The sequence below is a fragment of the Lytechinus pictus genome, chromosome 3 (genome assembly GCF_037042905.1).
Source record: "Lytechinus pictus isolate F3 Inbred chromosome 3, Lp3.0, whole genome shotgun sequence".
Taxonomy (NCBI): Eukaryota; Metazoa; Echinodermata; class Echinoidea; order Temnopleuroida; family Toxopneustidae; genus Lytechinus; species Lytechinus pictus.
Genome location: NC_087247.1, coordinates 11,706,218 through 11,778,306, shown reverse-complemented (window position 1 = coordinate 11,778,306; position 72,089 = coordinate 11,706,218). Strand labels below are relative to the sequence as shown.

At 36.9% G+C, this 72,089-nt stretch overlaps 3 protein-coding genes and 2 long non-coding RNA genes across 6 annotated transcripts in view; 2 read left to right on the top strand and 3 right to left on the bottom strand.

Annotated features, from left to right (window-relative positions):
• Nucleotides 1-2,551, top strand: part of LOC129256537 (protein O-glucosyltransferase 1-like) — a 15,121-nt gene extending 12,570 nt beyond the window's left edge. Inside the window, exon 11 of the mRNA XM_064096374.1 lies at nt 1-2,551. This exon is cut by the window's left edge and continues 1,248 nt beyond it. The gene's annotated coding sequence lies outside the window, so the exon portion shown is untranslated.
• A 4,388-nt stretch (nt 2,552-6,939) lies between these two features.
• On the top strand, nt 6,940-24,634 carry LOC129257831 (mitochondrial mRNA pseudouridine synthase RPUSD3-like). Of its 2 annotated transcripts, none has more exons than XM_054896243.2 (8): nt 6,940-7,625; nt 10,456-10,606; nt 11,719-11,826; nt 12,259-12,293; nt 13,273-13,322; nt 14,502-14,634; nt 15,788-15,933; nt 19,929-24,634. In XM_054896243.2, the coding sequence occupies exons 1-8, from the start codon at nt 7,364-7,366 to the stop codon at nt 20,142-20,144; spliced, it is 1,101 nt and encodes a 366-aa protein (XP_054752218.2). In that variant the 5' UTR covers nt 6,940-7,363; the 3' UTR covers nt 20,145-24,634. The 2 variants fall into 2 exon arrangements, with proteins under 2 accessions (XP_054752218.2, XP_063952443.1); XM_064096373.1 differs by having other exon boundaries at nt 7,117-7,313; nt 19,929-22,573.
• Nucleotides 24,635-26,701: 2,067 nt separating this feature from the next.
• Nucleotides 26,702-33,413, bottom strand: LOC129276277 (uncharacterized). The gene is made up of 4 exons (XR_010292915.1): nt 33,242-33,413; nt 30,756-31,011; nt 30,027-30,264; nt 26,702-29,320 (listed from the first exon to the last, which is right to left on the bottom strand). It is a non-coding gene; the product is annotated as an uncharacterized LOC129276277 (long non-coding RNA).
• A 2,020-nt stretch (nt 33,414-35,433) lies between these two features.
• On the bottom strand, nt 35,434-42,539 carry LOC135153521 (uncharacterized). Its single transcript, XR_010292914.1, has 3 exons — nt 42,390-42,539; nt 39,364-39,483; nt 35,434-39,005 (listed from the first exon to the last, which is right to left on the bottom strand). It is a non-coding gene; the product is annotated as an uncharacterized LOC135153521 (long non-coding RNA).
• Nucleotides 42,540-57,518: 14,979 nt separating this feature from the next.
• LOC129255908 (guanine nucleotide-binding protein G(i) subunit alpha-like) lies at nt 57,519-70,063 on the bottom strand. Its single transcript, XM_054894224.2, has 3 exons — nt 69,914-70,063; nt 63,118-63,352; nt 57,519-61,494 (listed from the first exon to the last, which is right to left on the bottom strand). The coding sequence occupies exons 1-2, from the start codon at nt 70,059-70,061 to the stop codon at nt 63,162-63,164; spliced, it is 339 nt and encodes a 112-aa protein (XP_054750199.2). The 5' UTR covers nt 70,062-70,063; the 3' UTR covers nt 57,519-61,494; nt 63,118-63,161.
• Between the last annotated feature and the right edge of the window lie 2,026 nt (nt 70,064-72,089).

Sequence of the window (72,089 nt, the reverse complement as noted above, 5' to 3'; positions counted from 1 at the left end):
TCGTAGACTGTATTTTGTTAATCGATGATCTAAGTTTTCTTAGCTTACAAGCAATGAAGTTTATTGTAGAAGAATGGTATTTATTTTTAGTTCTCAATCAAGATTGTGTGAAATGCAAGTTTTACTTTTAATAGTTAGAAATTAATACTCTGAATCATGGTAATTTTTTTACCTTTTACAATTGAAAGAATTGGAAGAATTCATTTTTGTATTCACTGTGCCTTGAATTTTGTCATGAGCGGCTATGAGTTTTGTCAAAATTGTAATTTAATGATAATTATCAATAACATATATGTACCTTGCTTTTCTAACTACTTTCTGCCATATTAGTATATCATAGTGACTATTTTTTTTTTATTCATGTACCATTCCAACATTATGAATATCAGGCTTTAATTAAAATATTTGGTGCATAATACACTTTAGTTGAATATTTCAACATTTCATTGATATTGAGCACCGAGGGGACTATACTTATCTCAATGTTATTTAAATTCTAGGTCATACAGGTTATTACTGCCACAGGGTATTGTGTTGCACTGTCCGAAAGCCAATTTCAACCTGTTCTTATTTATTGAGGGTATTCCAATGAGTTGTTTACGATTTTATTATTTAATTGCATATATGGCTTCTTCCACATGCGCACAAACTTATCATTGCTTGCAATGATGCTTTGATGTACTGCCCACCAGTTTGCATGAGAAATAAGATTATATTGAACTTTGAGCTTGTAAAGTATAAAACTGAAGTTCTTATAGCATTGCTACTCATGCTTGGATATATATGTATTTCAATCAAAATAAGAAATGAGAAAGATGAAAATGAATTACCGTTCATGTTTTTCAGATTCAGATTTAGATTTATTTCCAACAGAAATGACATAAATATTGGTACAAATCATTTTCATACATTGTAACAAATATTTGCGATACAAATCATTGTCATTATAATCATATTAAAAAACATCTATGATAATTAACATATAAAGGTATATACAAAATGTGGTGCATTTTGTAGACAAATTATAATATATAATTTAAATAGAAAAAAAGGTATCTGTGGAAATGTATTTTAAAACATAACTCTATATAATTCGTATCATACATTTAAACGATGGAAATATTCTGTATTCTCGTGGTAAGTCTATTTTTAGATGAATTCTGATGTACATGTAAGCAAAAAGATTGTGTTACATTCTATTGACCATGCATGTTTCAAATATCTTAGTTAAGGAATTTATTTATCTACATAATAAGCATATATCTATATGTATGTATGTCCATCTGTCTGTCTGTCCAGCTGTCCGTCTATCTGTCTGTCTGTCTATCTGTCTGTCTCCAATTTATCGCAGCACTTGTCTTTCTTTCTATTTCTATATAGTGCAATCTACTCATGTTAAGATCTGCAATTCCACTCTGCAAAAGAGTTTAAACACAATCTACTTAAATAATCAACTGCAAACGATTGCGTTTATGCAGAGCTCTATGCAATTCCTTCTGATGTCATGTCATCAGGCACGTAGCAACAGGGGACTGTTGGGGGAAGGGGGGGGGGGAGGTGCAGACAATGTCCCATTCCAGGGGAATGCCAGGCATTTAGTAGTCGTGGTATGTATCAGGTGTTGCGCCAAGATATTTGGTGGTAATGGGGGGGGGGGGGAGAATTACTGATTGTACTTATTTAAAGGTGATGTAATTTCTTTCTCAATTGAATAACAAGGTAATATACCGCATCCCAGGGGTCTGTTTCATAAAACTTTTTCTAATAACAAATTTAGAATAACAGTTCAAAACTAATTGGCTGATGGTAAACTTTCTCGAGAAATTGTGCATAGTAATTGTATGAAGTCTTCATCAGGGGCGGATCCAGGATTCTGTTTTGACGGCATTTCACATAAAAATGTTAATTGTGCCTCCCAAAGGGGGGGGGGGGCACGGGCCGGCTTTGCCCACCCCCCCCCCTATCAGCCAGTGGTCTTTATGAAGTGGAACCCTGGGCCCGTTCTCACAGAGTTACGATTGATCCAATCAATCGTAACTATGGAAATCCATCACTGCCATAATTTTTTCTATAGGAAATTGGCACAATATCCTTTGTATACAAAGAGAAGCACACTGAATCTTCAAGAAAACAATGAATGCATGAGTATACATCATAGTTAAAATATTTTGAACAAACATATGCATAATACATGTTGATGTTGCGGGCCGTCCATAGTTGCGATTGATCGGATCAATCGTAACTCTTTGTAAGACGGGGCTCATGATCTCTCTCTTTGATACTCTTCCGTCTCTCTCTCTTCATTTTGCTTTTTCTTCTATTCTTTTCATCTTTTTTTTTTCACTACTCAAGTAAAATACATTTAGGTGGGGAAGGGGAGCTTTGTTCATGGAATTGCATCTATTGCAGTCCCAGACACCTGTGATACTTGAAACCATTGTCTGTGAGATTTATCACTCTGATCAATGATAACTCTCTTTGGCCACACCCTTTCATTTCACATATAAAAGTAGGGGGTGTTTTACAAATAGTTTAGTATGACTCAGGGGCCGCGGAACCGGGGGGGGGGGGGGGCTGGGGGGGTTTCAGCCCCCCCCCACTTTTTTCCAAAACCGTGTACAAAAACGTAAAAATTACCATATGATTGTGATTTTTAGCATGGTCAGCCCCCCCCCCACTTTTGGCTCAGCCCCCCCCCCCCACTTTGAAAACCGTTCCGCGGCCCCTGTGACTTAAAGTCGCAATTACATGCCAATGCGTACCGGTACATGATGTGCAACGTGCAACCTAATGGATTAATACGCAGAAGTGCACGTCCTCTTGGCATGATCTGACCAATGCAGTCATGCATTTTATAACGCACGCAACTAGGCAATTAAGTGTGACTCTAAGTCATACCTAGAGCTTTGTGAAATTATGCATTTATTGTAATATGTACTTAAACTCATCTTATCCAGCAAGTTTAGATATTGTTTTGCCTTGATTCTTTAGGGTTTTTAGTTGTATAGTACTATTTCCTTTGTTGGTAGTAGAGGGGATATATGAAATGTTTGTAACTTACTGTAAAGACACTAATCTACTAGAGAGTGGCAGAAACCAAATTGAAGTTGTAAAGGATTCATTTTAATGGGAAAACATACAATCACTTTAAAATTGGACCAAATGTGTAATACTTTGATGTTTTTGTTTATCACCTACAATAAGTCATGATCATTTCAGACAACAATGCTTATTGTTATGCAGTTGGCTACCTGTATATGTATTTGAAGATGTATACAATTCCATTACTTTTCTCATACCTGTCAATATCTAGTTTACAATGTATGTTTAATGAGCAATGAATGAAATATATGATTCTTATACTGATCTCGAAAGCATATAGGTCTGCAGAATGTTCTTCGTATGTCTACCCAAATTCATGAGAGTACATTATATGGTAATATGGTGAATGTGATACACGATGATGGTGATGTTGATGATGGTGATGATGATGATGATTATCATGTGATGAATGATGATGAGGATGATGATGATGATGGTGATGTTGATGATGGTGAGGGTGATGATGATTATCATGATCATCAGTGTCGTGGTACGATGTGATGAATGATGATGATCGATGATGATGGTGGTGGTGATGATGATGATGATGATTATCATGATCATCAGTGTCGTGGTACGATGTGATGAATGATATGATGATGATTATCATGATCATCAGTGTCGTGGTACGATGTGATGAATGATGATGATGGTGGTGATGATGATGATGATGGTGGTGATAATGATGATGACAGATGATGATTATGGTGATGATGGTGATGGTGATGATGACAGATGATGATTATGGTGATGATGGTGATGGTGATGATGATGATGATGGTGATGATGATGATGATGATGATGGTGATGATGATGACATTGATGGTGATGGTGGTGAGGGCAATGATGGTGATGATGGTGATGATGATCGATGATGATGATGGAGATGGTGATGGTGGTGAGGGCAATGATGATAATGATGGTGATGGTGGTGATGATGATGATGATGCTTGATGATAATGAAAATGATGAGAGTGATGATGACAATGACAGAGGTGATGATATGGTGATGGTGTGGAGGATCTTGGTGATGATATTCACCATTCTATTTTAATATTTTCTAATAAGAAACACAATAATTTCTGAGACATTACCACAATTATAATTCTTGGTGGTTAAATAAGGGTTAATTAAGACAGAAGCTCACAACTGGGAGCTTGATAGGCTATAAGTTGGTAGCTGTATTTGCCATGGTGGGATGTGTTTATACAGAGAACTATAATAGAAGAGTTGAATTTCCAGTCAGATTGCTCTTCTTTCTATTTTGGTTTTAGCAGTTATCCTTGTGATCCGGCCATTCCTTTAGATGTGTTATTGTTGAAAAAAAAATATCACATGAGCTTTTGATTTTTTTTCTGGTTTCACTTTAAACTTTGATTAATTACTTTTTTTACTGGTAATGGGTGCAAGGCTTTCCATATTGAACCATATTACTGATATTAGCCTATATATAGACCTGCAAAATCGGTGTAAATTAAGTTGGAAATTGACCAGTAAATTATAACCGAGATCTTTCAACATATAATCTTTTTTTTCCTTGTTTAATTGTTAGATGATTTTTTTAGCCAATTAAATGAATGTGTGTACAGTTTTTTTGTGTCTGTTTCCTGTCAGTTTCTTTATATCCTTGTCTCTCCGGGCCTTTCTTTTTTCTTCAAAATTCAATAGGGAAGACTTTGATTCTTTTCTGGCTAAATGACCCAGGACCAAAATCCAATTGAAACCAGTTGGATTTCCAACTGGTTTCAATTGGTTTCAATTGGTTTCAATTGGTATTAACTGGTTTTCAATTGGTTTTAACTGGAATATGACAATTTCCAGTTGAAACCAGTTGGGCAACTGGAAATCCTAACTGGAACCTGTTGGGCAACTGGAAATCCTAACTGGAACCTGTTGCCCAGGACCAAAATCCAATTGAAACCAGAGTTGGATTTCCAACTGGTTTCAATTGGTTTCAATTGGTTTCAACTGATTTCAATTGGTTTTAACTGGAATATAACAATTTCCAGTTGAAACCAATTGAAACCAATTGGGCAACTGGAAATCCTAACTGGAACCTGTTGGGTAACTGGAAATCCTAACTGGAACCAGTTGGGTAACTGGAAATGACTTCCAACTGGAAATTATTTCTAACTGGAACCAGTTGGGTAACTGGAAATCCTAACTGGAACCAGTTGGGTAACTGGAAATGACTTCCAACTGGAAATGATTTCTAACTGGAACCAGTTGGGTAACTGGAAATCCTAACTGGAACCAGTTGGGTAACTGGAAATGACTTCCAACTGGAAATGATTTCTAACTGGAACCAGTTGGGTAACTGGAAATCCTAACTGGAACCAGTTGGGTAACTGGAAATGACTTCCAACTGGAAATGATTTCTAACTGGAACCAGTTGGGTAACTGGAAATCCTAACTGGAAATCCTAACTGGAACCAGTTGGGTAACTGGAAATGACATCCAACTGGAAATTATTTCTAACTGGAACCAGTTGAGTAAATGGAAATCCTAACTGGAACCAGTTGGGTAACTGGAAATCCTAACTGGAACCAGTTGGGTAACTGGAAATGACTTCCAACTGTAAATGATAGAACTATCTGGAACCAGTTGGGTAACTGGAAATCCTAACTGGAACCAGTTGCATGGTAACTGGAAATCCTAATTGGATCCAGTTGGGTAACTGGAAATGACTTCCAATTGGTTACCAAATTACATCAAATACAAATACATATATTTGAAGATCTTTCATGTAAATATATATACATTATGAAAGTCTATTTTATCAATGCACTTTACAATGGTATTATAGACATATAGTACTTCTTCTTTGTTGGCAGGGGGGGACCGAAGGGCCCGGACCCAGCTATTGGCGGCCGGAGCAAAAAAAAAGAGAAAAGGGGGAAAGAAAAAGAAAAAGAAGGAAAAAGAGAGGAGAAAAAAGAAGGGGAAATATAATAGGAGGAAGATGAGTGAATAAAATAAGACGAGCTATAGTAATTTTGTTGAGCGCTAACCTAGGCCTATATCCCCCGGGGGGGCCACTTCCATTCACGAGTGGATACCATGCGCGACCATGGGGTCTCGAAAAGCACCCTAAACACGTAATTTCCATATTCTGAAAATGCACCCCTTAACAAGTATTGGCGTGTGAAACCCTACCCTTAACAAGTATTGGCGTGTGAAACCCTACCCTTAACAAGTATTGGAAACAAAACGATACTCTTGGCAAATATTCCCTGAAATTAACCCCTAAACAAGTACAGGGATGTTTTATTGTTACGGGTCCTTCGGTCGTCGGCTTTACCTTATTTGGTTTAGTACGACCCCACCTTCTACACCTCGCGCAAATCGGACTCTAAACACGAAGTGTTGGGGCAAAATGGACATCCTTTATAAAACATTTTACTTTTGTTTTATCATTCCCGCAAATTCGACCCTAAACACGTAATTTTCCTAGCGAAATAGACACCCTTTTTTCATTATATTTGTGTTTTTTGACACCCTTATCACGTTACGTACGTAACGTGCCCTATCGTGAAAAGGACATCCTTTTTACTGACGTGTTTTTTTGGTCGCGCATGGTATCCACTCGTCAATGTAAGTGGCCCCCCCGGGCTATATCCCTAGTATTTCTTTTTTTTTTGCTTATGACAAAATTAGGCCAAACAAAGTTGATGAACATCTCAAGCCCCCAATCTGCCCATCCCCAAAACCCACGACTTGTCTAATTTATCCCTTATTCTTATATGTCAAAAGTGGTGTCCCAGTTATGCGCCCGGAGTTATACCCGCATCCTTATCCAAGGGCTCTCCACCCCCTTGACACTTCTTTTTTTCATTTGTGCTCACACGTGCTGTCTAGCTTATTCTCAAGACCACTAAAATTACTCACTACGTCCCAATCCTCTTCCTTCCACAAATCACTGGACGAATCGTGCAGAATATTCATTTGACTGATAAATAATTTGTTTAAAAATATTTTTTTATCAAATATTGATTGTATTATGAATCAGGTAAATCGCTTTAAAATGGACCTACATTTCAAACATCAAAGAAACATAACCAAGGAAAAAATAGAACGTCTTGAATTCAGCTATTTTGCACATGAGAGGAACTTGAACTTGACTCGACGACGCAATTCGGGCACAGAAATCCCTTGGAAATCGTACTTCCAATTTTGGTACATTAGTCATTTTGCAATATTCAATAACATTGGTGAGCTCTGAACATATCTATGTAATTTCAGTGAAGTTGTGACCCCGAAAATGAATTTCTGCGTTCGAATATTCTTGTCCGCGCCACTAGCGAAACCTTTGCTGCAAACGTGCCGGAACTCTCCCGTTGTGTGTCGGACACATGTGGCCTCCTGCTGGCGCTGGAGAATAGGGAAAGATGACGGATCCTCCGCGAGTCTTCAGTCTACTGCCAAAAGAAGATATCACAGACAACTTCTACACCATTTGAATGATTGGAAAGATGAAAGCTTTAATGTCAACCTCTTGAAAAGGAGTATCATTTATCATCAGGGTCAGTGTTCAGTAATTTTGTCTTTTTGACACACCTTGTTTACAATTACATCATATTCATCATATTATTAAGTTGGCCTTGGACTAGATTCTCTAGACAGATCTAAATCAATATTAATTGCAGAAAAATTGTTTTATTATATTTCATTTTTTACCCTTTCCATGCTTTCCCTTTTTCATTTTGTTTCTTTTTTTAAAGATCTTCGCTGGTGTGCGGCCGCTTTAGGGTTTTTCTAGCCTAGACTCTGGCTAGAGGACTCCGTGATGATATTTTTTCATCACGGAGTCCTCAAGGCCAGGCTAGGTTTGCACAAATTATTTTAATCTATATATCAAATAAAAAGGAGGATTCATGAGAATCAGCCGATAGCAATCACGGTGGTCAAGATTGACCACCACTTCAGGATGCGACATTCCCTAGTCAGCGGCCACCCTGTCTCCGGTACGATTTACAATTCCTATGGCGCTCCAGCGAGCTCCGTGAGGCAGCTGCAATTTGCCTCTAAACGGCGCGCGAATGCTGCTAAGTGCCCAGTTCCATTGCAAAAGCATGTCAAAATAGCGAGCGTACACACAACGGCTGCGCTTAGGGTCCTACATTTTGAGGTGTTGTACTTTTCATGTTTTTTATTATTTTTTTATCATAGCATTGACTTACGGGAAAAAATGGTTGCCGACATCGGCTCGCGAAAGTGACATTTTTACGTGAGGACATGTTTTCAAAATCCCCAAACATCAGGAAAACTGAAAAATTCCCTTTTTTTTACCCGCTTGATTCTTAAAGTTGAATTAAGAAGACGATTCCAAATATTGAGATATTTACATTAATAGCAACCTTACAACCCCCCAAACACTAAGAGGTGATTCGACCCCCCATTTTCTTTTTTCAAAATAATGAATTTGAACGATTTATCCCTACCCATTTTCCCTGAGTTCGCTCCTGCAATGCCTACCGAGACGGGTGTTCTTTGAGTGTGACGTCACCGGTGTAGTATATTCGGTCCCGGTGTAGTATATAAACAAGGCAGTGCCGCTTTGTGTACTATGCACGTACGTACGCCTTCATATGGAATAACTGCAGTTGAAGTTGTATCTGCGAGCCATAGAACTTGCAAAGAGGAAATGATTAAAATATTTGTGGCCGTACTATTATTCCAAATATGTAAATTCCCTCAGAATGATACCATAGACCCTAAAGGAATAATTTCAAGGTGAATAATATGAAATTTGATCGAGATCTTCTCACCAGTCGATAACGTAGCAGACGTGTTATTATGACATATTTATCCGCGTGTGACGCGGCTCTTGCAAAAAAAACACAGTTGGTTGCGGAATTGCTTTGTGCCGACCGGCCGCCCGCTCCGGCGCAGCTAGCTGTCGAGCTACCGTACCGCATACCTTTCTTGTTGTCTTCAACCATAGATATGTATACTAATTACTATAATATCTCTCTGTCTTCAACTCACTTGCGAATTGCGTTTGTATGTGTGACGGTGACCCCTAGCGTAATTGAATATAGAAAACAACTCAGAAGGCCGAGAAATACGTTTGGTTCAAGATTGTTCTGTGGAATGAGCTATGGGTGGAAATGATCCAGAGGATATAAAAGTGGAGTCAAAGACAAAAGAAAAGAAGAAAAAACGCCAGGGGATCGCTGCACGGCCATGAACTAAGTCGACATACCAGACCATAACAGTACACTCAATGCCTGGGTGTTGTGTGTACTAGTATTATGCGTTCAGCGCGCGCTGAGAGCGAGAGCTGAGCTAGCCGCCGGAATTACTTTCCAGCTATTCACTTGATTGAACATCGTGATAAAATAAATGAGAAATAGTGAAAATATCATTCAATAACTCACTGTTTGCTATCTTACATCATGATTGAAGAGTTCATGATGGTTATTCATACTGTTTTTTATACAGGGAAAGTAAAGATTTGTACATATCAGTCCTATTTGTTTGATTTGAGTTGCTTTGAAAAAAAATTGTAAAATATCTTTCTCTCTCTGCATAGCATTTCTGTATGACATTCAGGCACCTCTTATACTAAATTCCCCCCGGTGACGTCACACTCCGAGTGGCTTTTCTGTACACTCGTCTCTCGGGCTCTGACAGGTGGCTAATTTCATAGACTTTCAAAGCAAAATATCGAGAAGGCAGAGGATTTTTGTGACATGCTATCTGTTTGAACAACTTATATATACTATATATTGTGTGTAGAACCTATATTTATGGAAACTCACCCCCTTCTTAATTCAACTTTAACTACGATGTTAAGAAGTACCAAGTGTGACATTTTTGACGCGAGATATGGTGATATAGGTAAGAAAATTTCACTTTTTATTCGAGACTTTGCACATGTCACCGGAAGATTTTGTAGTGTGCGAGTGAGCATGTGTGGTGTACATGTCTAGAGTGTGTTGGTGATTTCAGTGGAATATTGCTTAACATGCCGCACACCAATCCTTGGCCGCGCACCGACGCAGTTACTCTATATTATATTATTTTCTGAATTTGGTTTATTTCAATAAGACTTTTGAACTCCCTCCCCCCGAAGCACAGTCAATTGTACTTCTCTTCACATCTTTTATTAACAAGAGGTACAAAAGACCCAGCTCCGTTAATAATGGTGGTTGTTTTTACTTGCACGCTGTAAGCAATCTTTAAAATTTATCAGACATTCACTTGCACACTGCACTTCACCAGTACGACAATACACCAGACGGTGGCCTGTACTGTTTCCAGAAGAAGAAGAATGCACATTGATGACTTTCATTCAATCTCAATTGCAATCTCACCATTGATTGTTAAAACTCTTCTTTTTTTTCTCAGATGGTATTGTAGCTATCAACAAGCCTCCTGGATTGGGTGTCTCAGGAAGAGGAAATGACTCCTCTTCACCTTTGACCCTTGGCAGTATGATGTCACATATAGCAGACATCACAGACTGCCCCTCCATAGAGATAGCACAAGGTCTTGAGAAGTATGAGTCATTTCATGACATTCATTAGACTTGTAGAAACTTATGAAATAAAGAAAAAATATTTAATATGCTTTATGACCATAACATCTGGGCGTAATTACATCACTTGTCATTGAATTATACTCATTGTGGAATGTCAAGTCAGATTTAGTAATCTCCTAGTATTCCTTAATTTATTTAAAAAAAATCAGATAACAAGCTCCAATTTTGAAGAATTATATTTTGTTTTACCCAAACTCAATATGGGATTTTCTGTTACAGTTTCTGTTGAAGTACTCGTGCAGCTATCCTCAAGCTGGTATAAGAAATTCCACAGGAAATATTTTTACGTCTCATTGAATCCGTCACATAGTGGATGACCTTTTTTTGTTGACAAAAATTAGTCTCTGTACTTTTTAGTTAAAAGTACATGTAGCAATAATAGCTGAGGGGGGGCTTAAACTCACATGTGAAGTGCCGTGGTGTAGCGGTTCTGACTTCTGACTCTCGCCTTGTAATCAGAGGGTCGTGTATTTGAATCCCACCATGGCCTAGCGTCCTTTGGCAAGGCGTCAATCCACAATTTGCCACTCTCCACCCAGGTGTTAAATGGGTACCCGGTAGGATGCGAAAGCCTATGTAGTATGCCTAGCAATTGAGTCTTGGAACTCTTGTTGGAATGCTCCACAGGAGTGGAGAAGGTGCATACATTGTATGCGGGCATGCAAGGATCCGATGACCGGGGTAATAATATATCTGTAAAACGCTTAGAGACGTCGTTCCGATGTGTTAAGCACTATATAAATGCGGAATATTATTATTATTACATCCTCACAACTGGGCGTTGTGGCGTGCGCCTGTAATCCAAGCTGTGGGGAAGTTACAAATTGATGCAGAGGTTCGAGCCCTGGTCACGTCTTTCGGATGGTGACGTTAAAGGTCGGTCCCAGACGTAAATAATCATAACACGTCTGACAAAACTCAAATACACACACACACACCTGAGTCCAATGCTCTAACCACTAGACCACACATAAAGTGGTCTAATATATATGTTACCACACATATTGTGAAAAGAAGAACCATATTGCATAAAAAACCTTAAATCCTTTTCATTCCTATACCATTTTCAGAGAAGCATCAGGTCTTGTGTTGTTGACAGAAAACAAAATGGCTGCTGGAAAACTTCAGGATAAAATCAAGGAGGCCAGAAATAGAAGACAATTCATCAAAACTTACCAGTAAGATTTGCATTTCAATGGAATACAATTTTGTGGGGGGGAGGGGTTCTAATGAACGATTTGAGTGTTGTAATATATCAGATCAATCAAAAACTTTGTTAATGTGACAAACATTTAATATGAAATTCAAGTACCGTATTGATCATTTGTTATTTGGCAATTTTTTGTGGTTGAATATATACCGGGTAATGGTCAAGTTATAAATTGCAGGCAAATCTTAAACAAAGATTATTCAGCATCTGGAGACATATATTTACCATCTTACATTTCTAAAGGAATATTCAGACCAGAATCTTTGATAATATTTTGAAATGAATAAACACGAGAACAATTTTTTTTATCATTGAATGCTCTCATCAGAACAATGAAATATACCATGCATAATGTTATATGACCATGTAAACCAATTTTATGTGTATTATTTCCATTCAGGTGCATTGTGTGTGGAATACCAGAACAGAAAAGTGGTAAGTGATTTTAGTACTAGTCCTGAGTGATAACTACTGTGTAATCTGTAATTTTGCAGGGTTTTTTGTTAGAAATTTCACACTGTTTATAGGCGATGCTAACTTGCCCTGCTAAGAAGCATGTCAATCGGTGTAATGTGGTCAAAAGTCAAAACAGCAAAAATATAAGACCAATCATAAATAGGTGTACCCCCGTGTACGTATGTTTCAGTTTTTTAATAACAGCCATGAATCGGTTAGATTATATACTTATTTACATCAAGGGACCGACCTTTTATGTCGCCATCTGAAAGAGATTTCTCATTTTGTAACCTCCACTTTTAGCATAATCACAGGTCCATGCCACAATGCTCAGTTACACCCAAAATGAATATCATTCAATTTGTTGTTTACATCAAGTTCAGTTGGTAGAAATTTTTTGAATATTTTATTGTAAGGATACTTTGGATGTGAATGAAACGAGAAAAGGAATGAGAGACAGGGGGGGGGGGGGCTAATGACAGATACATGCCATGTTTTGAAATTCATGGTTATGGAACAGCATGATCCTCAGAAACATTCAATATTTTTAATTAAAAAAAAAACAATTTTAGCCTTTATTCAGATGACAATATTACATTTTCATATACATAGTAAATAAAGCAGTACTCATGCAAAATGAAGTATATAGCAATATAACAAAAGAAATAATATAAATCATAATATAAATTCGTTGAACAAAGATTATCATAACCCATGATACAAACAGAAAGCGGTTAATATGGTTCTTCTGTTAATGAAGAGCCCCATCTTGTGACAGAATATTTTCAAGTTATGTTTTTCATATTTCTATGTGTTTTTTTTTGTGTGTGGTTATAGTGAACCAAGAGAAGTCGATCCATGGTTTCATAGTCCATATTTCATTGTGTCACTTGCCCACTGACATTTTCTTGTATTCATAATTTTTTCTTTTCTTTTTGTGTTACAACAATCAATGCAGGTGTTTCAAAAATGTACCTTGGGACTGAAGACATTGGAGGAATTAACATGGTATGGTTTAATCATTGATGGTAATAGGATTGTGGTTTGGTTTTCTTGGGACTGATATATCGTCGGCGGTCGTCCGAACTGTCGTATCACCCATATGATGGTGCAAACCCATTCAGAGAAAAATCGGCTTCAAAGTTTACTATAATTTTCACACTTTGTTCCCCAGCCTCACAACATATTCATTGCTAGAAAAATACATGGTTAGAAAGACCAAGACAAATGTTTTGAATCTCTTCTCAAGTTTTCATCCATCCATTCATGAAGACCCCCCCCCCTGAAAAATCATTGGTTTTTCCCAATCATTGGTTTTCCAATGGACCTACTAGTAGATCCATGGTTTTCCTCAGTGGTACTGTTTTTGTAATCAGTTTTACTATTTATAAAAAAATTTTAATGTTCTGATTCTCTGAAATTTTCTGTTTCTTAGATCCTGGTTCAGCCTTAGAATCCTAGTTTAATTGTGAAGGATTTGTTTGCATTAATCAAGCACCCTTGTGTGTGAATTAACTCATCACACCTTTATACTGTCTGTGTGTATAGTTAAAATAGTCAAAAAGGTTATTATTTTGACTCCTTTGAATATCTGGTTAGCATATTTTGGCACATCCTGTTGGCACCTATTGCTACAAGCAGGAGAAAGCTCACAATAGGATGAAAAAATCTTTCTTTCTTTTCTGGAGCTAATCCCAGTTTAACATACCCCAGATTTTACTACTACAGAAGACTACTCACAGTGTAATGAGGACTTGGGGTCACCAAATTAATTTTTTTTTTATGAGCAGGGGAGAGGAGTTCAATTTCGATTACCCCCTTGTAAATTTAGGATTGATTGCAAACATATTTTTGTAACACCCACTATATATATGGGCAATTCCATAAAATAATCAACCTTTTTGTACGTCCGAACCCCATTTTTCTCAAGTTTTACTTCACTTCATAAACTGACCAAGTCATAGTCATTTGAGAGCATTACAGACTTTCAAAAGAACCAGAAATCAGAGACAGAAAATTTCATAAAGGTCCCATATATAGGGGGTCGGACGTACATATTTTATGGAATTGCCCATATCACCTGATAGATTTGATTTTGATGGTAATCATCTTATTTTCTGTCTTAATTTTATGATAACCGTCTTAATTTTATCATAACCGTCTTATTTTCTGTCCTTATTTTGTCAGACTGTTGTAAGACATGATCCCTCTGGGAGGCAAATCCGAGATGGTGATGTATGGTCGGTAGAGACCAGGTATAGAGTCGTCAGGGAGAACAGAGAACTAGGCTGTGCACTTGTAGAGCTTCAACCTTTAAGAGGTGAGTTGTCGAATAGAAGATGGTCACACCTTGCCATTTCACAATAACAATGCTCAACCAATGTTCGTTATCACAAGAGGCCTACCTTTCCTCGAGGTTCGCCAACCTTTTCCGAGATGGCATGCGCCAAGTGAGATTTGAAAAATGAAAGAAATGTTTAACTGAACAATGAATCCCAAGAATTAAAAGGTGGAACATCTATTGATTCTCTCTGAACATATTGGAGAACAGATATTGATACTATTCTCCATGAAATACAATAAATTATTAATTTAATAAAGGATGGAAGCCGCTGGATAGAACTTGTCCATGGATGTCAGAACACTACCTGACTTGATTGATTGATTGATTACTAGTAGAAATAGCGACGAGATCCCCCCAAAACTGCGTGTTTAATTAACTGAGGTTTTAATCGCATAGGAAAAGGGGAAAACTGCAGTGAATCCAGGTTGTTGAGTGTACTGTTGTCTTTATTTATTCATTACATATAACTTAAACAGGGTAGCCCCATCAGTAGTCAAATACTGTTGTACTTGGCAAATACTGTTGTACTTGGGGGCCCTGTATATGAACATAAAACAAAATACAAGCATATATACAATACGAATGGATAATACAAATTCTAAACATAAGCAGATGGAAATTTCAGGTATACATCTAATAACGGAAAATTGTATATGAAATTGAGAACAATTATTTGACCCAGAACTACAAGTAGAAAGCGATAGGGGAGAGAAAGATAGAAGGTAAGGATGAGGTGAGGTAAAGAATAAAATAGAGAGCTAGAGCAGAAGAAGAAGGCACATCACCAAACTTTTGCACTGTAATGTAATATTATATAACATTAACAATATCTATCAATTCCACACTGCATGATGATGACAACCACTCGCTTGGGATAAATGTTTAATTCTCTGTGGCTTTCCCATATTCCTGATTGTTTTTGCTATGATGAAAATAATGTGAGGATAAGCAATGAAAAGCTTCGTGAAGGATTTTTGCAGGAAAGAGGCAGACTTTTGGTAAGCGGCCTCGTCAACAGTCTGCCCCGCTGCTTCTAGCATGACTCCTGGAGAGTGTTTCATAAAGCTAAGAGCGACTTTAAGAACGACTGAATATCAACATCTTTCCTCAATATTCTTTTTACTTGCAGTGAGAAGGCATCAGCTTCAGGTCCAGATGACCAACGAACTATGTCCAATCTTAGGTGACCATACGTACTCGCGTCAGGTCAAGACAATTCTTGGCAATCCCGTCCTCATGGATCCTCATAAATCACTAGCTACCCATGGCATCCAGGTTTGTAAATTTATTTATTAATTTATATATTTGTTTATTTTATTTATTTATTTAATTTATTTATTCATTCATTCGTTTGTTTATTTATTTATGATTTTGTCATTCATTTATTTATGTATTCACACATAGGATAAAAGAAAGAGCCTGTTTAACATTGCAGTCCTGTGACATGATGAATTGAATAAAAATCACAATCTAAAGATGTGGGCTAAGCAAGGAGATATAGAATTCTCGCTGGCAGAATTATTCATGTTTTTGGAGAGGGTGACAACTTTCTGCCAGATTTTACATTTCTTATAGGTTAAATCATGTAATCTTTCATAAAGCAATGTTCCATAAGTTGAGTGGTGGTCCTGATTGATTTATTATATGTGTGTATGTCAATCAAATGGTGGTGGATTATTTTTCTATAGCTCTGATTTTTTTTCAGTTGAGTTGGCTATAAGCCAGTTCACTGTTAGCTCATGAATGATCAACTTTTCTTAAATAACCTTTGCAATTTTTCATTAAGATGAGCACTGACATTTATCAAATGATGGTGTTGCATAACAAGGCATTGTATAGACCTGGGCCCGTATTCGAGATAAGCTTTTTGCTTAAGTTTGAGCAATTTGTCTTAACATTTTGCTTGTCTAAGAAATCTTCCCTAACAATATTCTTTAAACTTTAAGGCATTTGTCTCAAGTCAGACGATATGGCTAAGCCAAAGTCTGAAATTCTATGACGTCATGACAAAATTGCAACGTCGCGCAACTTTTGTTGCGAACGCAACAGCTGCTCTGCGGTAAAAAGTCTATGCGTTTTATGTGTTAAAGCAAAAATCACATCATAACAAATACCAAGATGGAGGCTGAGAAAAAAAAGGAAGGCCAATTGACCTCAAAATCAATAGGCTTCCTGGAATCGATGCTAGTATCATACACACCAAATTACATGAGCCTAGGTTAACTTAACCTGAAGTTATTGCGTTTGCAAGGACTTCAGAAGGGTAAGATGAAAACATGTCACTGCAACCTTGACCTTTGACCTCAAAATCAATAGGCTTCGTGGGATCCATGCTAGTATCATACACACCAAATTATATGAGCCTAGGTTAAGTTAAACTAAAGTTATCGCGTTTACAAGGAAAAGTTAACGGACGGACGGACACCGAGCGTGATACCATAATACGTCCTGTCTAATAAGGGGGTATAAAAATGGTATATAGCAGGGGTTCTCAAACTTTTCCTTTGAAGGGCCAGATGAGACTCGAAATAAACCTGAAAGGGCCAGGGTGAATTGGATACTTAAAAAAAAAAATTACTTTTATTACGGTTTCATGGATACACAATGTAATCATATTGAGCTATGTTTCATATTGTGACTTAAAAGTGATTAAAAAAACAGCAGTCTCGCGGGCCTGATAGAGAAGCTCTGCGGGCCGGATCCGGCCCGCGGGCCGTAGTTTGAGAACCCCTGGTATATAGGTTATACATGTATGTAGATGAAAATTTCCCAATTCGGATTTTCTTTACATATTCGGTCTGAGAAATTGCTTCAACTTGAGAGGTTATGATCAAGTAATGCAGCTGTACATGTTTATTTAGATTCTCCCTTGTACCTTACTGCATCATGACATCAATGGTTTTGAAATCATTTATTTTTTTACCTTGTAGTTATGGAAACGATTTTGTACGTTTTCAAGAAAATTATCTTGAAGTTCAAGTTGTATGGTTAAAAAAAAGGATTCTCTCCTGAAATCAAAGATTAATGTATGCTTGTAAGGTTTCACATGTCATTACATTAGGTTCTGATGGGGAATAAGTAGACGTTACATGTTACAGCCCTACCTACAAACAAGAGTGCTGGTTTTCTCTTACACTAATAAGCCAGTTCGTAGTTCCACTCTGCGCATGATCAGAAGATTCTGTGCATGATCAGAGGAAGGTTTTTTTTAATGACATGGTTGTTTAAAATTTAATGAGATAAGCACCATCTTTGATGTCTTGATTATTCATATATTCTTTTGAATTGTGTTTTTCATTTACATCCACAAAAAACAATTTGTCCATGAACGACCGGTATTTCACAGTTTGCCAAGTACATTGTACAACATGCTATAACATGCATTCAAAGTAGAAATGCAACAAATACCTTCATAGAGTGTTCAATGGTGTGCTATTCTAGTCACCTGGTCTATTCAATTTCTTCATCCTGCTATGTAAGGCATCCTTACATAATATCTTGCTTTGAAATCTGCCTATCTCAATGAAAGAAATGAAAGGTCATTTGACCAAAATTGTCCATAAAGTAACTACGAACTGGTCTATTGTGGTGGTACAATAGAAAGGTTTGGGCAGGCAGGGATGCAACTTTTGAAACCATAATCTGGATTAAGACTTTTTCAACACATTTTTGGCCATTAAAAAATCTTTGTTTTATAGGAGAGGGACCATTCTAGATGATTTTGAAATGTTTTAAGTGACATTCTTGTTTACAGGAAGTATTTATGCTTTGCGACTTCTTTTTTATTAAAGGGGAATCCAGCCTTTGCCATAAAATGTTGTGTTGGGAAGGAGAAAAATAAATTAAATAAAATGGCGAAAGTTTGAGAGAAATCGGACAAGGGATAAGAAAGTTATAGCTGCTTTTAAATTGAGATCACTAATAGTATGTAGATTTAAAATTGGCAACTGGGTAAGTAAATTATGACAAGGGGCAAGGACAACTTTCCCATAGGCCATGTACTTTATTATCAGGGATTTGTGGTTTTCTCCTAAGTACCCATTCCCCTGGGGCAGTAATCTAAATATAATCCAGGTATATTGTTTTATGTCCTCATGATGAAAGAAAAATATAATTTGAAATAAAACTTTTTGGGAAAATGACATTTTAGCCACAATATGTATTGGAGTACATGGAAGAGTAGTCCTTGCCTTACATCACTATGACATCCCATATGCGGCCAATTTGAAGTCTCCATGGGTATAGTGATTACCAATATTTACAACTTTTAAAAAATCATAACTTTCTTGTTTGTCCAATATTGTTCAAACTTTCACCTATCAACTTGTCTGATTTTTCTTTTTCTTATAAAAACAAGTTTTTATTTGGGTTGGATTCCCCTTTAACAAATTTCTCTCAGCCAAATCAAATTCAAGGATTTCAGGAGCTTGTCAGTGATAATCACTTCCTTCAAAAACGCTACCCAGATAGAGCTACATGTATATTATTATATTTTAATGAACTGGTCGTAATCCCATAACTTTCTAATTCTGCATGTATGAAGGGGAGGGGGGCATGTCTGCACTTCTAAAATTTAACTTTTGAATAAACATGAATGCTTTTTAAATCCCACAAAATTTTCAGTTGATAATGATCCTTACATTCCAAGGAGTAAGTGTGTCAAAAAGCTTATGAAGATGTGAGAGGAGTTTATGATTTCCTTTGAATAAACCATAGCCAATCTCTTGATAGATGTTTGATTTAACCATTTTAAATTGTGAACATGAAAACCTGGTTCCTGTTTCAAATAAAAATCTAAATTGTAACTTTGCCATCATGGCAAGTACCATGGTAAGTTTTGGTAACCTTGATTGTGATTGGCTGTTGAGCCCTTTTACCATAGTAGTTGCCAAAGTTACAATAGTTATATCTCTTAATGAAACAAGCCCCAGGTCTGGGTGTTTGGGTGATCTTAGTCATTGAGCATCATTTTCTTCATTTTTTTTTTTAAGGCACCTTTTAATTTTCTTACATTTTCAATGTTATTTCCAAACAAAATATTCATCACCAAAGTCACTTTAAGATGCACATAGATATATGATTTTATACATGTAGCTAAGAATCAATTTTTTCCACCTTAAGATAAATACAAGGAGGGCCAAATTTTAACCTTCCCAATGATATTGTTTATTATGTGATCACTGTAGGGGGATGTTGCAGAAAACTGGAGGGATATAATTGATCAAGCTAACCACAAATGTCTCTTGATGTCTTGTGTTTATATTCTGCAGGTTCTGAGACCAGGTATGAGAAAGGCCCTCTCCATGACCAACCAACAGGTGTCTTATCTTCCACTCTTCCTTCACCTTCATCGCGTGGTCCTACCAGAGTGGGCTGGTCATCGGGACGTTGCCATCGAAGCGCCTCTGCCAATTCACTTCACCAGAGCTCTGAAGGAACTTGGGCTTGTTGAGAAACTGAAGCAGCTGTCCTGTTCTGCCAGGTGAATGAAATTTCAAATGTGGCTAGAAAATCAGCTAGAAGGATTGTCATTGGACAAAATGGTTTTGCTGGTCATCAGAAGCGCTTCTGCCAATGCACTTCACCAGAGCTCTGAAGAAACTTGGGCATGTTGGGAAACTGAAGCAGCTATCCTGTATTTTGAAGAGAGGCTAGGATATCAGCTGGGACTGTTATCATTGGATGAAGTGGTAGTCATCAATATGTTACCATACGTGTACAAGGTTCTCTGCCATTGTGCGTAGAGCTCTGAAGAAACTTGGGCTTGTTGGAATCTGAAGCAGCTGTCCTTTCCTGCCACGTGAATTTTCAAGAAAGTCTTGGAAATCAGCTGGAACTGTTGTCATTGGAAAAAGTGGTAGTCATCAGGACGTTACCATCAAAGCACCTCTGCCATTGCACTTCATCAGAGCTCTGACGAAACTTGGAATTTTGGGGATGTAAAACAGCTATTTTTATGTCCAAGGGAGGCTTGGGAAGCAGTCAGAACTATTTTCATAGGACAAAGAGGTGTGAGGTGTTGTAGAACCTGAGGTTTCATGTTCTACCTCATGGGTCGTAGATGATGTGGTCTGATGCATGCCATTCCTGCCCATCAGCTACATGTATGAGCAGTATAGTGGTCTGCATTTTCCCCTCCTTCTTAAAAGCTTGGAAATAGATGCAAGACTCTTCTAATTAGTGATCTCTATTCGTTCTTAGTTGCCTCTATTGATTGCTTCAATCTCAGATTAAGTAACATTACTAGAAATATACTTATGAGCAGAAAAAATAATCAAGATTTTGAAGGAGTGTTATTTCTTTCGACCCCGTCAGACATTGTCATCATACTGTCGGAGAAATGAGTGTGTATGTTTAGTTTTCTTATTTCATTTATTCTTCCACTGGTTCATGGAGGTATCAAGATGTTGGCTGATAGTGCCAGCAATTCAAAACTTGTTGCATGCTTAAATTGAATTGTGGCCATACCGTTCATCTGATGACATGTTTTTAGACAAATGCAGACGGTATCATTAGACAGTAGGCCCTACATGGTCTGCAGCCTCTAAAAGCATTTGGTTCAGTTCTCAGCTATTCTAACACCTTATGGGCTAAACCCACTTAGTCTACTAACAATTTGGTCTGATTTCCATGTGATCTACTCTCTACTCAATCTTATACATGTACCACTTTACTCAAATTATCATTTAGTCTAATGCACAAATGGTCTAATGCCCACTTAGTCTTATCAAATGAAAATTTGGTTCATAAACAGTTTTTCTAATTATGTAGATGGAAATAGATAAAGATAAAATGGGTAAAGCCCACATCAAGGCTCAATGTTATCAGTGGCCTAGGGCCAAAAGAAATTTTCTTGGGCAACCATTAATGAAAATGCTAAATTTTAGTTGCCCAGGTGGGCCACCAGCAAATAATTAATGTTGATCCTTGGCCTGTCTCGATACCAATTCAATTTTTTTTACAATTAAAAAATCACACTTTTTAGAACAAATTCACTATCAGCCAATCAAAGCAAATGATTTCAGTAGCTTAAAATTGTTATTGCAAATTTGTTAGTATAACAAGTTTCATGAAATGGGGGCCCCTGGAAAGGAGAGATGGCAAGTGGGCTAAATGGCAATGAGGGGGAATTTTGTAGATGAACTAGGATTAGAGCAAATGGCATGAGACCAAATGGAAAGTAGATGAAGCGGGTCGTAGACCAAGTGGCAATTTACCTATTCCATGCCAGTATATGACGGGACCTTTAAGTTTGTTCTATAAATCATGGTTATCTTGATAGCTGTACTGTACTACTGACATAATTTGTATCACAAGATGAGCAAAGATAAACACATTGAAGATTTTATGACCTTCTAACAAAGAGTCAAAGGAAACTATAATTTCTCATTGTGATTTTAACCATTTGTCTGTCATACTCGCACCATAAATACTTCCTGGATGAAAGCGAACTTCAGGAAGGAAGTTCTCGCCAACAGAGGCTTTAGAACTTGCCGTTATCAGTTTTCATTCGGATGGGCACTTGAAGTATTTCAGTTACAACTGATTAATGTAGTGATATTGGGCTCAAAAGCAAAATGAATGGAGTTGCGAAAGAAGGAAGTCCACAAGTCAACATAGCAACTGGCAGTTTTGATAATTTAGTTTTAGTAGGTCATCGAAAACAATTTGTTGAATATCTTGTTTTTGTTTTGTCAGTAGCATGACAAAGCGAACTGAGATGATGAGAAAGTTTGGTTTTCCATGAGAGTGTAACATTTAACGACACATCATCAAATGTTTGAAAATTTGCCTCCTTTTAATCTCTTCTCTAATATCTAACAATTCTTCTATGAAAAAATGGGTACCCCCCCTTTCCAGTGCCATAGTGAGGCAAAAAGGTACAACATTGATGTACGTGGAGAAATGTACAAAAAGTTGCAAGCCACCTGAGTTAACAAAAAAAATTGCCATTTTAAATTAATACCATATTTAATTCCTTTTCCCTTTTTTTCTTTGATCATGGAACATTTTTTTTTTTTTTTTGGGGGGGGGCAAAGCCCCCAAAACTCTGAAGCCTCCCATCTGTAGGCCATTGCCTCTCTCCTACTTTACTTAGTATTTGAAAGTGCTTTCTGGGCGATTATATTTCATTTTGAAGAGTATACTAATATATTCCTTTCATCGGGAGATGTTGAAGAAGTCTATACGTTGGAACATACTTGAAATAGCTTTGAAGATGATTTCTCAGAAATCTTACAAAGGGAATCTTTGAAGGATCCTCTCAAAAATTCCTCAAGTTCCAAAACATGCTAGAAATAGTCTGCATTCTTGGTGATTTTCATTTTTTTAATCAATATTTGATCTTTGGCAGCTTTGAAATATGCCACATTTGTGAATGATTCAACGAAATCAGAATTAGAATTGATGTGGAGCGCTGTGGCCCAGTGGATTAGTCTTCTGACTTTGAAACAGAGGGTCGTGGGTTCGAATCCCAGCCATGGCGTAATTTCCTTCAGCAAGAAATTTATCCACATTGTGCTGCACTCAACCCAGGTGAGGTGAATGGGTACCCGGTAGGATTAATTCCGTGAATGCATAAGCGCTGAAAGGCAGCTTGAGCTAAAGCCGGGGTAATAATAATAATAACAACGCGCCTCGGAATTGAATATTTCTAGATAGATGGCGCTATATAAATGCCTATTATTCCTAATTATATTTCCATTTTTCTGGTTAGTAGAAATGAGTGTCGACTCTTGTTGGAATGCTCCCCAGGGAGTGGAGAAAGTGCATTTATTTTTGCAGGCATGCCAGGATCCGATGACTGGGTAAAGATAAATGAAAGTGCTTCGAAACGCACACAAAAATTAAGCGCTGTATAAATACAACTGTGTCAGTGAATAATGAAGATGGGTTATATGAATCAACACGGTCAACTGGGGAGTGTTTCATCAACATTTTCATCCGACAAGTTGTCAGATCTGACATCTTTCTCTGATGTTGATTGGCTGAGAGGTACTTGTTACTATGGTAACTGTTGGATAAAATGGGACTTGTCGGATAAAACGTCCGACAAGTCCTTTCATGAAACGCTCCCCAGATTGATGATACACATTGGATAAATAGGGCAGGAAGTAAGTTGGTTCTAGGTTAAGATAAGCTTTTTATTGCTTATCACCATGTCTCTTTGTCATGGCTTCTAATAGCTCTGCTAATTATAGGTTCGCCTTGATCATGGTGTGCAAGTATTGCCAGGGACTCTGTAGAGTATTGTTATTTAGGCCTACATATATTGGTAGAGAGAGAGGAAATAAAATTCAGTGTGTTTTCTTCCTTCGCAATAATGCACGGCTGTTTCACTCCCATAGGCTATGTACAAAATAAGCCCTTTCAAGTACGCGCGCACGAAATCCGCGCGCGCTGCCCAGCCAGCTGATATGCAATTTCAACTTTTACACCACTCGACGATCAACTGTAAGACTTTCATTCGACATGTGTTAGAAAGCTACATTTTTTGAGGTTTGCCTTACCTTTTAAGGTTATTCCTTTCCATCGTTATATGGTATCTCCAAAATATCACGAGAAATCACATTCCAAATTTCGAAAATCCTTATCATTTTGAAGATATTTACAAAAATCCTGAGAGTTCCACTCTTATTAGAGACATTTTCTGTGCAATCGCGAATGAGCCTGGCCCCTGGGACTTGCAGAGAGCGTCCATTTCAGGCTCAATATCTTGAAAACCACTCGTCCGATTTTGGTGTTCTCAACGTCTCAAAAGATATAATGTCTTGTTTAATAACATATCCGATTGGCATCACAAACCCATCACTAGTTTTCTTTTAATTCGACTTTTGCTACCCAGTACTTCTAATGCACGTCAAATACCATATTCGGTCTTTGACGTTGCCAAATTTCTTCTGGAAACTTATAACACGATCATTGTTTCATTATAAGATTTGTAAGGTGTATATTTCATTAAAAAAGTAACAAATTCAAATAAAAATAAGTTTGTTAGAAGTTTTAGATATTTTTTGTTAAGTTTTGTTGGAAAAATTATTATGATATGTTGAAATTTGGTTTATATAGTTTTGAATCCTTGAAATTTATAAATACAAATTGGCAATCGATCTTTCACCGCTAAATACGATTTATGATTTACATGTATTTGTAAACAAAACTATCTGGACGTCATCGATCATACTTTGAATGGGGAAATGGGTCTAGATCTAGCGTTATAGGTCCAAGACCGGACCAAACACAGCGAGACCACGTAGACAAATGTATTTGTTTTAGAGGAAAATTTCTACATGAATTATTCCATTTCTCTTCTCATAATTAAGATTTGAGAGAAATGTTGCAACTAAAACATTCACGTTCGTCAGACAGCATTTTGTGATCCTTTTCAGACTTGATCATGGGGAGAGCCTATTTTAGAATGGGAGATCGAGTCGACGATACCAAGTACCACGGATCATGATCGATCATGGAAAATAATTGTTGCCCCTAGCTAGCTAGCTGTCATATCATATAAGGTGCGAGAGTATATTGGCCTATTTTTTTAATTTGCATAAGTTGGCGGTCCTCTAAAAAAATAGGCAAACTCTTTCTCATTAAAAAATTAAAAAAATACACAACTTGTTACAGAAGCTTACGTAGGAATATTTAAGGGGGGGGGGTTCAAGCTGAATGAAATGTTGATGAACCCCCCCAAAAAAAAATTGAAAAAAAATAAAAAAGGGTCTTTCAAAAAAATTTAGTTAGAGCGGTCTTTTTTTTTTTCTATCTCGGCGCTTCCCTCTTGAAAACGTATAGACGATTATAATCTTATATCTGCCTTTTTTATTTGTAATATTTCATGATTTTATGCTTTTCCATCATGCTAATCATTTGTAAATATTGTGATTATGATTTACTTCAATAACTTAAATGTAACAAAAATTAGTGTTTTTTTATTGTGGGGGGGGGGGGGTGGGTGGGTGGGCCATCTTACTTTTGAGGAGTCCCCCCCCCCCTTCTGGAAAGTGGTGTTAGGTGCCGCGGAATAGTTATGAAAGTAGGGGCTGACCATGCAATAATCATATTTACATGGTAATTTTTATGTTTTTGTACATGGTTTTAGAAAGCCCCCACAGCTCCCCCCCCCCTTTAGTATTAATGTCACTGATCATTTAAAATAACTTTACTTGTTAAATTTTTTAATGGAAACTATGTTTTTTCTACTTGTGGAGGTGAAATATTATCCCCCCCCCCCACCGTCATAAATACCCAAGCCGATCCAACCCCACAATATCTCAGAGGCAGGTCCAGTATTTTTAAAATCAAGAGGGTGCAAAGAGCAAAACTGAAAATTGAGTGGGTGCAGATGACAATTTTCTATGCAATTTCCTAAAAGAGGCAGGTCCAGTATTTTTAAAACAGGCCTATAGTTATATTAGTAGCATGTTCAATTGAGATTTTTTTTCAAAATGAGGGGGGGGGGGGGAGGGATGTGTCCCTTCCAACCCTGCCTTTGACTCTGGTTTTTCAGTTTCATCAATACTGCCTTTGTCCCGTTTCATTAATTGTTTGTTGTCAGTGATCAAGGATTTAATATACCTGGGCCCCATTGCATAAAGAGTTACCATTATGATTTACCATGCAAATACAACTTGTATGGAGTCCTTGATCTTGATTAGCTTTGATTAGTGTTAACATGGTAGTTACCATTTGATAACAAGGTTACCATAATACTAACTTTTATGCAATGGGGCACTGGAGAAGGCAAAATTGAGGAAGGGGGTGGCGTACTAATGACAATGGTCTTTCATTTGGATAAAGATGCCTAATCAAGGAGTCATTCTCAAAATATAGCGTGGAAGGGCAGCATACAAGTACATGTGCCTCACCCTTGTGCCTTTATCCTTGATTATACAACAGAATGTTAGATGTCTCGAGTAGTCATTGCAGGTCATCCCTTGCTTATAAAAAAGAGTAAGATTATATAAACGAATTTTATTCAAAATTTACAATAAAATTGCAGTGAATTACTACATATTTTAGGAAGTTTAGATACAGATAGAGATTCATTCACATTCATCTATTTATTGAACCACATTTGAAAATTTGCCCTCCAGTGACATTACATGCACAAAGATATATATATATAAATAAACATCAAGACAATAATTTTACTTGAATGAAACCTTCCAATAAAATATTTTAATAAGCATGTATAACAACCGATATGGAAATTAATTATGGACTAACGTGAGAAATATGGGATAAATAGCCTAAAACTTAATTCATGATAGCCCATGATTAGAATAATTTATATGTGTTTGGAAAAAATTGTGTTAAGACATAATCATTTACCATTACCTGATATGGATACTCCTCATTTTATGTGTTTGGATTAGATTCCAGGAGGTAAAATTCAATCTCAACATGTCTGGTAGGGTCAATGAAACCCTCGTAACTTTATAAAAGCTATAAAATATGGATGAAAGGAGAAGGGATTGAACTCCTAAATGAAAACCATGGTCACTTGTCAGGTCTGCATTATATACCCCCTCAAAAAAAAAGAATAAATATAAATATGAAATAATCTGTCATTTTAAAACATAATATTTGCAAATTTCATGTGATCTACCGGTACCACTCACACAGCCACAAAAATTGGTTATTTATCATTGTATGCATATCAATTACAGTGTACATTTAATTTTAACAATGTTAAAAAAAAACTGAAAAATGATTTTCACCTTCACATGCCCGGCAAATTCAGTACCCCGTGGATAAATTTTTTAATGAAATGATACAAGACTTAAAAATACTATAAATATAAATTACAAATCAGATAAGTGACTACTGGTAATTGATTAGATTGGATATGACATGCACATGTAGCTCATTCCTTTATATTTTCAAAATGGTTGAATTTGTAAAAATAATCTTAATCTCGTTCTTTGCATTTTAACTGACTAGAAATGTAAACCATACAGTCATAATTCATATTATGACACAATATAATACATTGCCATTATAATATATATTTTAGTTGTTTTTAACCTACTATTTAACATACATGCTATAACTTCTTAATCAATACACTTCAAATCGAACAAGAGTGTTGCTAAGGCGGGCACATAATATGCCCGTCTGTAACATGGAAAATGGAGCTATTGGTCAAGCAAGATAAGTGGAAGATGGTGACTTCACCTTTGACCTTCTGACCAAAAATCAATAGGCTTCCTGGGATCCATGCTAGTATCGTGCACCAAATTATATGAGCCTAGATTAAGTTAAACTTAAGTTCTCGCGTTTACAAGGAAAAGTTAACGGACGAACGGACACCGAGCGTGATACCATAATACGTCCCGTCAAGACGGGCGTATAAAAAGTTATGCCTGTAGTCTTTGAATTAAAGTTTGAAGTGAAGTATATCTAAATTATTGGAACTAAAATTTTTTTTTAAATTTGAATATTATATTGGCTGACATTTTCCTACTCGTCTAGTATAATTAGACATGTCATGAATAATAACTGTAGAGAGACATTCCAGAAGTCTGTTTTTGATTGATAATTGAATTTAATATTATACTTTTTCCATTATCCACCCATTTCCATACCGAACGTCTGAAATGCGACCATATTGAATTGCATAATAATGCAGGCAAGACTGCCAGAGACGTCTTACTTGTATTGAAATACATTCATGTTAATACCCTCCTTCTAAATAAATTTGTCAGCTTGCATTCAGAATTTGATCAATTCTAACTGCATATCAATTAAACAAATATAGCGCAGGCAACTTTTAAAATTGTTTAAAATGCTTTGACACATCTCTTCTTCCAGATGAATAGTGCTGAACTAATGTAGGATATTTTCGGCTACTAACATCAAAGTCTGCAAGAACTTTTTTTCCTGTATCCTATGGTTGCACACTTTAAAATTTCCCTGTAGCATGTACCCTTCGAGCAAATATTCTGCCCATGGATGTTGGTACATATACTTGCACATGTTTCTCAAAACTCTTATTACTGACATCGTTTAATAATTATTGATAAAAAATAATGAATTTGTCAGATTTGATGGAGAAATATTAAATTTGAAAAAAAATAATTATAAGCAAAAGATAGGGAATCCAATAAACCACTTTTCCTGACTAAGTAATTTTCAGTTGATTATTAACATTATACCTTTGACCCATTATCCTAATGAAAGTACATGTAGTATTACCCAGGGATCAGATGTAGTAAGTGTGAACATAATTGATGCAGAAATAAAGGAATGTGACCAAGTTGAACAAAAACTTGACCTTTTGACCCCAACTTCCTTTTGTAGTGAGTCCCTCAGTAAATACTGAAGACATAATGAATGAAAAGTTTCGTCATGTCCAATTTGTAGCAAGAACTTTTTCCTAGATGATGTTACAAGTAGTCCCTGTTTTTTAACTATATGTGAACTTGAGGTTTACTGTGTTTGTGGCAAAACTGGCCTCCTAAAAACATTCACAAGACATGTTAAATAAAATAAAGGCCAGTAGAAGTAGAACGTCAAGAAGCTCTTGAAAAAGCTTGAATCACACTTGAAGCAGCTATACATTCAATTGCACATATTCCAAGATTCGTGGAAAGAACCTCCAGTTTCATTGTTTGGAAGAAGCGTCAGGAAGATGGCCACGCCGAAATCAACAAGATATCTGGAACAGTAAGTAACGCAAATTCTTAGCACTGCGAATTAAATGAGAGAATTATCTTAATTCAAAGCTCATCACTTGTACAAATGCAATTTACTACTCGTTTATTTCTTTGAAATATAGATAAAAAGTGAATTTTATTTTTAAGAATGGTTTACAAGTATAGATGTTGATCTACTTATAGTTGGAAAAAAAATATATATCCCCTTCCTTATGATATCCAAATAACTTTGATTTCTCATTTTCAAACATTTTCTTCCATAATGACTATTTTTTACATTTTAAATAATAGTAACTGTGATAGCAATTGACACAATATTCAGAAAGTAATATGTTTCACCCCTTTTACATTCCTTTCCTTTTTTTATCCCCTTTTCTTTGTGGTGAAAATTTTGGGGAGCCATGACCCCAATGTCTACATGCAAGTGAGTGGGGGTATTTTATTTCAACCTGTATAGTGGCAGATGAATTTAAAAGCACCAAAATTGAATTGCGGGGGAAAAAATCTTCTAGTGAATGGCTATCAAAATATGAAATTAAAATTGTTATGTATATATGTTTTACAGCTTCTTCTTGTTAGTCATTCAAAGAGATTTACATAACGAGATGCAGCAAAGACGTTGGCCATGATGAATGATGGGCACCTTAATTGGTCACAGTACAGACAGATGAATAGGTAAATTTCACTGAGAATTAATGTCGTACTGACCTCACTATCTTTATTGTCTCCGTTCTTCTTATCCATCCATGGATAACCACTGAAGACCTGGCTCAAGATCTCTGGCAGTGCATGGCTCCTTGGGATGGGGGGGGGGGGGGGCTGACCAATGGGAATTGCATCGTCTGATCTTCACACAGTCAAAGGTAGTGTCTCCATCACTGCTGTAGCCCCACTTGAACCATGGACAGTCGACAGTGATTCGCTAGGTCCATAGCAGAGTCACAGACTGGAGGTGGTTAGACAACAGAGATAGAAAGAAAAGTTAGCACCAAAAAAATTGCTTTATTTTGAATAGTTTTAATGATCATAAAGAACATGAAATCAATAAATTCATCTCAGGGACATGGCCACCAAGGATTATTCATGATCATTCGCACCTTTAAATGACAATAGATACTATAATCTGCCACCAGATTCATGATTCAATTCAGCAAAAGTGAGAATAATATATACAATCATAAATCTTTGCTGGAGACAGAATAAAGCATTGGATTTGTACTAAAACAAGTTTTTGAGCAAATTTTGATGTGATATGCACTTGCATAATTGTATTATTTTTTTAAAACTGTGCCAATTGTCACAAATGTGGCCTTAAATTTTGCATTACCAGTAGACTCAACGAAAAAGAGTAATAGAAATATCTTTAAAAATGTTGAGGGAGGCCAGCCTTTTTTTAATAGCTAAAGCTATTAATTGGCAGAAATCATCAAAACCTACCCATATGTTCATGTTCCATCATCTTTCCACAGGAATGGATTTCTCACAACTCACGATGGGGCAATTCCTGAAGAAGAGGTGTGGATTAAGTTTGGGGGAGATCATGGTGGACAGGTGGAGGCTCATTTAAGTTGGTGATACAGAGGTCTGCAATGTGGAAAACACAATGCCTCACAGAAATCCTTGTTTGTTGGATGCTATGAAGGTTCCTTTCATCTCATTGCTTCAGAAAATGACTCATCCCATCGCCAAGCAACTGACAAATGAAGAAGATTAAATGTAGAAGTTAGGATATTGGAGATGTAAATTTCAAATTATTCTATTTTGTAACGTCACAGATGTGTAGATTATTACTGAAAATTGTGTGATATAATTCTTTTTTATAATTTTATATATAAAAAGTAAAATAGCTGGCAGTTGTTTTAGATGTTTCTTTTATCTGATGTAATATAGGCATGATTTAGATTTAACATCTGATGTAACATACATATTTTTTCTCTTCAATCTTTGAGACTAGTGGAACTAGTTGAAAGGATACATAAAATAAAAAACCTAATAATGTCATTATGTGAGGAGTGAGATTTTTTAGATTATGTTGGTGACATTAATTAGTCAAATATGACTTATCACCACTCAAATCAACAAAAGAAGAAAAAGCTACAGTACCAGTCACAATTCTTTGACTACCTGTTTCACCAGAGAACTATCATGATGATAAAAAAGACGAACAGAATTTATGCTAATCTTCCCTGTAGGCTGTACAAAACGTGCACACAGAAGACATGTTATAATAAAGACGAAAGGATCTTTGAAAGATGAAAGTCATCTTATGATGAAATTTAGTAAACAAGAAATGCCACCAAAGAAGCAAGTGCAGAGATTACCTATCATATAATTATGTATGAACTATAATAATAAATGTATATTTTGGTCTGATATAATAGAAAATTAGAATTTACCTGACCTATGTGTGCTACTGTGCATAGTACGATACAGTGAATTGTTTTGAATAAGTGTAGCAATGCATGGTATTGATCATTGATTCATTGAAACTAAAAGATTGAGAAAAACATAAAGAAAAAAAAAAAAACTTCCACGCACAAAATCCTTCGTTTCACTTTCAGACCAAATCCCCTGGCCCCACCATATAGTCTCTATGCAGCACTTGTTCACTGCAACCATCCTGCCTGTGGGGAAGCCAATGCTGTACATAGCACACACTTTAAAAAATCATTAAAATATCACTTTTGTGACCAAAATTACTAATTTACGTACAGTTGCAATTTATTTTTCATTAGTAACTTGGGAATAATTTTTGTATTCACCAGAGCACTCAAAATCTTGAATTTTGGGCATATTTTTGTGTACTAATATTACTATTGGTGGAAAGTAATATGGCAAGAAAATTTTCATTTTTCAATCTCTATTTTTAATTAAGAAAAAATAATTTAAAGAATCAAATTTACATAACAGCCTAGTTATATGATGAATAACTGTATTGGAAACTGACAGTGTAAGAAAATCAAGCATTTGTCCCATAGAAAAAGAGAAAATAAGCCAAAATTGCCACCCTTATTTTGCCACACATGGAAATGTAACTGAGAACAAGGTTATATCATAACCTTGTTCATTGAATGAGTGCTATGCAGTACAGCATATTTTTAATGCAACCCCCCCCCCCCCCCCCAATGTATCTGAAAAAACCTCAAACAGAATCTACCCCACCCTAAAAAATTAATTAAAAAATCTAGAATCTATAGGGCCTAGTACTAATACACGTACTATTAGCACTGCTGAGTGCTGGCCTTGAATCTAGTCACTAGTGCGGTGTAGTCAATGACAATGTAGCCCTATCAGATTCACAGATCCAAGTAACATTGTAAATTTGTATGCAAAAAAACCCTCAAAAACACTGAAAGTGTTGTCATGATTGTGAAAATGGGAGTCTAGACCTAGCTCTACAGACCGTGAAATACCCTTTTTCACGAGTCAAAGTTAGTACTCAGCTCAGCAGCATGCAGCAGGCGCAGCAAAATCATTACATGTAGTTGTACATAAGTACAGCGAATGCACTCTCACCGTCTCAATCTCGCTCAGCTTAGCTCACGAAGCGCAGCTGAGCTGCTGTGTACATGAGCGGTGTCTGACCACACAGCCAGGCGGCCCGCGACCCGGCCCTGCCCGGCTTCACCCGGGGTAGCGGCGCGCACATCCTATACAAACAGAAAGAGCTGTATCGAAAAATCAACCTAAAATAAATTCTACTGATGGGTTCAACGAAATATTGCGCCAGATGAATCTTAAGTGCTTTGAAAACAAAACTACAATAAATACGAAATGCTGACAAACCGGACTTTTTACATTTTGGACTTTAAAAAGTTCCATAATTAGGGCCAGATTCGCGAGTTTACATCATACATGGGATTATGCAAACGCAAACATCATGACAAAATGGAGAAAAACAGAAAACGTATTGCCATACTTACGACTTTAAACATGGAAAAAAATGTTTCCTCCACGGAATTCTTGCGAAATAAATAAACTGTTGGGGATAGACAGAGAGAGTTGGTCGTGTCAGCGCCAGATGCCACAACATTCGCCAAGGATTTTTTAATCGCCCTTTATAAACATCGCAGCACAACAACGTTAAATGCATATGCGCACTTGGGCCGCAAGGGGGCGCTAAGCTTATTTTCACTGTGAAACAGCCGTGAATGGTCTGCTCAGTTGTACGAATCATCGGCGTTCATCCGAACCTTCGTATCGGTCAATTTTGGTAAAATAAAAGAAAATCGATTTTGAGATTTTTTTTTGCAGAAAATGAAAGTTCAAGTCCTACTCTATACATAAATGAATTTCTAGGCAGCAATTCATTTTAGTTTTTGAGATATATGGTGATTTTCAAGGTGATGACATGCAAAATTTTGATGAAAATCGCCAGTCCCATTGGAAACACGTACTGTAGCAAAGCAAACAACAGCTGCGCGTACTTAATATGGCAAATGCATGCATGTTGCTTGATCGCACGCATTGAGTCAGGGTTTTTGTATTCCCTATGGCGTTCTTGCACAAGGAAAATCCAAACCGCTCAAACTGGAATTACAAGCATGTAGCTCTTTTGCTTTATCTTCTCACATTCTTGGTTCTTTGTAAAAATAAAGATATCAATATTTAATAGTCGCTTGTCTTTGTCTGTCCTACCGTATATTTTTCTAGCATTAATAATCTTGCATTGCTTCGGACTAAAAAGTGCCAAATTATAGTAAACTTCGAAGTTGATTTTCTTTGAAATGGGTTTCGCACTGTGGTGTCGCGATATGACGGTTCGGATGACCGCTGACAAAAAATGTAGTATTATTCACATACATGTACTGTATATTCACACAGTTGGCATAGGCATGTATTTGTTGTGAAATATATGGGAATAGATGGCGATAGGAGGTAACTTCATATGCCAGTAACTGCTTGAAATGGAATCATCCAAAATTGTTAATACAACAATATTTGAATGCACTAAGGAAGTAGTAGCACTTTATTATTAATGTATACAGAATTATCATAATAGTACAGTTCCGGCCCTTACAAAAAATTCCTGTAGTACTCTGTGATATGTACTGCAGGAAGTATCGCAGGAAAGTACTGCAGGAATTACGTGCACGTAATTTGGGACGGTACTACAGAAATGTACAACAGGAGTACAACAGGTCCGTGTCCTGTGATACTTCCTGTGGTAATAACCGCATAAGTATGGCAGGAAGTATGACAGGACACGATCACCACAACCGCTACAACCGCTACAACCACTACCACACTACTATTAGTACTACAGGACAGTATCACAGGATAGTATCACAGGATAGTATCACATGATAGTATGACAGGACAGTATGACAGGATAGTATGACAGGACAGTATGACAGGACAGTACTACAGGAATATCGCAGACCAGTATCACAGGGAAGTACTACAGAACAGTATCGCAGGACAGTACTACAGGAGTACCGCAGGCTTCTGGTACTGTGTCCTGTAGTACTGTCCTGTGATACTGGTCTGGTATTCCTGTAGTACTGTCCTGTGATACTGGTCTGGTATTCCTGTAGTACTGTCCTGTGATACTGGTCTGGTATTCCTGTAGTACTGTCCTGTGATACTGGTCTGGTATTCCTGTAGTACTGTCCTGTGATACTGGTCTGGTATTCCTGTAGTACTGTCCTGTGATACTATCCTGTGGTGATAAATAGTATCACAGGACAGTATGACAGGACAGTACTTTAGGAATTCCGCAGACCAGTATCACAGGAAAGTACTACAGAACAGTACTACATGACAGTACTGCAGGAATACCAAGAGACCTTACCGCAGGACAATTCCTGCAGTACTGTCCTGTGGTATTCCTGTGATACTGATCTTTGATATCTTCTGTGGCATTATTGGTCTCATCCTGCAGCCTTCTTGTGATACTTTACTGTGGTAATCCTGCAGGGGTATTCTTGTTGATTTCCTGTGACAATCCTATGGTATTGTCCTGTAGTAGTCTGTGCGATTTTCTCACGACACCGTCCTGCACTGGTTTGTTAGGCGTAGTAGTTTGTAAGAATTTCCTGTGATCCAGCACAACAACTTTGACATCTTGACTAATGAAAAGAGGCGTGAAAAAACCCACAAATTTGCAAAGACGTTAAAAGCATATTCACATACCTTTATTATGTATGAGCTGTACTATGCACAGTATAGAACATCTTTGATATCATAAATGACTGCTAGAATAATGCAGTAACATTTCATCTTTAGGATAAGACATGTACAAAGATTTATATCCATGAACATTGAGATGCCACATGAACTACTTTCACTATTCATACATTGCTGCCATTTTGAGATCACATAAAGAAAGCTAGATTCGACCCAGAATCCTTCCCTCTAACACAACAATAAGCGATTATTATTAATACCTTGGTCACATTCCTTGACCGGTTGCCTTACGGCGAGACAAAATCAGCAGTTTTAGGTATTCCTGTACAAACCACCCACGTGTAGCTGGTAGTAGCTGGTACAAGGATGATTAAGACTGTTAATTTTGACTCGACGTAAGGCCACGAGCCGGCGAATGTAACCAAGGCTTAACCAGTATTATGGTTGCAAAAAAAACTGTAATAGCTGAGCAATTGCATTTTCCCCTTCTTGTCAACACCCGATTGGCTTAATACTAAAAGCAGAACATCCTTTACTCAACCATGTTATGAAACAATGGATAACCACTTCTGCATGTACAGATAATGCATGGTGCACATACAGTAAGGGATGAAATTATGATGTGTTGATCACCAGTATAAACTTAAAGTACATGAACGTAATCATAATCACTTCATTTTGCTCAGAATTCACTTAAGTCCATAAATACTGAAAGATATTTTTGAATGAATTTCACATGATTTAGAACGTTCACCATAGGTTAGAAAAAATATGAACATAAGATTACTTTGCCAAAACGTAGATCAAATCTATTGAGACATTAACCTTTTTGACATTGAATAGGCATATCATTTTACACAGTCTTCTTGTCTAAGAATTGCTCCAACTACGTATTGAAGGGTTATATATGAATGTAAGCATGAGCCCATCATAAACACGAAATTGCGGCATGTAATTTGATTTGCTACATGTCATAATTGATAACTAAATGACGTTCAATACTTGATGTTGCTACATAAAATAATTAAGGTCATGTGGCAATGTGAATTCATACCTACTCGAGTCATTTAGTAATTTCAATTAGTATATGACCTAATTAATTATGACATATAGCTCAAAATTGACTTGAATAATTATGACCAATTTGATTGACCTCAATTATTTGAAGTAGCAACATCAATTATTTAACATAAGCACTCTCAATCGAGGTGGAGTAACTCTTCTTTAGGTCATGTTACTATTCGAATTGGAACATGTCATTGTTTAGGTCATGCAGCAATTCAAATTACTTGCTCAAGTAAACAATTACAATTGTAATATCACGCAAAATGAATTAGCTGTACATGACATAATTCTGTTCTTTGATGGGCTTATGCTTCCATATATTAAGTAAATGGCTTTAATTCTTAATGATTATCCAAAAATTCATATACATAAAATAAACCAATATGAAGAGCATCATATCCAAAGTGATCACCAGTTCACCCAATGTTACAGTACAAAAATAAAAAGCTGATTTTCTTATGTACTTTCACACATGTTATACATGTGCACTGTATGTCACTTGACCCTGGCAGACAATAGAATTGACAAGCAGTGAGTCCTACATGTACATGTAGCTGCCTGGTTTGCATACTTTAATGTTATATGAATTTCAATCATGGCCATGTGCTGTTTATACACTAAATGGAGGGATCTTGTCATAATGTTATGTCAATTAAAAACTGAATAAAATCCCAATTATCCTGAATAGCTAGACTAGCCCCCTTGCAATGGACATTGTAATCTTGTTTTCTTTTACCTTTCATTATTTTTGAAAATTTTCATACAACTAGGGCTGGGACTAAAACCCGGGTACCCGAGTAGAAAAATCAATACCCGATACCCGAAAATTGCTCACCAGTATAATGTACATGTATTTGATTTGTATTGCGTAGTGTAAGACATGATTGTAACTCATTACAAAAGTACACAAGCCTCATTTTGAATTTCACCAATTACCCTCTAAATATCCATAAATATACAAGTTTTCAAGTGATGATGATGTGACCGAGATCGTTCAATCATCGCCATGTTTCTTTTGCAGCGCAGTGACGTCATCCAGCCACTGCGACGCAAACCAATTTATGAATGAAAATATAGTAAGCATGCGCATTGCAAGCCTCAGCCCCACGCAGTATTACGTCAAAACAAGTCTGCAATACTCTGTCACCTCATACCAAAATCGACCTACGAAGCACCAGCCAATCACGTTCTTGTTACCATTTTTAGTTCATCATAAACCGAAAATGGGAACACGATTGTGATTGGCTGGCGCATTTGACGCTCCGAAACCCGGAAATCAATTGACTTTGTTCACGTAGCGATACAAACTCACGAACACGATGTAATATCGATGCTACTTCGTAAGATTTTGACGGAAAAGCAAGAATAAAAATTTGCTTACCTGTGCAGTATCGGTGAGAAAACCTTTTATAATTCATATGATATATAGGAAAGTGGAATTCTAGGTCGATTTTGGTACGAGGTGACAGAGTATTGAAACTTGTTTCGATGGAATACTGCGTGGGGCACGGGAGGCTTGCAATGCGCATGCTTACTATATTTTCATTCATAAATTGGCTTGCATCGCATTGGCTTGATGACGTCACCTATGGGGTTTTTCCACCAGTCATATTTCAAGTGACATGATTTTCAGGTACCCACCCGAAAATTACCACGGGTACCCGAAGAGAAAAAACCCGAAAGTCCCAGGCCTACATACAACTCTTTGTTTTTTTTTATACTTTATCAAAGCTTTTATGATTATAAATGTAATTAAATAATTTGACTTGATAAATGTATATTACTGGTATACTAATTGTGAATTTTTAGCAAGAAACAGTATTTGTGTTGGATTAATACATAAAAATGTTGCGAAATTTCGGAACAGCGTACCCAGGCATCACAAATTTGGTCTCAAAAGATGTGCAAGACTTGAAAGTAAAAAGGCAGCTAACAGCCTCCCAGTTATTAACCCTTAGTTAAATTGGACCAATTTGACCCCCCCCCCTTCCAAAAATTTTGCGACCATGCTGTCGCACAATTTTTTAAAAACATGCCTCTTTCTAGTCTTGTGCATCTTTTGAGACCAATCTTGTGTCACCCGGTACGTGGTTCTGTAATAACGTGACATTATGTAAGTACATGTCATACCAAAAATTGCTCAAAAACGTGATTTTGTGTACAAAGTCAATGCAATAGAGGAAAAAGTATGATATTGTATTCTAATTACGCATAAATTAGTATTATCACTTACTAACAATTTGCGTGAAATAATTTACAATTTAATTTTGTAAATTATGCCCTAGACAACCCATGTGCCAATGTTAGACGCGATTGTGCGGTCAAGATCTCAAGGAAGGGGGGGGGCCCTGGAAACCCCCCTCCCCCCTTCCCCGGCCATATCAACTCCCAAAATACCCTGGCTTTAGTTGACTTTCTGGCTCCTCTTGAGTAGTCACCATTCATTGGACAGCTTGTTTTTATCCAAGTCTGTATAGCACGAGGCAGCTTAATCTGTAGAAAAAAAAACACATACCATTACGATAACATGAACAACATAAAAATACAAGAAATAAGGTGTTTTGCCCCCATCTAGATCTCTTTTCACAAGTACACATCTATCGGATAATGAGGTCCTTGCGGCTATCTCTCTTAGCATATTCTTGCTTATAAAAGCAAACTAAGCGGAAGAGTGACAAACAATTTATAATGCAAACAAATTGTCATAAGCACATATTGAAACTCTTTAATAAAACAATGAAGAATAAATCTACATCTTCTAACAAGGATTACACTGTATGCCACTGCATGAATACAATCTGCTTAATTTTGTAATTATAATATCTACTGAAGTGAATGCCTATATAATCACCTTTTATGAACTCCAACCGTGTCTTGTACAAGAACATGGCCTTTTCTGTGTACACCTGTAGTATCTTTCCCACATAATGCTGGACTTGCTGCTCGATCATCCAGAGATCCCTCTTTGAATCTTGAATGAAATGAAATGAATTTGAGTGACATAGTAAAATTTTATTTGCAGGTTAATACAAATACATGATGTAATAAAAATACATGATAAAACTTCTTCATTTCCATATTTCAGTGTTACAATTCAGGTGCAAAGAGTCATATTCTTTAATAATATTCAACATAAAATCAATGAAAACTAGTGCTGTTGTCGATAGGCCTCATATCGACATTGATGTCGACATACGAAGGATTTTCAAAATTCCGACATGTCGACATGCACGCACCCACATCGACATGTAAACATAAAATAAAAAGGGGTCTAGCCTACAATCACGAGTGTAAAGATTAGCTGAAAAGTTAGAAGCATTTATCCACAGTAATTGACGCGATTAAAAGGTTTATTCAGCTTAGCAGCGCATTAAATGAAAAAAGAATATCTGCGAGCTGTGCGGCAGTAGAAATACGTCAGTGCAGGGCCGGCCTGCCCGATCGAGCCGCCCTCGATATCCCGTTATAGCGAGAGTAGCATTCACCGTACCCATCCACGGAAATATGTACCCATCGCGCGCTATTCACCGTGCTTGATAATACGTTGCTCCTCAATGCATTACTTTTCACATAAACGTGAGCAGCAGCGAACACGTGTTTTTGTCAAAGTTGTGACTGCCGCAATTGAGCGCTTACTTCATATCACGAAGTCACAGAAAACTTCCCTTCATTCGTTTGGAGATCGTTGCACGGATCGCCGCGGAAGTGATACTGCAATTATCGGTCGATTTTCATTACTTTTCATTGTCAAATTGAGGAGCTTGCGTTTGCAGCAATGATCACTGTTGTAATTGGTGATTCTCAAATTGGCTACGAGTGTTATTGAGCAATGCTTTCGAAACCGGATCCTGGTACAAAAACTTGATTCTCCAGAAAAAAAATGTGGATTAAATCGGTGATTTTGGAAGCTCAATTCCCGAACTGAGCCTGTATTATATAGATCTAGTGTGGGGATATCACTCGTGTCAAGGTGAATATATTTGATTGAGAGTGTTGTTCCACGATCGAATGCTTTTTTTTTATGTTAGGGAGCCCAGGCTAAATTACGGTCCCTTTTTCATGTCGACATTGTCGATGTCGGGATTAATTTTTAAGCGACATGTCGACATGGATTTTTGTTCCCGACAACAGCGCTAATGAAAACATTAAAAGTAGAGGAGCATTTTAACCTTACTCACAGTCTGTTATTGTCGCTAAAGTCTTTACAATAAGAAGATTGGGCACTTTGCCGACATCGCGTAATGCTTTGCATCGATTTACATGTATAATAGTCTTTGTGCCTAGTCTTTTCTATGTAGTGTCTTTAATATGTAGATAAAACATGCGTCCTTTAGCTAGTTAGACGAACAATTTTGGAAATTAAAGACGGATCCATATTTTATCAACCGGAAGAGAAATTAGTGCTTAAATGAAGCTATTTGAGGGATATTGATGATATTTAGGGTGAATTGACTTCACATCTTTTCGTAAGTTTGTCATGTTCATAGAAGGCCGGACTTGATTTTATAGAAACCTCTTTTAAATTTGTGGGATTGCCTACCTCGAGTGAAGTTCGTGCAGGCTCCACTCCACTTCACTATTGCTACACTACGCTCCACCTACCCAAACTTTGAGACCGTGAACTGGATCTGTCTTATTCCGAGTGACAAAAAGTGGGATCTTATGGGGGGGGATATCAAATTCATGCAACATCACGCTCTTTAAAAAAATTAAAACTAATATTCTTCCTGCACACAAAGTTTCAGTTCTTCTCCATGCCTCTATCCGTCTCAAAATTGATGATTTAGAGCCAACATGAAGTTTCTCACACGTATCAATATTCAATACATCGCATGCGTGTGAGGTCGGTCGGGTCAGACCAGGCCCGGTATCTCGCGAATATTGCATCCGCATGCAATGTTTTGAAATCGGCAGCGAATTATAAATATGTGTGAGGAACTTCATGTTGGCTCTAAATCACCAATTTTGAGACTGATAAAAGCATGGAACTAAATGAAACTTTGTGTAAAGTAAGAATATTAGTTTTAATTCTTTTTAAAAATCAAGATGTTGCATGAATTTTATATTCCCCACCCCCATAAAATCCCACCTCTGTCACTCAGAATATCAGATCGAGTTCATGGTCTCGAAGTTCGCGTCTGTAACGTTGGCGAAGAACAATAGAAAACAAGATGGCGGCGTAAACATCGGGCAAGTCTCTTCCGTCTAATCATGATATTTTTCGCATTTTTTGGAATGAATTTCTTCTTCAAAAATAACGACGAGAGCGTAGAAATGTTGGAAATTAAGTTTTATCCCATGTACATGATTTAGGTCTAACGTTAGGCTAGATCTTTTAGAAGGAAAGTAGAAATCTCGGGGCCGGGGGTGAAAGTTTCAAGTTTTGGCTTCCTCTGTGTGGGTATATGAGAAAGGATCCCTGGCTTCATATGAGAGTGACCTTACGAAGTTACGTTAGTAAATGATTTTCACTCTCTAGAAGCCGCCTGGCTAGGCCTACAGCCATTCCCGATCACGATATTTTGAAAAGTGGTGGATATATTGACTTCAAATGTGACTGAGAGACTTGTCATGACATTTGGGAACAAATATTGGTGATGAGGTATGCTGGTATTAATCGGCCGGTGCGAAACTGCATTAGCGCCCACCCCTGACCTGGCTACAATCATGACAATACAAACATCCTCACCGCCGCCATCAATATACTACTAACTTAGCCAGCCGTTGGCCGTCCCCGGCCGCGCACACCGCAGATCAGCCCCCACCCGATAAGCGATCGGGAACAACGGCAGTGCAGTGGCCGTACGGTAATGATTAAAAAGTCGAAGAAATTTAAGTGCATGCCGCGCCAAACTACGAAAAATGGATCTAACTTACTGTTTAGCCTGTTGTGTGAATGTCTTAAGAAGTCGTTGTCCGAATCTGATCCATATTCTGTTAGTTTTTGTTGAAATATTGACGGCCTTCTTCATCAAGCTTCGGGTTCAGCTGAGCAGTTACGAACGTTTTTTTTCAAATGGCGGAACCGGAAACACGTATACGGTACAGTCCGTGCGTTTGTACGGGGAGCTCGGAGGGGGGGGGGGGGGTCTTACTTTTTACTTGGCAACCAGACAATTTGACTATTTTCGCCATCATTTATATATCATATTATTAACGTAAAGGAATTGAATAAAGTAAAATTCAAATATTTATTTCTTCTTCCTTTCTTTTTCTTTTCTATGTCTTTTAATTTTTTTCTTTCTCTTTATTCTTTTTTTTAATATAAGGATAGGATTTAAAAACATGTCTCACAATTTTACTGAAAATATGTTATATAGGCCTACTAGTATGCAAGTAGGATGACAAAGAAAGCAATGAGGAAAATCACAGCTCCAATCCTATGTATTTTTAATTTTATTTCTTTTCAAAAACACACATTTTATCCTTTCTTGCGATCGAAGGAAAGATCCCTTTATAAGGTTCAAGTAGTAAAAGAAAATAATCTTAGATCAAGTGCCGGCAGGGTATTTTGATAAGGGGTGGAGGAGCAAGACATAAAGATACCATTTTGAAGCGAAACATAAGAAAAGATAATAACTTTGCCAACGAGGTAAAAAATAATATGATATCGGTTGTGACACTTTAAGGATGGAAAATAGTTTGAAAATATATAGATACAAACTTCATACAAATTAGAAAAAAAGAAGCAAAATAAACTGCCATCATATGTGAACAGAGATACAAGATTGTTCTTGCAATTAAAAAACATATTTACAAACTATATATAGCTTCGCATCATAAAAATAGATTGAAAATATCCAATTTTATTTGATTTAAAAAGAAATAGATATAAACCAGCCTGGCTAACATATTGCAAGGTGGCAAAGATATAAACCGGGGATATAAAGCAAAAAATAGGCCTTAAAATGGAAATTAAATATCCTATTTTTAGTTTATCCTATTCCACCTGTAAAAAATATTGTGAATAGGAGAACAAATATTGAAGTAATTTTATTTATAATAATATATTTGTAAGAAAATAGGTCCTTTTTACTAAAAAAAATAAATAAAAAAATAGATGGGAAACTTGGAAAAATGTATTTTCTCGCAATAAAAACTTTAAGGGGCCAGAATCGCATTAAAACTTGGTTATGAAACGTGTAAAACAAAATCTTAGATAGCATTTTAACTGAGATTTATTTTTTAATCAACATTCAACGCTGAACTTTCTTATGTTAATTGTTTATCAATATTTTGTGAAAACAGATAGTGTGCACATCGTCATGAATATTCATTTGGTGGGCTGATGATGTGACATTCCCATTTTTCTTTTTAAATGTTAGATATGAAATTATGATTATCTATTTTTTCAATACATGTGTAAATAATGTGTCCCCATTGTAAAGTTGCTGCATTAAATAACTAATGCGGTTAATTAGTCGTCATTCCAATTGTTTAAGTTCTTGGTAGAAATATGTTGAATAAATCTAATTTCATATATTGTACAAAAGAACATGGGATATGACATCATCAGCCCACCTAATGAATATTCATGAGACATGCCTAAATAAAACTGTTTCATGGGAATATTGCAAATCCTTAAAATTCAACTTAACTTCGTTATTTGTCATCCGATTTTGAATAAATTTTAAGCATTTTGTTTTGTGAATTTTACTCTATTTATTGATTATCTCTAGCGTTGACCTCCCCTTCAATTATTTTCTTGTATTGTTAGAAAGAGATGGATGAAGTAGAATAATACGTTCATGCTTATATTTTTATTCATTACAATATCTCTTTGAAATTCAACCCGGCTTCCTCACAACCATTAAGCTCTAAGAGTGTTAGGTGTGTCCTGTATATTTCAACACGTACCCTTTTAAATATAGTCATTTTTTTATTATTCATCCTGTTTTTTATGAAAAATAAGTGGCGAACAAACAAAACAAAAATGATAATTGAAATTTAAAAGAGCGCATGAAAAAGAAATAACCCTGAAAACGAGTCCTCAAAATATAAGTTGCCCATTTTGGGGTCAATAATTTTTCGCATTTTTCAGTTCGCGCTTTGCTCCTAGTTTTGATCTAGTACGTATAGTACCCTTTCTCGTAGAAATAGAAGCTATCAAACTTAAAACCTCTGAGTCTCAGTAGGCATAACCCCCCCCCCCTCGCTGATATAGACCTACACAATGGGACAGGGTGAAATATAATTTTGAAATAGGGCCTATATGTCACAATCTAGCTATCACAAAATTAAATTTTCATATAAAAAATTGTACTTTTTAAAATGAATGGTGCCCTTTTAAGCCATATGGCCTTCTAAAAATATAAGACTCAATACGCTACTGACCTCTCCCGAAACTGAAAAAAAAGATAAATCCCTCACTGGAAATAAAAAAATTAGTCTGTGGTACAAACAGGGCTTCCATACAAGTACTGAAGGAAACTAATTTTTTCATGTACTGTACCACAGAAAATACACCAGTAGCGTCTGTGATACAGTTTCAGTCATATTTCTGGGGTGGCTGCATGAGAAGTACCGCAGGAAATTTTGAAAGTATAGCACTGGGGTTGCCATAGAATTTTAGAAGTGCCTATATTGAGTCCTGCAGGAAATTTCAAAATTTTCATTTACCACAGAAGTATCACAGGGTTTTCATAGAAGTGTCTTTAATAGGATCGAGTACTGCAGGAAATTTCAAAATGTTCATGTACCACAGAAGTATCACAGGGTTTCCATAGAAGTGCTTAGTAATAGGAGTACTGCAGGAAATTTAAAAAATGTTCATATACAACAGAAGTATCGCAGGGTTGTCATAGAAGTACTGCAGGATATTTTAGAATTTTCATGTACAACAGAAGTACGACATAACTATCACAGAGTGATATTGTATACAGTTATGTACAACAGAAGTATTACACAGGTACGACAGAGTACCATTAAGGTATTGCATGAAATTTTCATATTTTTATGTACCACAGAAGTAGAACTATCACAGAGTGATACCACAGGAGTCCTGTAGTAATTCCTTATACAGTTTTGTACAACAGAAGTATCACACAGGTACGACAGAGTACCATTAAGGTATTGCATGAAATTTTCATATTTTTATGTACCACAGAAGTATGACAGAACTATCACAGAGTGATACCACAGAAGTCCTGTTGTAATTCTATATACAGTTTTGTACAACAGCAGTATCACACAGGTACGACAGAGTACCATTAAGGTATTGCATGAAATTTTCATATTTTCCTGTACCACAGAAGTATGACAGAACTATCACAGAGTGATACCACAGAAGTCCTGTTGTAATTCTATATACAGTTTTGTACAACAGAAGTATCACACAGGTACGACAGAGTACCATTAAGGTATTGCAGGAAATTTTCATATTTTCCTGTACCACAGAAGTATGACAGAACTATCACAGAGTGATACCACAGAAGTCCTGTGGTAATTCTGAGGTACCGTCGTGTATGACAGAAGTATCACACAGGTACAACAGAGTACCACTAAAGTACTGCAGGAATTTTTTGTAAGGGGGAGCTCATCATGTGGTGTTTTTTTTTTTGGGGGGGGGTTAATAACTTTAATTCATATTTTAAGTTAGAAACATGTCTCATTATACAGTGATAGGTATCGCTAAATCATTAAAACAATACTTGTAATGACCTCGGTCAGTCGATGATATTTCAGTTTCACTTCTTGTTTAAAACCATAACAGGATGTGTAAGGGAATTTTTTTTTGTGTGAAAAGGGAGAAGTAAACTATACATTTTTTTTTGAAAAGGAAAATCATTGACTACTGATTGTTTGAAGATAAACTTCAGTTCAGGGACCCATTTCATAAAACTTGTTATGATAAAGAATTTGCAATAACAGTTTAAAGCTACTGAAATCATTTGAATTGATTGGCTGATGTTTAACTTAATTGCAGAAAGTACGCATTTTTTTACTGTAACAAGTCTTTAATGTAACGGAACCCAGGCTATGATTTTAAACCATTAAAGAATCTGCCTTAAAGCGATTGCAAAATGTACTTTCTGATAATGCACTGAATAATTTATTGCTGTGAGATTAAGGGGTCTCCAAAATTATAATGAATTTATTCATCTCCATGAGAGTAACATGCATGAATGGATATACACGCAAATGTTATTGCCCAAGCTGTATTGTGTCATAGCTAAGCTTGGATGTGAAGGCAATGCAGGGGCCAAAGAACGGTTTTCAAAGTGGGGGGCTGACCATGCAAAAAATGCAAAAATCATTTGGTCATTTTTACATTTTTGTACACGGTTTTGGAAAAAAGTGGGGAGGGGGGTGAAGCTCCTGCAACGGAGAAGGCTTCTTTTGAGTGGACCTTTAACAATAATATTCTCCCTTTCAGTAGCATGAAAAGAATTCGAAAATTTATAGTTTTTGTTTTCAGCTGTTCCCTTGTATTATGAACAGCGAACCTTATGATTGACAGCCCCTTTTCCATGTTTCGACTGGCAGCCCCTTCCTTCCATTATGAATAGTGACCCTCGGCAGATTTTGTGAATAGGGGACCCTGCATTTTTTCTTCTGTTTATGACTAGCGATCCTTGTGAAAAGTGTTCATTATGAGTAACAGTCCTTGAATTGCAGATCGTGCCCAAGAGCCCACCCCGTCCCCCCTCGCCTCTGAGTATACATGCATGTTATTTGTAGCTCATCTCTTATTTGCAGCTTGATTGTCACATTCGGTGTATAGTACTGAAAGAAGCTCCTTGACACCCAACTTGTTTTTGTTGTCTTGCTACTACTTGAAACTAATAAATAATGTGAATAAAATTACATAAATCAATATATTAGAAACCGATACAACTTGTGAAGTGGAATTTATTTTATTCCGTCATGATCCAATCTCTTCTTCATAAAAAAGTCAAGTAGCACAACAGTAGTATTGAAGTGGTTTCATGTAATTTATGATTTAGTGTCCTGTCAACAAGTAAAATATACACTCAGACTTATGGATTGAGCATGAAGGCGTTTGCAGATGTATTGTGATAAATTTTGATAGAAGGCAGAGAGAGAGAGGATAAGCTGTGTGAAGGTGTGGAAAGTATGAGACACTCACATGATCAGGTAGAAAGAGAGGAGGGAGAAAAAAGCAGAGAGAATGAAGGGGGGAGAGAGAGGGGAGAATAGAAAGGTCGATGGGGTAAAAGTCGTTTGGAGGAACTGAAATAAAGAATGATTATAAATGAGGAGACTTGCCCATTAATAACACAATGTCCCCGGTAAAATGTCTAGTCCATATGGTCGCGATGTGGGGGGGGGGGGATGCGTTGGAATGTGACCCCCGCCCGTTCAACAAGTTGCCCGCACAACACAGTGGGTGTGACACGACATTTGGCGGGCTTTATAGCAGTATAGGGTCAGGGGCTTAGGGCCTATGTTGCAATACGGTTTTATTTTAGGGTTAGGTTGAGGATAGGGTATACTGTTAAATCCAGGGTTGAGGTTGGTCATTCCATGAATGTGTGGAATCTGCAGCGGAGCAATTGTCGCCAGAGAAAATGTCATGGAACCCACGATGGAATCACATTCATTTTTCAGTTGATTCCATGCATCAGTGGCGTATTGAAATGAGGGGGCCGGAAATGGCACATGGGGGAAAAATGTATAAAAGCTGCACGCAAAGCAACCTTTCCAATACAAAAATCTTATTTTGTGATACGTTTTGACATAATATTCAGAAGATGATATTATATTTTCCTTCCTTTCCTTTCTTTTTCTCTTTTATTTTTCTTAGTCGTGAAATAATAAAAGGCAACATTTATATCGTGCCTATTACCATGTTTCTCAGTGCTGCATGTGCCTAATCAGGTTCCTAAGCATTCAAGGAATACCTGTCCTACCTGGTATCAATTTACTGCACCTGGGTGAAGAGTGGCAAACGTAGATAAAAGCCACTATGCCAAAGGGCGTGAGTGCCATGGTGGGACTTGAACCCCGGCCGGACCTTCTGGTTCAAAGTCCGCAGACTTAAATATTCACTGAGCCAACACCTCTACAAATTTGGGGGTCCCGTTCCCCCCCCCCCCCTTCCCCCGATCTGTACGCCAGTGTCATATACAATACAGCTACAACCATTAATTGTGGCCCCCCCCCCCCCCCCCGATAGTTCCATTATAGAACGCTATAGAGCCCGTTGTATTATGAGTGTGGTATATGTAATTAAGTTATCATCGTGCAATTATACCTGGGCCTAATTGACCATAAGTACGTGCCTTTTTTTCTCGCCTCTTTTATATAGCAGGATATTCGTATGAGCGCCATTGAACCAATACCGGCGAGCTCAGATCAAAATGTCGGCAAAATCTTTAATATTAGCATTTGTCTGCTCTACCGGAAGCGGGCTCCCAGAAATCAATATTTGAAAAGGTGAGTTTATTTCTGGATATAGTAGATCCCAATTGGCCCATGATTATGAATTAAGAATATTTTCTGACAATTTAATACGATCATGATTGTTAATGTCAGTAACGTGATCAGTCAAAAGTTTTGAGGAGGCCAGACGTATGGAACAATATTTATCAAATTTAGAGTTGTGAGCGATATTTTTTGTATCTTTTTAATAGGAAAATCTACTTCGCAATAGATTTTTACATAATATCCAGACATTATGTCATATTTCACCCCGGATTCCACCCCTTTTTCCTCCCCTTGTAAAAAAGTACCATATACCATGGTATACTATGGTACTGTATGGTACTTTTTTACAAGGGTCTCCTTTTCCGTCACTTTTCTTTTTTTTTCTTAGTCGTTCTGTGGTGGGGGGGGGGATGACCCCATAGTCCCCATCTGCAGGCCTATATGCCAGTGACTATTGTGTGATATAACAAGTTGAGCACGTCTGGCAGTCTCGCCTACATTATGCGATTCAATATAGCAGCAGTGCTGCCTTTGAAAATGATTAAAGTAATTATTCACAAAAACACCATTCATATAATATACTAATACGTTCATTGACCCTAAATGACATTTGACCTTGATAAAGTACGACTTATGCAAGATGAGCGATGATAGTTGATTACCCCTATATGTCCACATTTCATTAACTATATCCATAAACTTTACAAGTTATGATGGCAATCCAATTACCCACAACATGACCAAAGTTCATCGACCTTAAATGACATTTGACCTTCGTCATGTGACCTGAAACTCGCACAGGATGTTTAGTGATACTCGATTGCTCAAGTTTTTATGCTTAAGTTTTATGAACTAAATCCATAAACTTTCAAAGTTCGCGATGGCAATTCAACAAATACCCCCAACTTTGGTCTAAGTTCACTAAATTACCTTTGACCTTAGTCGTGTGACCTGAAACCAGGGCATGATGTTCAGTAAAACATGATTACCCTTATATCCAAGTTTCATGAACTAGGTCCACACACTTTCTAAGTTATGATGTCATTTCAAAAACTTAAAGAGAAATTCCAGTAGTTGCAGTAAACACTGATTTCATGAGAAAGTCTGTAAAACAAGGCTTAATTGTCAGTATATCATCGAGGATCTAGATCTGGTACAGTTACATAAACTGAACTATGTGAAATCTTGAAATCTACGCTGAAAAATGTTCACACTGAAGATCACCAACACAGATAGGCACACGTGGGACAGTGTATTATTATTGCTAAAATAAAGACCCGACGGAAGTGACCGAATCCGCGCTTATTTTGCTTATTTCTCAGCAATTACACAATTTCTTCCAGAATCCTTTGGCACATATTTTTAATTCATACAAACAGACACTTAGGTGGTCATTATATTAGATTCTGTAAAAAGTCATTTTTAGATCGTTACCAAAACTGGAATTTATCTTTAATCTTGATGTTGACGATGCCACCGCCGTCAGAAAAGCAGCGCCTATAGTCTCGCTTTACTATGCAGTCGAGACAAAAACGAAAGGAGGGTCGAGTTATAGCGAAAGTTATGAGGGGTTCTGGTTCTGAAAAACCGGGTTATGGTGCCATGAGCCTAATTACATCAGGAACATTCGAATTTTTTAAATTTGATATTGCTGATTGACAAAAGTGTATGAATATGATTCAAAATCTAACACTGATTCTAGAAATGGTAACTACTGAACTTCCTTTGCCCAAATTGGGAAGATATATCATTGATTTGGAACTATTTTTTGACTGGCGGAAGAATTGGGGCTATTTTACTGTTTCAGTTGATGAATTTGATCCCATGATAGTTACCTTCATGAATGGCGATTTATTTTTAAAATGAGCTGGCTACAATACCCTTCTCTGGTCAGATATGGAATGTCAGATATATATCCTATCCAAAGGTAGTAAACATTCTTAAGTGCCATTTTAACACACAAGTCTATGGGGAATGTTTTACGCGCGTGAGACCTTATATAAGCCAACAGGAACTCCATCCCCGGACCACCCCTCCCTGATACCAGTCCCCCGCCCCCAAATTCTCGCAATTCGATTGCTAAACAAGTAAAAAATTGCCCTTGATTAAAAACCATATATGTCTCATACTAGACGGGTCAATATACGACCAAAAATAGCCTTACCCGGAACAAATTGCAACAAATGATATTTCAACGGTATTTTGTACTATTTGACCTCAGGAATAACATACTAAAAATCTACCAAAATCCGCATCCGGGAAAGTGGTTATTTTCGAGATGGCGTCCAGATAAAATTTTTTTTAATCTTGCATCACAGAACACGAGATGAAAAAATGCGCCTCGTATAAAGCCCTCGTAATGTAACACGAGCGGGTTTGTCAGGACAGCGCAGATGGTCGGGAATAACGTGATATCATTATCTCGCTCTTTCAAATTTTAGAAGGAAAAAAATCCACCACGCACATGAATTCTTTTTTTTTTTGTGGACGAATATTGATATACAAAAAAAATCAACAACGAAAACTATTTCTGGGGACCGTTTCATAAAGCTGTTCGTAAGATAAGAACGACTTTAAGAACGACTGGTGAACCTTTCTTACACGCTAAATCATCGCAAATGGTGTATATCGTTTACCAAAAGAAAGGATCACCAGTCGTTCTTAAAGTCGCTCTTAACTTACGAACAGCTTTATGAAACACCCGCCCGGTTTGTTACAAAGAGGAAGGCAATCTTATTGTCAAAATTGACGGATTTGCCAAAATCATTATTGCCCAACCAACCAACCGATTAGCAGTAAATAATGCAGGTATATTATATGAGGTCTATAATGCATGTAATTTCGTATGGTATTCATACCAGGAGAAAAATAATTGCTTGGAACACAACCATGGCATGGTCCGGTCCGGTTACACAAAGCACTGTAAGTGATCATAAGATCGATTATATTCAAGTGATCGTGTGGGTTAATCTATGTAATAAACGGTGAAATGTCAACCTCAAAGCGATTGTAAAGCTTCGTGCTACATGACTGGGCCCGTTGCAAAAAGAGTTGCAATCGATCGCAACTCTAAAAATCATGCGTAACTTGATTTTCAACCAATCAACAGCGCGCATTTGGGACCTGCTATTGATTTTTTGACTTGTGTTTAAACGCAACTCTTTCTGCTACGGACCCCAGAGAACTAAACATTGGGCAATCGTGGTCTACCAAAAGGCCTTATTACCATGATTATGATTATGAGGGTAGCTTCGTTTGTTTAAAGTCATGAAAATTATAAAGTATAAGTATTTATCTCAAAGTCGTTTTATTTTTAGGCCTATAATTATGGTGCATGAAGGCTATCATATTCGTCCGCACTTGGGCCGCGAAAAAAAATGAAAAGGGGGAGGAGGGTGGAAGGAAGAGGGGAGGGGGTTGGTGCTGAACATTCATAAGCTCATAATTCTAAGATCGTATCCATGTGTTTTTACCAGGTTCCTGAAAAGTTGACCCCCCCCCCCCGGTTCCGCGGCCCCTGCTTTAAAGGTGAGAGTATCATAAGTGTGTTTGGACATTGATATAATCTTGATATAAATAACGATTTCAAAGGCTAAATTAAATAAAGTATTCATGTTTTCGGCAATAGCACATGGCCGGGGACGAGGATAAAGATCAGTATTGAATTCATCTCTTCTAAATGTTTCTCTATTGCTGAAATTTGGCTTAGGCCAAAAGGATAATTCGTGTATTTTTTGTGTAGATTTGGTTTTTATGAAAAAAATATAGGGAAAAAGAGTCCACCCCAAAAATAATAAGTTAATAAATCCAAATAAGAAGCAATTAGATCTAGTTAATTAAGGTCTGGTGATTGCAATCATTGTTTTACTTGTCGTCGATTTTAGAACAAAAAAAAGTATAAGTTGTATTAAGCTCCATAAAACCCCCAAGTTCCATATAAATTCCATATAAGTTCCATAAAACCCCCAAAGATTTTTCCGCCCGATAACTACTTGAATGGGTTCAATTTGCACCAATATAGTGGGACACTCTCAAAATATTCAAACATAATGCCTTATCTACCGAAAATAATAAAATAAAAACATTTTTATATGATAGAATAATTTTGATTGGCGTATATATTCTTTTTTTAATGAGAGCGCCATTAAAAACCAACAACAACATCGGCAAAAAGTCTAGGGACCCCCCCCCCCCCGGCTTTGCACCCAGACCGTGCAGTTATACCGGATAATGATACAAACAATACTTTTCCCCATACACTTTTCATGCAGTCAGTATAACATATTGAAATCGGAAAAAATGCAATATTCATATAATTTCTGGTGGATGGGGGGGGGGGGGGTGCAGGAACTTGTGACGGGATATCAATATTTGCCTACAGTGTTGAAACTACCCTGTTGCACGCATTGTGTGGTGTAAGTTTCATTTCTATCGTTCCTGGCGGATTTCTCTGCATGTTGATCGCACCCATTTATTTCAGCTCGGGGATGTAGTCTACCCTTGACGACATACGTCGAGAAAATAAAACCAAGTACTCGTATTTGGGTTAGGTTTCCATGGAAACCAGCCAGTATAACGCATTATTTGAATACAATCCTTGAGGGGGATATATTATGGATGATTTTTTGTTTTTCAAACGATTGTGGGATATAGCTTATCATGTGGAGCCTTTGCATATGCAGTTAAACCGCTTTATTCATAACCTAGTTTACTTTAATTGACCTGATCAAGTATTGATTGAAGTTTAAGCTCCAATAATTATTAATCAAAAGCTCGGAAAATTGAAAAACAATATTAAATTTCTAATGGGCTATTTATTGTTTAAAAAATGATCATTGCTCTATAAATATTCAATCAATAATAATGCAAGTGCATAGAGAGACTTTCTGTTTATCATGCGCTTTATAAGTGATGTCATTAACATTGCGGCAAATGCAAGAGAGGCTGGTTTTACACTTTTTGAAATAAATCATTAATATACATATATATACATTTCAATTTATTTACCATTAACTGATTGCTTGACTGGTTATTTTTTGTTCATTTTTGGGGGAGTCATTTCCTGCCCTCTCACGGTTTCTAATTGGAATACACTGTGAAACAAAACGAAGTCGTCTAATTTACAGCTACGAAACATAATTATATGAGGCAGTAAGAAATTCATAGTTCCTATTTGAAACGATTGGAATTTCAACGAAAGGTGATTTAGGCCAATTATAAAATAGCCCTTTTAAACGTACTGGCCATGTACGTTGCTCAATAATATGATTAACCCATGAAACATAGTCAGTGGCTTAATGAGCAAAAAAAAAAAAAAAAAGAGGGGGCCAGACATCGAGAAGGGGAAAAAGCTGAAAGAGAGTCGAAACTTTGATCTTCGTAATAAAAACAAAAACCAACATATTTTGCGAGAGATTTTTTTTTTACACAATTTCATATTCTATTCTTTTTCATCTCTTTTCTCATTTTTTTTTTGTTAATTTTCATTTTTGGGCAGGATGGGGTGGGGGTCCATGGCCCAAATCATTCATCTGTACGCCAATGCATATAGTCATCCTGCCTTAGTTTCCCATCAATTTAAAAAGCAAGAAATTTGTTCATCTTCTTGGTGCATAAACCCAGGGGGGCACGTGCCCCCCCCCCCCTTTTAGGAAGCAAAATTACAATTTTTATATGATTAACCCATGAAACATAGTCAGTGGCTTAATGAGCAAAAAAAAAAGGGGGGCCAGACATCGAGAAGGGGAAAAAAGCTGCGAGAGAGTCGAAATTTTGATCTTTATAATAAAAAAAACATATTTTGCGAGAGATTTTTTTTACACAATTTCATATTCTATTCTTTTCCATCTCTTTTCTCATTTTTTTTTCTTGATTTTCATTTTGGGGCAGGATGGGGTGGGGGGTCCATGGCCCAAAGCATTTATCTGTACGCCAATGCATATAGTCATCCTGCCTTAGTTTCCCATCAATTTAAAAAGCAAGAACTTTGTTCATCTTCTTGGTGCATAAACCCAGGGGGGCACGTGCCCCCCTCCCTTTTAGGAAGCAAAATTACAATTTTTAATGTAAAAAGGACATTTTTTCTGCTTGTCATTATCCTTAATTTGTGGTTAATAACCTTTTTTTTTGGGGGGGGGGCTTGTCAAAATTTTCCTCCGAAAAATTTGCCCCCCCTATGGAATATCCTGGATCTGCCCCTGCATAAACCTACCCCATCTGCTCTTTAAACTCCCGATATATATTGAAGTTATGTGAATGAAACGATGTCTTTGAAACAGATCATTACCGCACTCATTGAAGAGCAAATTTAAAAGAGTGCAATCTATTTTTGTTCCCCTTGGCTATCTTCTCCCCGGATCATATTTTCAGTATTCATTAATATAAAGAAAATAAAGTCCGATTCTAGTCGGCTCAATGACTGTCGTCACATTCTACGTCAAAGCTATACAATAATCATCCAAAGATCGGGGAATGATCACCGAGGTCATTCTTAGCAGAACAGTAGCGTACAGAGCAAAAATGTTTGAGGGGGGGGTCAGATGTGGTGTGTGAGGAAAAATCTCTTACAAGCTGCGAGCGAGGTAAGGGAGTGAGCAAAATGTTAACCTTTCACACAAAAATCTAATTTTGTGATAGATTTTGACATAATGTTTAGAAACTAATATGATTCAGGATTCGCCCATTTCATATCTTTTTTAGTCTCTTTCATTTACCTGGGGCCCGTTGCATAAAACTTTTTTACCTGAGTTTTTGCCCTGTGTTAAAGTCAAAGGCAGATATCAGACTTACCTTAGTTTTCAGTTTTTACCAGAGTTTTCTCAGGTAAAAAGTTTATGCAACAGGCCTCTGGATGTGATTTTTTTTGGGGGGTGGGGGGGGGGGGCGTCCGTGGCCGTTCCAATCCCCAAATCTGCACGTCAGTGATTTGTAGGTGACTGGAATTTACTCCCGAATTTAACTTCACAAATTTTACTAAAAACGTCATTATGGCTAGTTTAGAGTATGGGCGATAATGAGATAACTTATCGAACGTTGTCAGTCTCGAGGTACACGGTATGTTCATGGAGTTAGAAACAGAACTCCATGATGTATCGTACATAAAACATACATATTTTACTTCGGCTTATGTCCTTGAAGTGAGATTTGGAGGCAATTAGGCATTCACGTTGGCATCACTCCTTATTATTATGGAGTACCTGTATCAAAGCAACCACACCAATTATGTTAAAAGGTACTAACGACTAATTGATACCAATTGCCAATCTTATGTCGATGGGTTATTATTGCGTGATGCCCCCAACATACACAGGAAGGTCGGATTAACATAATGCAATATTACTACCGACATTAATTAGTGAAAATATGTCTTGACAACGGAATACCATCATCAACTGTCAGTATGAATGGTCCTTTATAAAAGATTTTTGAATTAAAAATAATTGCTTGACACAGCAACAGCAAACTTAACTATTAAATCCAAGTCAAGAGATGGTTCATTGATTCGACCCCCCGCCAAAAAAAATCAGTTTATAGGATCTCACTAAAGCTGGGTTTTATTGGATAGCGGGAAACCTATGTTTGTTTCTTTCTTTTTTTTTACAGATTTTATAGTGCATTTTCTAAAAAGGGGATAGCCAGTCCATCAGGAACTTGATGCAAAATCCCTGAGTGAACCGTTTCGGTTGCAGCTAGACACGTCCATGAGATGACCTTCGTTTCAGAGGATCAGTCTCAGGGATCTCCTCAGGGATCGCATCAACAATGTCAACTGCTAAACATGTTGAAGAGACCAAAGAGGCTGATTCCAGGAAATATGCTCCATAAAATCAAGTGATGGAAATGTCACAGAGATCTTGAAAATAATTATGCGAGATTCTGGGAAGAGTGGTCCTTTACTTTAATAAGAGTATTTCAGAGTCTCTCAGGGATCTATTCAGTGATCCCCTCAACAAAATACACTAATGGACATGTCTGGCACAGGACAAAGGAGATTTCATAAAGACGGACGTTTAAATACAAGAAACATGTCTCTTTCGCGCTCTCCCTATGATGTGCAGTCTGGCACAGCAATTTTTTTGTTCTTGGGGGGGGGGTGCTACTTTTCACAACCTGCTGCCAAAAACCTGCGAAATTTGATGCTTTATAAAACATTTCAGGGCTCTTTTTTTTTTTTTTTTTTTTAACTTTCCAAGGCTCTTTTCAGCATATCAGGGTGAAACTGAAATCACCCCGAGCCCCCATGTAATTTTTCCCCTGATCTAGCAACCAAGGAGAGGATCATATATATTTAAACCTGATTTTAGTTTCAACAACATACCTCAGAGGCCCACTTCATAAAGATTTACATTTATGGCAACTTGTGCAATTTTCCATGGAAACACTGATCGTGATTGGCTGCTTAGCCCCGTTCCATGTTCGTTTACCATAAAAGCAAAATTAACAACACCTAAAAATCTTTCCTGATACAGGCCCCATACATCATTGTCCATATCACTTTACAAACACAAAACCTCCACTCACAATCGCTACTACTCAAACACATGAGTCGACACTGTAATTATGCAATTACTTGCGACACAAGACAACAGAAGAAATAAACATCGGATGACAGCTCAGTATTTTGTGGAACAACATTAATTGTATTTCTGACCTCAGCTATATCATCACTACTACTGTCACAGGAAACACAAAAAGTTACAGGGACAATGCCACATTATATCTTACACAGCGTCTTTGCCAAGATCTTAAGGCAGTCAGTAGTAACCCAACGCTGACAACCGTTTCACAGGTTGCCACTCCAATAAATTGATTCGAACATTACCACTGCCCTATCTCTTCCACATGGCAACTTTCAGGCAATGTTTTCTTTTTTTCTTCACTACCAAAATATTTGTTTACATCAACTTGAAAAGAGTTATTTCTTCTTTCTTTTTTAATTTGCTCCACACTTAGGCAATAAAGACTTCATATTAACAAGAGTACAATTCACAATTTTTGAACAAAAAAAAAAAGCTGTCATGAGTCAACTTACTAAATAAAACACTGTACAGATGAAACGTAACCAGGTACCAATAAGTGTGAAGGTAGAGTGCATTTAACCATCACGCACACACACACATAAAGTAACTGGTCTACAGATTATACATCATAATCATCTTTTGTTTTTCAATTCATTAATAAAGTTACATTCAAAGATGATCATTATCATTGCATTTCTTACTCACCACTTGTTTTGTATATTCTTGAAACAGAAAACACAAAATTTGAAGAAAAGAAATTCTTACGGGGATTTCCTGTCAGACACACTTGCGAAATCTGACCCCATCCAGACTACAAAATAAAAATAATGAACAGAGAGACTGCATCTAGTTTCGCAAGTATGAAAGAGCAGTAGTTCTGTGCACAAACCGACACTTCTGATTGTTCTTCAGGGCAAAGGCATACAAAAGTATTTGTACATTGGGCATATTACACCCAGCAAAAACTATTGATCTTACAGATGCACACAAAGGTTTTAAACAACTACATTTCAGGGTAGTCGACGAAGTATGTGCATATTAAGTTATTTAAATTTTTCTCTTCATATACTCGGTAACATTCACTATTGTACCTGAAAATGGAGGGAAAAAATTAATGAGCCAGATTTAAAATATATAATATGTTGTGTTAATCTATTACACCAGAATGAAAATGAACTCAACTTATTTCTTCACATCCTTTTATTTTGGCATGTGATGCAACATTGAAGCAACAGCTTCTGCTTCTAACGCCAGTATTTCTTACCAAAAAAAAAATGACAGCAATTAAGGGTGGGTATTTTCAATTCCATGTCAGCATGGCACAGGGCTAATCTTAACAGTATACAAAAATGATATATCACTCGGGGCGGAAACACAGAGTCGCCCTCATTATCCCGTCAAGCCCATACACTACGCATACACGTATAATCGGAACGTCAGTCACCTCCAAATTTCTACATGTACCAATGACATTACAGTATTGACAATGATACAGATATAAACACCGTCAACAAGCTACCAAAGACAGAGGGGGGGGGGAGAGTTACCAAAGAAAGGGGGGGGGGTGAAAAGAGAACGTTCCCTGAAGACAGAAAATATGTGAGCTGTCACTCCAAATGTGCATATGTGAACTTACACTACTGCTTATTCGCATCCAAATTTACATGAATATTTTTTACACACAGGCTCTCAATTCAAAGTCAATTCTGTTTTGTTTTTTTATCAGGATATTGGTATTTACAATAGAGGATAATGGGGAAAATGTGTCCTCTATGCGGCAGATTTTGTTGGTGTGAGATGAACGTGTCACCAATCATGCGTCTAACTCGTCACTTGAAATACAACCTTCCTTGTCCCCTACTTAGTAAACTGATTGCGTACTGATGATACAATTAAAATGATAGATCACAATTTGTATGTTTTACAGATATGCTGGGATATACAGCAAATGCATACTCAATACATAAAGATACATATAAAGACAAACATGTGGGAGTCCTTCCCACTTGGTGCAAAATTTGAAAATATGAAAATACTATATTCTTGCTTGCTAGTGAGAACTACATTGTGTGTTTTTTTTTTCCCTCTTCATGATGGGAAGTTAGAATACTACCAAAGTAAGCATGAATCAGTCATGACAAATAACCTCTTGCAATACGAGGTAAAACCAAAGACACGACACAATACCTTCACATCACTCACTCCATGATTGTTCTGTTCATCGGTACAGCAGCGATGACTGCTGTATCTTTGTGCTTAAAGGCACAGTATTGTTATCGGTTCAAATATGGACAGTAAAAACAAAAGCCAACTCTCTCTCGCTCTCTCATTCTCTTGGAGACGTTAACCCGTTCCATACAGGATAATCCCTTTCCAGTTGACTGCACACACGGTTCGACGGGTCCCGGTATCGAACGGGTTGTGGGAGTGGCTTACATGTAGATCACCTAGAGTCTACACCATAAAACAATCAAACAAGTGCTACTCGGGGAGGTCTCTGGTTCCGCAAGCCACCGTCTCAAAGATCTATACATTATAATACAAACTACACTATATAGTAAAACTCCTCCTACCTAAAAGAGGTGTTCCTTACAGGAGAAATTTAATCAGTTTGGATTCATGGATGAGGTACAACCTACTAGTATCCCAAGACAAGAATAAATGGACATTTTTTTAATACAATAATGATACCACATCACATGAGCGTTAAACAAGAAAAAAGAATCGTATCCAAAAGATACAAGTGAAAGGTTAACATTGATCATTATCAAAAAGTCCCAATTTATAGTTCTTGCACATATTCCTTTCTACATATACATGTATATTATAGATATGGATACTTACACTACGACAGACACGTTTCTGCAATATCTTTTTTTTGTCATTTTTTTTGCCATTTTTCTCATAAGGATACTCACAAAAAAAAGCATAAGGGAAATACAGTTATTAAAGATCTTACTTTGTACATAAAAAGCCATTATAAAATTCACTAAAACACAAGATCATCCATATATTTTCTTTTTTTGTTTTTTATAGGAAGAGAAAAAATGAAATGAATGTGTCACACGTAGATGATAAGTTCATCTTATGAATTTGGCCCAGTGATTTCTTTAGATGTCTGCCAAACTTTTTTTTTCATTTAGTACCTAAAGTGCTAATTAATACCACCTTCACAACTTTACAAAAAAAAGATTGACAACAATACAAAGTAAAATATGATGAAAAAGAAAAGAAATGGCAATGTGTTTTAATTTACAAAGTTCTTGCACAATATTAGTAATATGGGAAATTCGACATGCCTCCCTTTTAAATTAATATGCGGCGTAGTATACAAGCAACTGTTCATAAAAGAAGGAATTGAATCAAATATAACAAGTTAACGATACTATGAGATTCATTTCATTGTCTTTTTTTAAAACTAAAATCTTACTGAAAATCTTCATTCCTCATGATATTGGAATTTTGATTGAAAATAAATAAATAATATATTGGTATCAATAGCAACATGAAAGGTTATGAAACTTTTATTTCATAAGGTTAATTACATTTGTGCATAAATTATTTAGGATTGTTATATCCTTGGTACTCAAGATTTTAGTCCTATCGTAACACCAATAATAATAATTGCATCGCTTCGTGACTCCCCTAAGATCCACAATCCAAGACTTATTATTATAACATAATTCATCTGAGAAAACGGCAGATTATAAATTGATTCATAAGAATTTCATTTTTCAATAAGAACGGAGCAAGCTTTTTGACGAGTTTTCTTTTTTTTTCCCCGTGCCTAGCATTGGTTATCATGACTACACAAATTAGACACAAAAACAAATCCCGGTGCACTGCTCCCACACAGGAAACGGCTAAAGAGATAAAAGTTCTGATGCTGCATTATATATATCAGCAGTTGCTGAAGTTAGCAGACAATTTTTTTTTGTCGCTTTGTTTCCATCACTGGAACCACAGGTGCGACTCCTCCAACGTTTCTCACGCCGCCGCTCACTTCAAGTCACGCTTCCCCAATCAATCAACATCACCGTCGTTCCAATTTGAAAATAAACGCCAAAGGATACCTGAGGTCAGGGGGGAAGAGAAAGAAATATCATCAATGAATACCGAGCTGATCAATTCAAGAAAAGCTGGGGTAATCGAACGCAGTGCTTAAACACTATGGCCCGTATTCCGAAGTCAGGTTTAACTTAAACTCAGGTTTAAAGTTGTGGTTTAAGTATGGATAGCCAATTGTTACATAAATCAATAATGGTAGATATATCGTATTTCAGCTCATTTGGCTCTCAAATCACTCATAATTGTCTAGGAAATATAAATAGATGATTGTCTTCACCATCGATGAATCAGGAAAGAGCACAGTAAACACAAGAAACATACAACTTAATAAAAAATCTTGACACTCTTGGCTTCCCATAAATTTAGCACAGAGTTGGACCATGGTCTAAGTTAAACCTGACTTCAGAATACGGGCCATTGCATTAAGCGTTATGTAAATGTTGCGTATCATTATTATTACACTATACTGTCATATTCATCAAAAGAGGTAGTAGGGGGATGATGACTCCTATTTCCTTTTTACTCCCGAGGATACAGAGAAACACATTTGTGATGAAGTTCTCGTGAATCTTGACATTTCTGGAAGAATTTGAAAATATTGAATAACAAAACGGTCAAAGCATTTTCTGTTAAATTGCCCCTGCCCAGTGGAACAAGCTTCCAACCCATATTCAAAATGCTCCCTCTGTTGAAATTTTCAAATCCTCACTTAAAACTCTTCTTTTTTCAACACTAGCATAGTTTTTTTTTAAATTAATGGATTCATTGTTTACATAGTCAGCCCACCTTCGGTTTGAAACACCCATATAAAGGGCGCTATAAATGTTGTTGTCATTATTATCTTGAAAACACATTTGATATTCAAATAACTCATCTACATGATAATTTTTGTTTCCCCTTCAAATTGTTTGTCACCAGTAATCAGCTCTCCTTCTGTTTTGAAGGGGGAAATCCACCCTACATCAAGCTGGTTTTAGATGACAGCAGAAAACAAATATGAACATATCGTCAACAGTTTTACCAACCAGTCTAATCCTCGGCTGGTCTCAAAAACATGTTCAAAGTTTGGATGTTTTTTCAGACCCTCATAAGTTCGTGTTTGGAAAGAAACTCGCTTGGGACAATTCCCCCGAAATTCTAAAAATAACCCCTGATTTTTCCCTGATGAAGTTTAAAAATTCCCTGACATTTAAACTCATTCCCAGTTTCGCATGTTTTCTAAGTTGTTACAGTGAATTACATTTACAATTACATTTTCAGTATAAAAACAATAATGTTAAACTAATTAGTACCACCATAACCAGTCATTCAATGAATGTTATTTTGATATGCAACAAAATATGACAGAGTCTGACTGACTTCCGTGCTTTCGACTTTTGGGCCGATCAAAATTCCCTGATTTTTCCCTCAATTGAGGCATTTTTCCCTGATTTGAGGTATTTCTATCAAATTCCCTGATTTGTCCCTGACTGGAAAAAAGTAAATTAATTTCCCCTGATATCCCTAAACCCTGAAAAATCTCCATTCACTGCGATGTTGAAGCTTAATCCAATGTATTAGATTAAGGCAGCAGGATGTGAAAAGTAGCCCCCCCTCCAAAAAAAAAAAATAAATAAATAAACACTCACCTAACAATTGCTATGAACCACACTTTATCCGCCGACAGCCTGGTCTAGAAGAGACCGCAGTCTTTGAGGTTGTTCTTGATGATGACATCGGTGACGGCATCAAAGACAAACTGGATGTTGTTGGTGTCTGTGGCACAGGTGAAGTGTGTGTAGATCTCTTTCTGGTCCTTGCGCTTGTTGAGGTCCTCAAATTGCATCTGGATGTAGGCAGCTGCCTCTTCATAGGTGTTGGATCCTATTAGTAGACGAGATGATGGTAGAAAATAAAGGAATATAAAGTTAATAATGCAATCAAACAGGGGGGAGGTGATCCACAAAGAGTCAAGTGTCACTCTTGTTTTGGATCATGCTTTAAACGCCGTCGCAACCATGGTATCTAATGCTTCATTCATGAGACAGTATTGCACATCCCTGAGAGTTGACACATTTGCTCCTACATGTATGAAAATTGCTCCAGGCTTTCTTTCGTAATAAAAGCGCACATCTACCATTAGTACTTTCTCAAAATATGCACTGAATTAAGCATAGTCTTTGAATGGATAAGCAGTTAACTAGGATTTTAATAAAAACATTGATTTGGACAAATTTTGTGAATTCTGGACAATTTTTCTGAAGGCAATAGGTCAATAATAAATGTGAAGATAAAGCTGAGTGCTGACCTAGCCTTTAAAGGCCATGTGTCTGTTATACTTATATCAAATGACTACCTTCTGGAAAATAGACAATTCACGAAAGGCCGGGTGAATGCGAGCATTGCGAGACCAGTTGCTCGATCTCGCGCTCACCAGGGTCTCGCCGACCCTCTTCTTTGGCCGCTTGTCTTGTCTCAGCCACTACTTGATGGGGAATATAGCCGAGTCGTGAGGCCTTGTCAAAAGGCTAACCGTAATGTTATATTTCATGTTTGCATTGACAAGCCAGTTTCTCATGAGGGCAATTGCTGTCAGTGGTGCAAATATCACGGTAAATTGTTTTGATACATGTAGTGTGAACACAAGATATCAATCTTGGATACATTCAGGGTGACTTTACATGTATCCCTACTTATTGGATCCATTCCAACTGGAGGCAGTGTTTGAACAGAAAACAATAGTGGAGGTCAAGTTTCAACCACAATATCTCATGGGCATTAAAAACAGTATTACTCAAGATGATTTATATACACAGTTAGTACATGTAGTATATATATATATATATATATAGTCATCAAGGAATACAGCTGCATGCCCACCTTGTTCAAAGTTCAAGGTACAGTACAGGCACAATAGTAATATTTGAAGAAGATAGATTAAAAATATTGGAAGTATGCCAATGTGGATTAAAATCAGAAATGTAAATACTACACATTACATGTAGATTCACAGTGTAAATTTTCATAAACAGTACCAATAGCATAGGAAAACCAGCGAATCAATTACACAACTACATTGCACATATTTATGTTCTCGATAAATAAATTTTTTGTGATCGTTTAAAACTTTTGTGATTTACGAAATGGATCAACCATACAATATCCCATGCAATGAATATCTCTCACACATGTACATGTATGTAGTTCACCTACGGAAAAAGAAGAAGAATTCACATAACACGAGAACCCCGACCCCCCCCCCCCCCCTTTCATAGTCATACCATGTGGTGAATATGTACCGGTACATATTTATATCTCCATTCTCCAAACCAATACATTGCAGGCCTATAACACTGGATCTACATGTTTGTAGTAAGGAGTAATGAAAATCTTCAAGGATATTAAATTGTTATGAAACTTATGGAATATTTTACCATGGAAATACAGGGTTTATTTTCAATTAGTTAAATGCCAATTCGTCCCATTACCAACTCATCTACTATCATTTGGTCTACCATCAGTTCATCCATTATCCACATGGTCTAATTGCCATTTTGTCTAATGACAATGGTCCAAGCGCCATTTACTCCATATACCATTTGGTCTAATTGGACTTATTGTTAATTGGGTGAAATAAATGAAAAGAAAATGGGAATTAGACCAACTGGTTATAGACAAAATGGTCATAGACGAACTGGTGATTAGACAAAGTGATTATTGGATCAAATAGCTATTGGACCAAATGGTTGTTAGACGAAATGTTAATGGATGGAATGGCATTATCTACTAAATGAAGGTTGATCATGTGATTAGTGGACGAGTTGGTAATAGACAAATTGGCATTTTACCAAAATAGAGGATTTACCTCCATGATGATGATTTTACTCTTTTATATTGAGGGTCACATGAATGAAATGATACACAATTCCTGAGACATTAGATGGCCCAATGCCTAAGTACTACAAGCAATAGGGAACAGCTTGATAATACATGTATGAAATTTGTTTTTATAGGGCCGATATATGAGATGGAACTATGTGATTCTAAGGTATTTCAGCATACATGCACATGGTGATGTACTGTACATCCTATTTATCTATCACAGAGATTAACACATCTAAATGAAAGCCCCACATGATACTGATTTAACATCCATGTCTCTAAGCACTTTTCCTGCACATACGAGGTATGAAAATGAAAATATGCATTGGCACTGTCAAGGATTTCACCCTTCAACCTCTATCAATAGGAATGAAGAGAATTAAGTAATACAGGGATGGCAACTAGAGTGAAGAAAAAGGGGATTTTTTGTTGTTGTAAGATTATTTTCAACTTTCTCTATTAAAAAGAAATGCGTATGATACAATATTATTGTGTTTTTTTATATAAAGTCTGCAGTACATGTAGTTTTACTTTCTAATAAAAAGGATGAAATACCCCCCCCCCCCAAAAAAAAGGAACAGTTGGCTTTAATTGGTAATACATGTAATTGGTATTTGGTAATACTATCGGATTTCTTTTTAAAAGTAATTTTCAGGATAACTTTGCAGGCTTTACATGTATACATATTTCATATTTGGATATTCTTTTATAGAAATGTTCCCTAGATTCAGAGCATACCACCATAGGTTTAGATCCACACATTTAGGCAGATAAAATATAAGATGTAAGCCACGATTGTCCAAAAAAAAAATCCCTATCTATGGGACCGTTCTCATTATATTTTCGCTAAAACTAATTTACTGCAAATCGGTTCAGGAAACCAGTTTGGAAGATCACTTTGCTAGCCGTTCCCATTTGATCACCCGAAAGTGGTTTTCAAAACCACTTCACGTAAAGTGGTCTTGTTGCTATGGGAACACTCTCGGTGAGGTGACATGTTCCACGCAAAATCTGAAACCGAAGCGTAGGCATTCCACATACAGTGTGTGGAGTAGCGTGCTAGAAATGTGCGAAGATCGCTTCCGGAGGAACGGTTGTGATCTCACTTACGCTAAAACCAGTTTATCGAGGCAAAGCGATCTTCAAAAGTACATGGCGAGGTGTTTTTCTGAACCGGTTTGGAAGAACGCTTTCCAAGACCGCTTCGACCGTTCTCATTACACGTTAAACTAACTAGTTTCCAGTAAACTAGCTTTAGGACGGTAGTGAGAACGGTGCGTTCTGGCCTTACATAATCTACATATCACACTGGATCAGGTGTTCTCCCACAGACTTACTATGTACATGTACCAATGGTCTCGCTGTCATGGCAGCTAAAGTACATGATGCATATCTGCAATGATGACAGCATATTGCAGCCACTATATGATTAAACTGGCCTAATTACTCCCTAGTTTTTCCTCATTATCATTCACAATTACATGTTTACGCACGTCCTCCCTCTAGGCCAATCAGAACACCCCGAGCGTCTTGTAGTTTTTCCCTGGGGAACGGGAAAGTGTAGGGAACAAGCATCCGTTGATTAATAAAAGTAAAGTACCTTGAACAATATCAGCTCACTGCTACGCTGTACAAACCAACTCTATGCACAGAGCAGGCAAAGCCAGGGTGGGAAATTAATTTCACTTTTTAGGGGCTTTTTTTTTCACTTTTTGGGCAATTGTGGATTTGTGGGCCATTTCTTTCATTTGAGGGGTCCTAGTAGAATACCGATTTTCTAATTTTCTTGAATATCATTTGTTGAAGATCTTGGAATGTACATTAAAGATGGTTGCCTCAAGGCAATCTATTTTAGGGGCAATTTAGGTTTTGATGAGGATATAATCAGGATGTTGCCATCATACGCTGGAACAAGTTGATCTTTCATGAATTTTTCCAAGGCAGTCACATGCATCCATTGCAATTGTTTGTAAATTGCTCATTTTTGATTGACGATCAACTAGAAAAATTGAATAAGGGCAGTTCTTCAATTCCATGTCAATCCCTCTAATATTGTTTTAATAAAAATTATTTTTGCTCACATATATTTAATTCCAAACCTAATATAAAACTAATCCTTTTCTGAACTAAAAACCCGTCTATCTAAACTTGACCTCTATGTCAGGGAAGAAAACAAAAGATGGCTCGCTTTTGCTTGCTTGTCCAGCATACATGTACATTACATCAGTTAGTTTTTCATACTGTACTTTCAGCTAGAGCCATGCAAATATGCCATGGAACTTTTTTTGGAAGTTGAAATTACAAAATGGTGGACTTATATTTCATGAAAATGCAACCACTTAGCCTTCAAGTTTCAATTCAAAACTTTTTTTTTCATTTAAAATACGTAAACGTATTTCATTCATCTCCCTACAAACTGTTTTCAATGAACAAGTGAATGCATTCACGCACATTAGTATGATAGCACGTGAAGCATGTTATACAGCAATCAATTCTCCTTCAGTTGAGACATAAACCAAATCGATATTCCTTATATATTTCTCTTTAATCTTCCCAGGCAGTTTCAGGTCTAAGCTTTTATTCAACGAGTACTTTTTTTCCCTACAGCAAAACCATACAACCAAACAGCAATTTTTCAAACTTGCACGTACGTGGGCATGAAAAGAAATTTCTCTCACTGAATTGAATCTACTCGGCGTAGCACGTTTCATTGAATAAACAGTGAAAGATGCTAAAGATCTTATATTTGACTGTCTCCAGGAATGTAGTTGTGGACATGTTAATCATTTATAGCAGAGTGAGTTCCTCCTTTTGGTTATATATGGAATGCGATTCCACACTACATTAAGAGGAAGTATACCATGAAAACAAGATTTTTTGAAAATAGAATTAGACCCCCCCCCCACAATTATATTTTTAAAAAAGGGAATGAATAAGGTTTTTTATCAAAGAAATTGTTGTGCATTTTTAAAGTTGAAACTTAATAATGAAGTAAAAAGATTTAATGCAGGATCATGAAATCGAGCTGTCTACCCTTACCCCACCGAAATATTTTGTGAAAATAATTAACAGGGTTCTAACAAGCACTATGCTCAAATCTCAAAAAAGGGATGTCAAAATAAAAAGTTTTGCTAAATTTCACAGTTACATATACTGTATATGCAAAACACAGGTCAGATGCAAATGAGGGATCCAATGATGTCATATATTCACTATTTTTGTATTTTATGATAGAAATATAACAAATTTTACGTCATTGTGATGCCTCTATCTTGTACATATGGTACTGTCATTATTGTAGCACAGTAACAGAATATGATTCAATCAAATGCTTTTTACTATAAAATGTACATTAAATTACAAATAGAACATTTCAGAGAATAAACTACAAACAAAATAGTGAGTATGAACATGACATCATTGACTCTATTTGCACATCACCCTTAATGTTTTTTAATGAACTTTAAAATGTCATAATTCTCTTATTTTGCACCAAATTTTGATGAAAATTTAGTTAAATGTCTGACTGATATTTCTTCTAATTATTCAAATCAACATCTTGTTAGGCTAGACTTGACCTTCAAGGGATAAAATTATACTATTTTTCAACAACAGTTTCTTAATCCAAGATTATCATTCACCCTACAATATCGTTAATATTCCCATACTGTATATTGTTACCTATACAAGGTATTTTAGCAGATAAATAAAAGTCATATTTCGCTCGCTACTTTCAATCCGAGACCGACGAGGTAAACATTTGCCATGTTACCCTCCCGGGCTTTGCCCATAGGAATCCTGTACAAAACAGAGGGCAATATTGGCCATATTTCTGCTAGTGCGCTTGCGCAGTAGGAGCCGATTTTGAATCGCTATTTTCAGTATTTGAGAAATCTGGCTGGAACCAGTTATGAACAAATGCATTGTAGCTAATGCGCAGCGCGGCCAGTGCATATACAATCGTAACCCAAGCGCAAGATTTCTACGCTTTGAGAGTATGTGCGCGCCATGCATGATGCGCGACTGCAATGTAACAATTATGTCACAATTGCTTATTAAGGGTTACTTCGCTAAGGTCATGAATAACCTGAAATCAGACATGTGATAAGCAAACACGCATAAATAATTGTTCCAAATAGTAGCTTGAATTACACATTGTAAAGCCTTAGGTAATAATAATGATATTGACTGGCTCTTCTTTCGGGAAACATCCTGGACTAGTAGTAGCCATTCATGTGAGCGTATTTCTGATTGGAAAACAGCGCTGGCTCCGTTGCAAGCGCTGTCCTTGGCTGGGCCGGTTTCTGTTCTCACAATGACTCGGAACTCTGGCCTTTCACGTTTGACACTCCAACTGGCTAGCTAACCCTGCTATTTTGAAGGGCCAGTGTCTACTACCATTGGTTGGATTACTCCACTTTGCCAAAACGTTGTGAGAACAGAAATTGGACTACATATAGTCTTATCCCCGGAATATTACAGGTGGGGCTAATTTGCCATTTAGCCCCACCTATAATACGGGTAAGGGAAAATTTGGCTCGTGAGAAAGGGGTAATACATTACCTGTGTATTCTGGGAAACAGATGGTAAGCGGTGACTTCTGAATTTTCTCCTCAAAGAGATCCTTCTTGTTCAAGAAAAGGATGATAGAGGTCTCTGTAAACCACTTGTTGTTACAGATGGAGTCAAATAGTTTCATCGACTCATGCATGCGGTTCTGCACGGGGAGAAAATAAAAAGTGTACAATAGAATTGTTTCCATGAAAAAAAATGAACAATTTACATTGATTCATGGATCAATCAGTAAAAATGACCAAGTAATAAATAATAATTTATAAAGCGCTGATAATACCCCGGCTTTAGCTCGAGCTACCATCACCGGCGCTCAGTGCATGCAAGGAATTACTCCTGCTGGGTACCCATTCACCTCACCTGGGTCGAGTGCAGCACAGTGTGGATAAATTTCTTGCTGAAGGAAAACACGCCATCACTAAGATTCGAACCCACGACCATCTGTTTCAAAGGCGAGAGTCAGAACCACTAGACCACGACGCGCCCAAGTAGAGAATGATGGGCCAAAAAAATAACTTGTGTGCTTCCGTTCTCAAGTGAGATCTTGTTGATTTGATTGGTCATTAATAGACAAAACCAAATCAAACCAAGCCCCAACATTCATTTACTATTTTCAAAGAGAATGAAACCCTTGAAAACAGTTGAATTCGTAGAAAAGAGAAAAGTCTACGAATCGGGTCAAATAAAGTTAGAAAATGATTGAATAATGATGAAGTTATGAGCATTTGAACATTGAAATCACCAATGCTAAGTAGACCCTCCAATTGTCCATGCCATCAAGATCTGTGATGTACCACTTCCCCATTACTTCATTTTCTTTTTTATCTAGTCTATCCGGAGATCAGTGGCCCATAACACAAAGCTCAGCAATGATCGTAGACACATTTTTCTATGATTTATTACATTGACTACAATGTACGATCAATCGTGAAAATCAAGCGTACGATTAATCGCTAACCTTGGTGTTACAGGACCCAGGTGTTCTTTTTTAAAAGGTGTAATCAAGGTTTCACAACATGATATCATAATAATATTAATGATAATTATATGGAGCTTTTATATAGCCCTCAATACAATACAGTTTCTAAGTGCTTTACAACTTAAATTGAAGGTACATAAAACAAGCACAACATAATGAATTCAAGTAGAAACAAAGTATGAATTGTAAGTGTACAACATTAAATATCAATCATATCAACAGCAAATAAATAACTGGTCATTGCAACAGCTTACTTGTCTCGTTGATTGAAAAGATGGGTTTTGGAATAAATTGTTTGTCATATCATTAGAATGAGCACAAAGTAGATGTTTTGGAGGTACATATAGCAGTGTCCAAAGGGGGGTATGTGGCTTGACATTGAATCTGTACCTGCAACTGTAATCTGTAACTATTTTATCCAGATGGGTATGCCATGAATTCATCTTCAAAGAAGATATAGGGGCAATGTACAGTAGATTTGTATACAAATGCATGTACATGTATCATCCTTACACGTTCAAAAAAATGTAGTCGCTGAAATGGGGGTAAACTGAGGTATAATTTAAGTTAACTTGCTTGTATTTCACTTTTGCATAATGATAAAGAACAAAAACATCAAAAGACTTCCGCAAAAATAAGCAAAACATGCAGTTCTCTTTTTTTATTGCAGCACCTGCAGTAAGTCCACACTACTGTCCCATCTATCATATCTTACAGAACCTATTGCATTGTCACATCGTTTGACCGTCTATCCATCACAATCGCATCCCACTGTGTAAGTCCTACAAATTGACGAAGCCATACTTGTACCCTTCTCCCCTATACCATGCATCATGTGCTCCCCGCTGCTAATTACGGTTGAATGTCAAATACTCATAATTGGAGAGGAAAAGCTCGGCTCAGGTCCTAGCCTCGCCCTAATTGAGACGATAGAGCACACAACCTTCCATTCACACTAATTCGCTCGTTATGATCATGAGGCACATAAACATCATGTCTATACTGCGGTTTGAAAAATACAAATAAACAAGCAGATTTACAAGTGAATCTTACTATTTCATTACAAATATCATGCAGACATCAGTGAAAACGTAGAAACTCCGGATTAAACAATATTTTCCACTTTTGAACTGGAAATTCCAAAAATGTTTTTGGAGAAGCAGTCTTTCCATTAATAGCTAGCTTTTC

Bases quoted from the DNA above. Each gene is read 5' to 3' on its own strand.
- LOC129257831 (XM_054896243.2), top strand. From the start codon at position 7,364: ATGAATTTCTGCGTTCGAATATTCTTGTCCGCGCCACTAGCGAAACCT. The intron at 11,827-12,258 runs GTAAGATTTGCA...ATTTCCATTCAG, and splicing joins CAATTCATCAAAACTTACCA to GTGCATTGTGTGTGGAATAC. The intron at 13,323-14,501 runs GTATGGTTTAAT...TTATTTTGTCAG, and splicing joins ACATTGGAGGAATTAACATG to ACTGTTGTAAGACATGATCC.
- LOC129255908 (XM_054894224.2), bottom strand. From the start codon at position 70,061: ATGCATGAGTCGATGAAACTATTTGACTCCATCTGTAACAACAAGTGG. The intron at 63,353-69,913 runs GTAATGTATTAC...GTCTACTAATAG, and splicing joins CTGTTTCCCAGAATACACAG to GATCCAACACCTATGAAGAG.